The 72,089-nt window shown below is 45.0% G+C and overlaps 1 protein-coding gene and 1 long non-coding RNA gene across 2 annotated transcripts; both read right to left on the bottom strand.

The window, feature by feature from the left end:
- Positions 1-24,511: 24,511 nt before the first annotated feature.
- LOC134965909 (urokinase plasminogen activator surface receptor-like) lies at positions 24,512-44,394 on the bottom strand. The gene is made up of 4 exons (XM_063942304.1): positions 42,250-44,394; positions 36,102-36,251; positions 30,791-30,934; positions 24,512-26,056 (listed from the first exon to the last, which is right to left on the bottom strand). The coding sequence occupies exons 1-4, from the start codon at positions 42,302-42,304 to the stop codon at positions 25,926-25,928; spliced, it is 480 nt and encodes a 159-aa protein (XP_063798374.1). The 5' UTR covers positions 42,305-44,394; the 3' UTR covers positions 24,512-25,925.
- Positions 44,395-48,406: 4,012 nt separating this feature from the next.
- LOC134965908 (uncharacterized) lies at positions 48,407-55,529 on the bottom strand. The gene is made up of 2 exons (XR_010188544.1): positions 55,332-55,529; positions 48,407-50,367 (listed from the first exon to the last, which is right to left on the bottom strand). It is a non-coding gene; the product is annotated as an uncharacterized LOC134965908 (long non-coding RNA).
- Positions 55,530-72,089: the final 16,560 nt, after the last annotated feature.

Raw genomic sequence — 72,089 nt, 5'->3', positions numbered from 1 at the left:
CTGTGTCGTCAGTCACTCGTCATCCATAAGTATACTAGTATCCATCCATCTCCATTGTTTACCTGAGGTGCCTTTTAGTTGTGCCTATTAAAATATGGAGAACAAAAATGTTGAGGTTCCAAAAATAGGGAAAGATCAAGATCCACTTCCACCTCGTGCTGAAGCTGCTGCCACTAGTTATGGCCGAGACGATGAAATTCCATCAACGTCGTCTGCCAAGGCCGATGCCCAATGTCATAGTACAGAGCATGTAAAATCCAAAACACAAAATATCAGTAAAAAAAGGACTCAAAAATCTAAAATAAAATCGTCGGAGGAGAAGCGTAAACTTGCCAATATGCCATTTAACACACGGAGTGGCAAGGAACGGCTGAGGCCCTGGCCTATGTTCATGGCTAGTGGTTCAGCTTCACATGAGGATGGAAGCACTCAGCCTCTCGCTAGAAAAATGAAAAGACTTAAGCTGGCAAAAGCACAGCAAAGAACTAGAGATGAGCGGGTTCGGTTTCTTTGAATCCGAACCCGCACGAACTTCACTTTTTTTTCCACGGGTCCGAGCGACTCGGATCTTCCCGCCTTGCTCGGTTAACCCGAGCGCGCCCGAACGTCATCATGACGCTGTCGGATTCTCGCGAGGCTCGGATTCTATCGCGAGACTCGGATTCTATATAAGGAGCCGCGCGTCGCCGCCATTTTCACTCGTGCATTGAGATTGATAGGGAGAGGACGTGTCTGGCGTCCTCTCCATTAGAATAGAGATAGATAGATTAGATAGAGAGAGATTGTGCAGAGTCGCAGACAGAGTTAGTTTACCACAGTCAGTGACCAGTGCAGTTGCTAGTTAACTTTTATTTAATATAATATATCCGTTCTCTGCCTGAAAAAAAAAACGATACACAGCACAGTCAGTCACACAGTGTGACTCAGTCTGTGTGCACTCAGCTCAGCCCAGTGTGCTGCACAGTCATCAATGTATAAATTAAAAGCTTATAATTAATTGTGGGGGAGACTGGGGAGCACTGCAGGTTGTTAGCAGGAGCCAGGAGTACAATTATATTAATTAACAGTGCACACTTTTGCTGCAGGAGTGGTGACCAGTGCCTGACCACCAGTATAGTATTGTTGTATACTACTAATATCTCTTTAAATATCAACCAGTCTATATTAGCAGCAGACACAGTACAGTGCGGTAGTTCACGGCTGTGGCTACCTCTGTGTCGGCACACGGCAGGCAGTCCGTCCGACCAGAATTGTATTATTTATTATTATATACCTACCACCTAACCGTGGTTTTTTTTTCATTCTTTATACCGTCATAGTGTCATCCTAATTGTTACGAGTATACTACTATCTCTTTATCAACCAGTGTACAGTGCGGTAGTTCACGGCTGTGGCTACCTCTGTGTCGGCACACGGCAGGCAGTCCGTCCGACCAGAATTGTATTATTTATTATTATATACCTACCACCTAACCGTGGTTTTTTTTTCATTCTTTATACCGTCATAGTGTCATCCTAATTGTTACGAGTATACTACTATCTCTTTATCAACCAGTGTACAGTGCGGTAGTTCACGGCTGTGGCTACCTCTGTGTCGGCACACGGCAGGCAGTCCGTCCGACCAGAATTGTATTATTTATTATTATATACCTACCACCTAACCGTGGTTTTTTTTTCATTCTTTATACCGTCATAGTGTCATCCTAATTGTTACGAGTATACTACTATCTCTTTATCAACCAGTGTACAGTGCGGTAGTTCACGGCTGTGGCTACCTCTGTGTCGGCACACGGCAGGCAGTCCGTCCGACCAGAATTGTATTATTTATTATTATATACCTACCACCTAACCGTGGTTTTTTTTTCATTCTTTATACCGTCATAGTGTCATCCTAATTGTTACGAGTATACTACTATCTCTTTATCAACCAGTGTACAGTGCGGTAGTTCACGGCTGTGGCTACCTCTGTGTCGGCAGTCGGCAGGCAGTCCGTCCATCCATAATTGTATTATTATTATAATATATACCACCTAACCGTGGTTTTTTTTTCATTCTTTATACCGTCGTCATAGTGTCATACTAGTTGTTACGAGTATACTACTATCTCTTTATCAACCAGTGTACAGTGCGGTAGTTCACGGCTGTGGCTACCTCTGTGTCGGCAGTCGGCAGGCAGTCCGTCCATCCATAATTGTATTATTATTATAATATATACCACCTAACCGTGGTTTTTTTTTCATTCTTTATACCGTCGTCATAGTGTCATACTAGTTGTTACGAGTATACTACTATCTCTTTATCAACCAGTGTACAGTGCGGTAGTTCACGGCTGTGGCTACCTCTGTGTCGGCAGTCGGCAGGCAGTCCGTCCATCCATAATTGTATTATTATTATAATATATACCACCTAACCGTGGTTTTTTTTTCATTCTTTATACCGTCGTCATAGTGTCATACTAGTTGTTACGAGTATACTACTATCTCTTTATCAACCAGTGTACAGTGCGGTAGTTCACGGCTGTGGCTACCTCTGTGTCGGCAGTCGGCAGGCAGTCCGTCCATCCATAATTGTATTATTATTATAATATATACCACCTAACCGTGGTATTTTTTTTTCTTTCTTTATACCGTCATAGTGTCATACTAGTTGTTACGAGTATACTACTATCTCTTTATCAACCAGTGTACAGTGCGGTAGTTCACGGCTGTGGCTACCTCTGTGTCGGAACTCGGCAGGCAGTCCGTCCATCCATAATTGTATTATTATTATAATATATACCACCTAACCGTGGTTTTTTTATTGCGCCTCATTGCACCTCTTTTTTTCTTTGCGTCATGTGCTGTTTGGGGAGGGTTTTTTGGAAGGGCCATCCTGCGTGACACTGCAGTGCCACTCCTAGATGGGCCCGGTGTTTGTGTCGGCCACTAGGGTCGCTAATCTTACTCACACAGCTACCTCATTGCGCCTCTTTTTTTCTTTGCGTCATGTGCTGTTTGGGGAGGGTTTTTTGGAAGGGACATCCTGCGTGACACTGCAGTGCCACTCCTAGATGGGCCCGGTGTTTGTGTCGGCCACTAGGGTCGCTTATCTTACTCACACAGCGACCTCGGTGCAAATTTTAGGACTAAAAATAATATTGTGAGGTGTGATGTGTTCAGAAAAGGCTGAAAATGAGTGTAAATTATGTTTTTTGAGGTTAATAATACTTTGGGATCAAAATTACCCCCAAATTCTATGATTTAAGCTGTTTTTTAGGGTTTTTTGAAAAAAACACCCGAATCCAAAACACACCCGAATCCGACAAAAAAAATTCGGTGAGGTTTTGCCAAAACGCGTTCGAACCCAAAACACGGCCGCGGAACCGAACCCAAAACCAAAACACAAAACCCGAAAAATTTCAGGCGCTCAGAGCGGGTTCGGTTTCTTTGAATCCGAACCCGCACGAACTTCACTTTTTTTTCCACGGGTCCGAGCGACTCGGATCTTCCCGCCTTGCTCGGTTAACCCGAGCGCGCCCGAACGTCATCATGACGCTGTCGGATTCTCGCGAGGCTCGGATTCTATCGCGAGACTCGGATTCTATATAAGGAGCCGCGCGTCGCCGCCATTTTCACTCGTGCATTGAGATTGATAGGGAGAGGACGTGTCTGGCGTCCTCTCCATTAGAATAGAGATAGATAGATTAGATAGAGAGAGATTGTGCAGAGTCGCAGACAGAGTTAGTTTACCACAGTCAGTGACCAGTGCAGTTGCTAGTTAACTTTTATTTAATATAATATATCCGTTCACTTCTCTCTGCTATATCCGTTCTCTGCCTGAAAAAAAAAACGATACACAGCACAGTCAGTCACACAGTGTGACTCAGTCTGTGTGCACTCAGCTCAGCCCAGTGTGCTGCACAGTCATCAATGTATAAATTAAAAGCTTATAATTAATTGTGGGGGAGACTGGGGAGCACTGCAGGTTGTTAGCAGGAGCCAGGAGTACAATTATATTAATTAACAGTGCACACTTTTGCTGCAGGAGTGGTGACCAGTGCCTGACCACCAGTATAGTATTGTTGTATACTACTAATATCTCTTTAAATATCAACCAGTCTATATTAGCAGCAGACACAGTACAGTGCGGTAGTTCACGGCTGTGGCTACCTCTGTGTCGGCACACGGCAGGCAGTCCGTCCGACCAGAATTGTATTATTTATTATTATATACCTACCAACTAACCGTGGTTTTTTTTTCATTCTTTATACCGTCATAGTGTCATCCTAATTGTTACGAGTATACTACTATCTCTTTATCAACCAGTGTACAGTGCGGTAGTTCACGGCTGTGGCTACCTCTGTGTCGGCACACGGCAGGCAGTCCGTCCGACCAGAATTGTATTATTTATTATTATATACCTACCACCTAACCGTGGTTTTTTTTTCATTCTTTATACCGTCATAGTGTCATCCTAATTGTTACGAGTATACTACTATCTCTTTATCAACCAGTGTACAGTGCGGTAGTTCACGGCTGTGGCTACCTCTGTGTCGGCACACGGCAGGCAGTCCGTCCGACCAGAATTGTATTATTTATTATTATATACCTACCACCTAACCGTGGTTTTTTTTTCATTCTTTATACCGTCATAGTGTCATCCTAATTGTTACGAGTATACTACTATCTCTTTATCAACCAGTGTACAGTGCGGTAGTTCACGGCTGTGGCTACCTCTGTGTCGGCACACGGCAGGCAGTCCGTCCGACCAGAATTGTATTATTTATTATTATATACCTACCACCTAACCGTGGTTTTTTTTTCATTCTTTATACCGTCATAGTGTCATCCTAATTGTTACGAGTATACTACTATCTCTTTATCAACCAGTGTACAGTGCGGTAGTTCACGGCTGTGGCTACCTCTGTGTCGGCACACGGCAGGCAGTCCGTCCGACCAGAATTGTATTATTTATTATTATATACCTACCACCTAACCGTGGTTTTTTTTTCATTCTTTATACCGTCATAGTGTCATCCTAATTGTTACGAGTATACTACTATCTCTTTATCAACCAGTGTACAGTGCGGTAGTTCACGGCTGTGGCTACCTCTGTGTCGGCACACGGCAGGCAGTCCGTCCGACCAGAATTGTATTATTTATTATTATATACCTACCACCTAACCGTGGTTTTTTTTTCATTCTTTATACCGTCATAGTGTCATCCTAATTGTTACGAGTATACTACTATCTCTTTATCAACCAGTGTACAGTGCGGTAGTTCACGGCTGTGGCTACCTCTGTGTCGGCAGTCGGCAGGCAGTCCGTCCATCCATAATTGTATTATTATTATAATATATACCACCTAACCGTGGTTTTTTTTTCATTCTTTATACCGTCATAGTGTCATACTAGTTGTTACGAGTATACTACTATCTCTTTATCAACCAGTGTACAGTGCGGTAGTTCACGGCTGTGGCTACCTCTGTGTCGGCAGTCGGCAGGCAGTCCGTCCATCCATAATTGTATTATTATTATAATATATACCACCTAACCGTGGTTTTTTTTTCATTCTTTATACCGTCATAGTGTCATACTAGTTGTTACGAGTATACTACTATCTCTTTATCAACCAGTGTACAGTGCGGTAGTTCACGGCTGTGGCTACCTCTGTGTCGGCAGTCGGCAGGCAGTCCGTCCATCCATAATTGTATTATTATTATAATATATACCACCTAACTGGTTTTTTTTGCATTCTTTATACCGTCGTCATAGTGTCATACTAGTTGTTACGAGTATACTACTATCTCTTTATCAACCAGTGTACAGTGCGGTAGTTCACGGCTGTGGCTACCTCTGTGTCGGCAGTCGGCAGGCAGTCCGTCCATCCATAATTGTATTATTATTATAATATATACCACCTAACCGTGGTTTTTTTTTCATTCTTTATACCGTCGTCATAGTGTCATACTAGTTGTTACGAGTATACTACTATCTCTTTATCAACCAGTGTACAGTGCGGTAGTTCACGGCTGTGGCTACCTCTGTGTCGGCAGTCGGCAGGCAGTCCGTCCATCCATAATTGTATTATTATTATAATATATACCACCTAACCGTGGTTTTTTTTTCATTCTTTATACCGTCGTCATAGTGTCATACTAGTTGTTACGAGTATACTACTATCTCTTTATCAACCAGTGTACAGTGCGGTAGTTCACGGCTGTGGCTACCTCTGTGTCGGCAGTCGGCAGGCAGTCCGTCCATCCATAATTGTATTATTATTATAATATATACCACCTAACCGTGGTTTTTTTTTCATTCTTTATACCGTCGTCATAGTGTCATACTAGTTGTTACGAGTATACTACTATCTCTTTATCAACCAGTGTACAGTGCGGTAGTTCACGGCTGTGGCTACCTCTGTGTCGGCAGTCGGCAGGCAGTCCGTCCATCCATAATTGTATTATTATTATAATATATACCACCTAACCGTGGTTTTTTTTTCATTCTTTATACCGTCGTCATAGTGTCATACTAGTTGTTACGAGTATACTACTATCTCTTTATCAACCAGTGTACAGTGCGGTAGTTCACGGCTGTGGCTACCTCTGTGTCGGCAGTCGGCAGGCAGTCCGTCCATCCATAATTGTATTATTATTATAATATATACCACCTAACCGTGGTTTTTTTATACCACCTAACCGTGGCAGTCCGTCCATAATTGTATACTAGTATCCAATCCATCCATCTCCATTGTTTACCTGAGGTGCCTTTTAGTTCTGCCTATAAAATATGGAGAACAAAAAAGTTGAGGTTCCAAAATTAGGGAAAGATCAAGATCCACTTCCACCTCGTGCTGAAGCTGCTGCCACTAGTCATGGCCGAGACGATGAAATGCCAGCAACGTCGTCTGCCAAGGCCGATGCCCAATGTCATAGTACAGAGCATGTCAAATCCAAAACACCAAATATCAGAAAAAAAAGGACTCCAAAACCTAAAATAAAATTGTCGGAGGAGAAGCGTAAACTTGCCAATATGCCATTTACCACACGGAGTGGCAAGGAACGGCTGAGGCCCTGGCCTATGTTCATGGCTAGTGGTTCAGCTTCACATGAGGATGGAAGCACTCAGCCTCTCGCTAGAAAACTGAAAAGACTCAAGCTGGCAAAAGCACCGCAAAGAACTGTGCGTTCTTTGAAATCCCAAATCCACAAGGAGAGTCCAATTGTGTCGTTTGCGATGCCTGACCTTCCCAACACTGGACGTGAAGAGCATGCGCCTTCCACTATTTGCATGCCCCCTGCAAGTGCTGGAAGGAGCACCCGCAGTCCAGTTCCTGATAGTCAGATTGAAGATGTCAGTGTTGAAGTACACCAGGATGAGGAGGATATGGGTGTTGCTGGCGCTGGGGAGGAAATTGACCAGGAGGATTCTGATGGTGAGGTGGTTTGTTTAAGTCAGGCACCCGGGGAGACACCTGTTGTCCGTGGGAGGAATATGGCCGTTGACATGCCAGGTGAAAATACCAAAAAAATCAGCTCTTCGGTGTGGAGGTATTTCACCAGAAATGCGGACAACAGGTGTCAAGCCGTGTGTTCCCTTTGTCAAGCTGTAATAAGTAGGGGTAAGGACGTTAACCACCTCGGAACATCCTCCCTTATACGTCACCTGCAGCGCATTCATAATAAGTCAGTGACAAGTTCAAAAACTTTGGGTGACAGCGGAAGCAGTCCACTGACCAGTAAATCCCTTCCTCTTGTAACCAAGCTCACGCAAACCACCCCACCAACTCCCTCAGTGTCAATTTCCTCCTTCCCCAGGAATGCCAATAGTCCTGCAGGCCATGTCACTGGCAAGTCTGACGAGTCCTTTCCTGCCTGGGATTCCTCCGATGCATCCTTGCGTGTAACGCCTACTGCTGCTGGCGCTGCTGTTGTTGCCGCTGGGAGTCGATGGTCATCCCAGAGGGGAAGTCGTAAGCCCACTTGTACTACTTCCAGTAAGCAATTGACTGTTCAACAGTCCTTTGCGAGGAAGATGAAATATCACAGCAGTCATCCTACTGCAAAGCGGATAACTGAGTCCTTGACAACTATGTTGGTGTTAGACGTGCGTCCGGTATCCGCCGTTAGTTCACAGGGAACTAGACAATTTATTGAGGCAGTGTGCCCCCGTTACCAAATACCATCTAGGTTCCACTTCTCTAGGCAGGCGATACCGAGAATGTACACGGACGTCAGAAAAAGACTCACCAGTGTCCTAAAAAATGCAGTTGTACCCAATGTCCACTTAACCACGGACATGTGGACAAGTGGAGCAGGGCAGGGTCAGGACTATATGACTGTGACAGCCCACTGGGTAGATGTATGGACTCCCGCCGCAAGAACAGCAGCGGCGGCACCAGTAGCAGCATCTCGCAAACGCCAACTCTTTCCTAGGCAGGCTACGCTTTGTATCACCGCTTTCCAGAATACGCACACAGCTGAAAACCTCTTACGGCAACTGAGGAAGATCATCGCGGAATGGCTTACCCCAATTGGACTCTCCTGTGGATTTGTGGCATCGGACAACGCCAGCAATATTGTGTGTGCATTAAATATGGGCAAATTCCAGCACGTCCCATGTTTTGCACATACCTTGAATTTGGTGGTGCAGAATTTTTTAAAAAACGACAGGGGCGTGCAAGAGATGCTGTCGGTGGCCAGAAAAATTGCGGGACACTTTCGGCGTACAGGCACCACGTACAGAAGACTGGAGCACCACCAAAAACTACTGAACCTGCCCTGCCATCATCTGAAGCAAGAAGTGGTAACGAGGTGGAATTCAACCCTCTATATGCTTCAGAGGTTGGAGGAGCAGCAAAAGGCCATTCAAGCCTATACAATTGAGCACGATATAGGAGATGGAATGCACCTGTCTCAAGTGCAGTGGAGAATGATTTCAACGTTGTGCAAGGTTCTGATGCCCTTTGAACTTGCCACACGTGAAGTCAGTTCAGACACTGCCAGCCTGAGTCAGGTCATTCCCCTCATCAGGCTTTTGCAGAAGAAGCTGGAGGCATTGAAGAAGGAGCTAACACGGAGCGATTCCGCTAGGCATGTGGGACTTGTGGATGCAGCCCTTAATTCGCTTAACAAGGATTCACGGGTGGTCAATCTGTTGAAATCAGAGCACTACATTTTGGCCACCGTGCTCGATCCTAGATTTAAAGCCTACCTTGGATCTCTCTTTCCGGCAGACACAGGTCTGCTGGGGTTGAAAGACCTGCTGGTGACAAAATTGTCAAGTCAAGCGGAACGCGACCTGTCAACATCTCCTCCTTCACATTCTCCCGCAACTGGGGGTGCGAGGAAAAGGCTCAGAATTCCGAGCCCACCCGCTGGCGGTGATGCAGGGCAGTCTGGAGCGACTGCTGATGCTGACATCTGGTCCGGACTGAAGGACCTGACAACGATTACGGACATGTCGTCTACTGTCACTGCATATGATTCTCTCAACATTGATAGAATGGTGGAGGATTATATGAGTGACCGCATCCAAGTAGGCACGTCACACAGTCCGTACTTATACTGGCAGGAAAAAGAGGCAATTTGGAGGCCCTTGCACAAACTGGCTTTATTCTACCTAAGTTGCCCTCCCACAAGTGTGTACTCCGAAAGAGTGTTTAGTGCCGCCGCTCACCTTGTCAGCAATCGGCGTACGAGGTTACATCCAGAAAATGTGGAGAAGATGATGTTCATTAAAATGAATTATAATCAATTCCTCCGCGGAGACATTGACCAGCAGCAATTGCCTCCACAAAGTACACAGGGAGCTGAGATGGTGGATTCCAGTGGGGACGAATTGATAATCTGTGAGGAGGGGGATGTACACGGTGATATATCGGAGGGTGAAGATGAGGTGGACATCTTGCCTCTGTAGAGCCAGTTTGTGCAAGGAGAGATTAATTGCTTCTTTTTTGGGGGGGGTCCAAACCAACCCGTCATATCAGTCACAGTCGTGTGGCAGACCCTGTCACTGAAATGATGGGTTGGTTAAAGTGTGCATGTCCTGTTTTGTTTATACAACATAAGGGTGGGTGGGAGGGCCCAAGGATAATTCCATCTTGCACCTCTTTTTTCTTTTCTTTTTCTTTGCATCATGTGCTGATTGGGGAGGGTTTTTTGGAAGGGACATCCTGCGTGACACTGCAGTGCCACTCCTAGATGGGCCCGGTGTTTGTGTCGGCCACTAGGGTCGCTAATCTTACTCACACAGCTACCTCATTGCGCCTCTTTTTTTCTTTGCGTCATGTGCTGTTTGGGGAGGGTTTTTTGGAAGGGACATCCTGCGTGACACTGCAGTGCCACTCCTAGATGTGCCCGGTGTTTGTGTCGGCCACTAGGGTCGCTAATCTTACTCACACAGTCAGCTACCTCATTGCGCCTCTTTTTTTCTTTGCGTCATGTGCTGTTTGGGGAGGGTTTTTTGGAAGGGCCATCCTGCGTGACACTGCAGTGCCACTCCTAGATGGGCCCGGTGTTTGTGTCGGCCACTAGGGTCGCTTATCTTACTCACACAGCGACCTCGGTGCAAATTTTAGGACTAAAAATAATATTGTGAGGTGTGATGTGTTCAGAATAGGCTGAAAATGAGTGTAAATTATGTTTTTTGAGGTTAATAATACTTTGGGATCAAAATTACCCCCAAATTCTATGATTTAAGCTGTTTTTTAGTGTTTTTTGAAAAAAACACCCGAATCCAAAACACACCCGAATCCGACAAAAAAAATTCGGTGAGGTTTTGCCAAAACGCGTTCGAACCCAAAACACGGCCGCGGAACCGAACCCAAAACCAAAACACAAAACCCGAAAAATTTCAGGCGCTCATCTCTATTATTTAGTATGCAATAAGTACCAATTTTTGGGTTTGGGTGCAGGATACACTACATGACTGTAAAGTTTTGGTTTTTCTGAATGTCATAACTCAGCTTCTTATCCTTAGCACGAACAATAGAAATTGTAAGGGAAAGATAATACCCTAGATACATATACAACTATCTAGAGTGACTTTAATACATTTCTCAGTGCCGTAACTAGGCATTTTAGTGCTGTGTGCAAGAAACAGCATTGGCGCCCATCCCCCAATGCAAGATAAGCGCGTAAAAATATATATAGGGGCGTGGCTTCATGGGGAAGGGGCGTGGTCACAAAATAATACCAATTCATACTACGGTACACAGTAGTCTCCATTATCAAATTACGCTGCACAGTAGTGCCACTACACCAGGTAGAGCCCCTTTTACACATTACGGCAGACAGCGCCCCACTTTTACACATTACAGCAGACAGCGCCCCTTTTTACACATTGCGGCAGACAGCGTCCCCTTTTTTTACACATTTCGGCAGACAGCGTCCCCCTTTTTACACATTACGGTAGACAGAGTCCCCTTTTTACACATTACGGCAGACAGCGCCCCCTTTTTTACACATTACGGCAGACAGAGTCCCCTTTTTACACATTACGGCAGACAGCGTCCCCCTTTTTACACATTACGGCAGACAGTGTCCCCTTTTTTACACATAACATTGCGCTCACTTAACTCACCAGTCTCCAGAGCTGTCCTGCTGCCTGTTCCTTGTTTCCTGTCTCCCCATTCTCTCTGCATCGCAGCAGTATACTCTCCATCGTCAGCGCTGCCTGCTGTCCTCTACTGCAGACAGCGCTGTCCTGTGCCCGCTGCCCAGAGCTGGATTAAGGCTATAGGTGGCCCGGGGCACTTCAGACAATGGGGCCCCTAATAAAGAGGCAGGCAGTTGAATTATATATATATATATATATATATATATATATATATATAGTGGTCGGAGTGGGAATTTTGAAGTGAGGGTATGGAAATTTAAAGGGGTATAGTTTCCACTCTGGGGTGTACTGTTGCGCACGTCAAAGGCACGCTCGCTGAAAAAGGGGCGTGTCCTTAAGAGGCACTGGATGAGAGGGAGGACACATGGTGGAAGAAGGACGGAGGGGGGTGGGGGCATTGGGTGGGAGGAGGACATAATAGGGAGAGGGACAGAAGAGGGGAGGGATGCTGGGTGGGAGAGGGACATATTGGGGATAGGGACACTGCGTGGGAGAGGGTTGCAGGGTGGGAGAGGGGCACCAGGTGAGAGGGGGGTGTGCAGTGTGGGAAAGGATGCAGAGTGAGAGGGTGGTGTGCAGGGTGAGAGGGGGGTGTTCAGGGTAAAAGAGGACGCAGGGTGAGAGGGGGGTGTACAGGGTGAGAGGGGGGTGTACAGGGTGGGAGAGGACGCAGGGTGAAAGGGGACGCAGGGTGAGAGGGGGGTGTACAGGGTGAGAGAGGATGCAGGGTGAGAGGGGGGCGTACAGGGTGAGAGAGTATGCAGGGTGAGAGGGGGTTGTGCAGGGTGAGAGGGGGGTGTACAGGGCAAGAGAGGACGCCCGGTAAGAGGGGGTTGTGCAGGGTGAGAGGGGGTGTACAGGGTAAGAGGGGGGTGTACAGGGTGAGAGAGGATGCAGGGTGAGAGGGGATGCAGGGTGAGAGGGGGGTGCACAGGGTGAGAGAGGATGCAGGGTGAGAGGGGGCATACAGGGTGAGAGAGGATGCAGGGTGAGAGGGTGTTTGTGCAGGGTGAGAGGGGGGTGTACAGGGTGAGAGAGGACGCCCGGTAAGAGGGGGTTGTGCAGGGTGAGAGGGGGGTGTACAGGGTGAGAGGGGGGTGTACAGTGTGAGAGAGGACACAGGGTCAGAGTGGGTTGTGCAGGGTGAGAGGGGGGTGTACAGGGTGAGAGTGGGTTGTGCAGGGTGGGAGAGGAACATAGATATATGTATGATGATTTTGAATTCATATTAAAGCCTACCTGACCCCTAGGTGCACTGTATTGCTCTAGCGGCGGCAGGAACTGGGTGCACCATGCACCCCACGATGTGGGAGCCCGGTGGCGGCGGAAGGAACAAGGAGTGAGCACCCCAAGTGGAAGCCCGGCAGCAGCAGGAACGAGAGCCGGCGCATTGCACGTGGGCGGAGCTACAGCAGGGATGGGAGCAACATCTATTAGCGCAGCAGGCTGGCCACTTCCTCCGTCTCCTGCTGCGCTCAGCTGCCCCGTCCTGTCTTTTATGCGGCGCTGGTGGCTACGAGTTTGCCTGCCAGTGCCGCGGAGATCCGGGAGAGCTGCAGCTCGGATCGGTGAAGATCCGACCTGTGGCGGCTGACAGGGGCGGTGTGGCATTCTCCATCTTCAGCGCTGCCTGCTCTTCTCTACTGCAGGCAGCGCTGTCTTGTTTCCGCTGCCTCTCCCTCCGCCTCCGGTGTCCCGAGGGGGGGTGTTTTCCACGCTGCTGATTTAACACCAACTTTGGGGGGAAAGGCAGCGGAGATGTATATACATTACATTTTGTTGGTGGCTAGATGTGCCCCAGCTCACACTGCGCTGTGTGCAAGGCACACAGCGCACATATAAAGTTACGGCACTGACATTTCTCTGTTCAACTAGAGTAGTTTGCTATTTGTGTGTCTCTCTTTGTTATAATATGTCCCAATTCAAATTACTTTCGGAACTGACCTCCAAACGTAAGACCGAAAATTTAGAGGACATTTTCTCAAGCACCCCTAATATCTTTGAACCAGAACCTAACTGGGAAGGTGATTTTTTTTTAAACTTAGGAAGTTATTACAGAAACAAATAAGAACAAACTGGGACCTTACCAGTTTAGAGAATTATCTCAAATTAAAAATAGCCCAAGAGGTTTACGTCCTAGAACATTCCCGGCCTTTGAATTGGCAACAGAAAATTTGAAGAAAGACTGGGAGAATGCATTATTGAAATGCTCGTCCGATTTAATCAGAATACTTATCAAACATAATCACCTTACATTAGAGGAGTGGAAAGATAAATTAATGCTTTAGGTAAGATATTGGAAATATGGGAACAAAACACTACATTTCAAAAATGTTTTGAGGACTATAAGAAAGAACTACAACATTATGAAACTACTATTATAGAAAGAAAAAAAACTTAAATTTGCCAGGGATAAACATGATTTCGCTACAGATAAAGTGTTCAAGTGGCACAAAACAGTGGATACTTACCTGAGAAGAAATAGAGGAGAGAATTATACCTCATCGGAAGTGGATTCTTCCGAAAATGAGGAGGGAGGAGACCAGAGATCACGATTGGTGACATCTCAGAGAGGAGATGTGGATCAAAGACAGTCTACCTCCTCCTCATCATCCTCTTCTTTTTTAGAGTCAGGCCGATATCCCCATGGACACCCTCCAAGAGGAGGAAGAGGAGGGGAGGCAAGAAGGGCACAAAACAGACAAAGATGGGAATCAACATCTCCCACGAGATACTCATCTCGCACCTACAGAAACAAGTAGGCGAAGATGACAAATTTAACATTATATATTTGTCGAACCATGTATTAACAGAGGAACAAACACGGGTTTTGATGAAAGGCCTTTACATTTCTCCTTTGAAACCATTTAACAGATTTACTTGGGGAAAAAATCTACAACTTTTTGGGAGGAAGCTACTTCTGAAAAAAAATTTCTCTAATAGACACCTTGATAATAATCACTTAGAGCCGGTAGAAGATGTTAGTCCAGAAACAGGAAATGATAACCAACCAATACGGTCCTCCCAGGAAAGGGAGGCATTACAACACTTAGAGGATCTCTCAGGCGATAATGGACAGCTGACCTCCCATACAGTGAATCGACCTAGATGTAAAAATATATTGACTTTCGTCCCGCCAGATAATATCAGTACTGAAACCAAAGTGTTTCTTAAATTGGTTTCAAATGAATTTGATATAATCTATAAGAAGTCAAAACAGAGAATTCCCAAGAATCTATCCTATCATGAAAAACATGCCTTAGAGGAGATTAAGTCCTGGGAGGACGTTATAATCAAATACTCTGATAAAGGGGGAAACACGGTATTATGGCCAAAGGAAATGTATACTAAAGAAGCCTTTAAACAACTTAACAACTCTCAATGTTATCGCAGGTTATTATTAAATCCCACTGATAATTATATGGTAGTATATGATAGGATGATAGGATTGGCCCTATCAAACAATACCATATCTAAGGAAGAACATGACTTCCTGAAGGTGGAAAAACTGTGGATTCCGACCTTCTTTTTACTACCTAAGGTACACATAAACCTTGTGAAACCACCGGGGCATCCGATTGTATCGGGCACAGGATGCTTATCCGAAAAGGCGATCATCTTTGTCGATACTCACCTGAGAATGTATGTTACACAATTGGCTTCTTATGTAAAGGACACACCTGATGTTCTAAAAAACTTAATGACATCAGATTGGATGATACTCACATACTTGTTAGTATGGATGTAGAATCATTGTATACATGCATTTCACATGAATTAGGTCTTAAAGCCGTGGAGTACTTTCTTAAAATGGAAGGCCTGGGCGATTTTCAAAATCTACTGTTGAGACTTCTTGATTTCATACTAAATAGAAACTACTTTGTATTTGACAACCACTTCTACCTCCAGGTAAGGGGCACAGCAATGGGGGCGGCGTGTGCCCCCACTTACGCTAACCTCTTCCTGGGTTGGTGGGAGAGGGAAGTCGTGTTTGCTGATGACAACGAGCTGCATACACAACACATCGTAATGTGGCTATGCTACATAGATGATGTGTTTATGATATGGGAAGGTACTGAGGGAGAACTTGAAGATTTCGCCAGGGGTCTGAATAACAACAAACATAACATCAGGCTTACCATGGAGTATGATAGGAATTAGATCTCATTCTTGGATCTAAAAATCTATAGGGATGAAACTAATGTCCTGGCAACCAAACTGTATCGGAAAGATACGGCAACCAACAGCATATTGCACAATTCCAGCTCCCATTTTCCACCCACTATATCCAATATACCAAAGGGTGAATTCTTAAGACTTAAGAGAAATTGTTCAGATTCTCAAGTCTATAAACAGAAAAGTGAGGAATTAACGATTCGCCTACGGGAACGTGGATACAGTCACAGACGGATTAAAAAAGCCAGGTCATCCCTCCTACATACAGATAGAAAGACTTTGGTCTTCAAAGAGAAGACGGCACAGACCCAATTGGAAGAAATTAGATTTGTAGGTGATTTCTGTAAGGAATGGAAATCACTGCAAAATGGTATTCAGAAGCATTGGCATATTCTCCTATTCGATCCTGATTTGGCTTCCAATCTCAGTGAGAAAGTCTCAATGAGGTGAAGGAGGTCCCCCAATCTCAAAGACCAACTGGTGAGAAGTCATTATGATCAGAATCCACCTAAACTTCCCACAGTAAAAGGTACATTTCCTTGCAGGACATGCAAGGCTTGTGGATATATGAAATCCATACAAGAAATCCCTGATAAATATGGTAAAACATGTAAAATTTTGGATTTCTTTAACTGCAGAACCACAAATGTAGTTTACTGCATAATGTGCACATGTGGCATAAAATATGTGGGGATTACCACTCGAATGTTGAAAACAAGAGTTTTGGAACATCTGGGAACAATTAGAAATGCAACTAAGTACATTAACAACTTTAAGCAAATTACCACAGTTGCAAGACATTTTTACCAACATCGGAATAATAGTTTGCGCAAATTACAAGTATTTGGTTTGCAGAAAATCATGCTAGGCAGGTGGTAATGCAATTCAGGAGTTATTAAAAAAGGAAAGCGAGTAGACCTTTAAATTGGTCTGTTTAGCGCCTAATGGTTTGAATGGATCATATCAACTACACTATCTTCCTTTGAGTTTTTTATATTGGGTACAGAATGGATTAGACACCCTTTTCAAGCATGTAGTCTAAACTCTAAGTCAATAAATCAACTATTCCTGAAAAAATTCCTATCTAAACATACCTATACGTATTGCCCTATTTTAATTTCATCATTCACAGTTTGGTCACACAGGTTTATTAAAAATATATTATTTTCACCTTTTTTTATTGTTAGGTTTTCACTTAATTGATATTTATTTGCAGTGATTTTTGGCACAGCAATAAAAATGCACAATTATAAATATGGGCCGTATGTAAACATTGTTTCTACAGCCCTTTTCAGTTCACAAATAACTAAGATTAATCACCTTAACAACAGTATTAGAGGTTTTTGTTTTCACTGCAACACAATATATCCATGTATTATAATAGCACTGCACCTTAGGGCACAATTGTATCCATGTTTAGGTGGATGCATAAGAAGGGACAGGCACGCACAAGTATGTACATGCAAGCATGTGCACACGTGTGCACAGGCACCTGTAATGCGTGTGTGCATATGTGCACATATACGGTTGAGCACAATATTAAGATATAAGTTATATCAGGAATAATGATCTCAGATGTGATATCAAAGGCTATGTGTTGTTTTGAAACTCTTATTTATGCATCAACACACAAATGAACTTGAGTTCCTGGGTAATTATACTCTTATGGGTAAGTAAAATTGTGAAGAAAGCCCTTTAAAAAAAATTTTTCCCCCATATCTGCAGTTTATGGGATTTTTATACACAAGCATGCCACTAAAAAGGCAATTTTTGTGAAAAAACATACAGATGGACAATACAGGGAACAACCATTTATGATATCATATCCTGAGATACTCACTGCATGCAATTAAAAAAAAAAAAAAAATGATTTTGAGCAAAAAAATTATTTTGAGCATAAAAAGAAAAAAACAAAATCAGTAATCTGTGACTTGGCACATTCATATGTGCAGGTATGTATGTGCGCACATGCATTTAGGCGCGCGCAATATTAGACCAAAACAAAATACAATACTTTCTACAAAAGAATGTGACATGGCGTGTCTATTTTAATTTATATATGCGTGCGCAACCAATAAGAGACGAGTTTTGTTAATGATGTTATGTGGGGCGCGTGCAATACTAGAACAATATAAAATATAAAATTACCTATTGAAGGATATGACATGGTGATTATTCCCATTTGAAAAGAAAAAGGTTTATATCTTTTATCTAACTAATTATATATGTTTTCAATGTGGATCTGTATATGTGTGCGCAACCACTATGATACTATAAGCTCTGGTACTAACAGAATATGAATTCATATACATTATCCATTAATGGATATGATAAGATTTGTCCGTTAGTCAAATTAAATTGATGTTAAACTACACAAGTTTTAAAAACTTTTATGCTTGAATATGTATCCGTATATGGTTAATTAATATAAGGTAACATGGAGTTAGGAGTTTTCTCACCGGAGGAAATGTGAGAAGGTGATTACTCTAACCGTACCCCAGCGACCAGTAACAGGTGATAACAATACCTGATACATTTTACTGAGAGCGGATTGGGGGAAAGACGTTTAAAACAATGGACTTTCTGAAATCACGTCAGGCAGAACTGGTGAGCAAGCCCGTGTGTGGTGAAACGTACGTCCAGTGGGATTATTACAGGTAACGGCTCCTCACTGCAGGAGGAAGCCGTGTTCAGCAGACAACCGATCGCCGATAGCTGGACGGCAAGACACTATCTCTTATACATCACCTTTTTTTTCTCAAGCATCCACACCTCCCTGCAGGCGCATTTGGACTCTGCAATGCTGGCATTATCAGGGTCCACCCAGGGTCGGACTGGCCCACAGGGGTACCAGGGAAACCACCGGTAGGCACCACTGCCTGAGGGCCCACTCCTTTCTCTAGGGATCAGGTTCCAGACTGTGCACTTGTATTATACATGGTATATATGTTGCATTACACTGCACTAAACTATTGTGTATTTCAAGCCTCTGTGGAGGTTGGCCACACCCCCTTTGTAGGCTGGCCACGCCCCTAAGTATGGGCTCCTATAACTGCATTCCCCCGGTGGGCCCTTCATGCCCCAGTCCGACACTGGGTCCACCTAACACCTGACACAGGGGTACGGAGTGGCGCTGCAGCTATATTTCTATTGGCCTGGCACCTGTCCCCACTCTCACCCTCCATCCGCTCCAAGAAGATGGTGGGAAGCAGATGGGGACATGTGCTTAACAGGCTGACTTTCTATCACCCACACTGATTAAGATCATCCTTTATTGATAACCAGCACCACTGCTATTTATTTTATGTACTGAATGTCTTATGATATGCCAAAGATAGGTGATCAACACTTTATGTGGCAGTGAAGAAACTACACAAATTTTGCTGCTACACACTATTGAGGGGTACCCCTCAGTGGCACACCCAGGGGGGTTTCCGCGCACCCAGAAACCCCCCTCCACCAAGAAAAAAGAATATTTTTATTTATTTTTTTGCTGCATGAGTATTATTGGCTGTCTAGCGTCCTCTGCAGCCTGCTGTCTTCCTGGTGGCACTTGTAAGTGCTTAATAAAAGTTTACTTTATTTTAATTATAGTACATATATATCCATGTGCAATTTGTGCATACATATATACACATGTATATACATACATACATATGATATATATACATGCATATATATATGTGTACTGTATGTGTGTGTATATATATATATATATATATATATATATACATGTTTAATATGCTATGTGTATATGTGTACATATATATACATAGGTGTATATACGGTATATATATGTGTGTGTGTAGATATAGATATATATATATATATATATATATATATATATATATATATACACAGAGACACACTAGTTTTACAGACCCAGCATATGCTGGGTCACCTCAGTCCCCACCCCCGTGCTTGGCTCCACCCAGTTCTGGAAACCCCCCCATGCAAATCCTGCGTTTGCCACTGCCCCTGTTAACAATTGATATCTGAATGATCACTTTACGTCTCAAACTGCATTCTTAATGGTTAAACTATTTTCTTATATCATTGTGGTGATTGCCTCATATTGACATGGAAATCTGTATATGTTAACCACTCTGTACTTTAAATACTTAAAAATCTCTTGATACGGTTTATAAAAAAATGGGCACAGAATATATGAGATCAGCGGATTATTAAGAACTCAAAGTGATTGACCCTCTTCTGTGCCTTTCTATGCATTTATTTATCCATATACCCAAATGTGTTACAGCAGAATGGTATTTGCTAATCAAGACATAGGGGGTAATTCCAAGTTGATCGCAGCAGGAAATTTTTTAGCAGTTGGGCAAAACCATGTGCACTGCAGGTGGAGCAGATGTAACATGTGCAGAGAGAGTTAGATTTGGGTGTGGTGAGTTCAATCTGCAATCTAAATTGCAGTGTAAAAATAAAGCAGCCATTATTTACCCTGCACAGAAACAAAATAACCCACCCAAATCTAACTCTCTCTGCAAATGTTATATCTGCCTCCCCTGCAGTGCACATGGTTTTGCCCAACTGCTAAAAAATTTCCTGCTGCGATCAACTTGGAATTACCCCCATAGTTTACAGTTTTAGGTTATAATCCAGTGCGTTAGCATATGAAACGTGATGGTTATTTGGAAATACACTGTTTCATGCATTATTTATAAACAGTAAGTTCTGACAATATATGCACTGCTCAGGTCCACTAAGAGATTCGAGTGAGCTCTGAAATACTGTATTAAACTGATAGCAGCAGGTCAATAGAAAATTCTCTGCTGTGTGAGGATTCATTCTCAGAGACGATAATTAATGTGTCTGCGCTTTTATCCAATAATTTAGTAGTTTAGTGCCTAAACGTGCTTAAGCAGTTTTGAGTTTGATAATTGAGACACAGTATATATCCTGGATTGAAACTCAGTATCTAAAACTTACTATATGACTGTGAAAATTGCTAAAAGGAACACTGGGGCAGATGTATTAACCTGGAGAAGGCATAAGGAAGTGATAAACCAGTAATATGTGCAAGGTGATAAAGGCAGCAGCCAATCAGATCCTAACTGTTAATTTACATATTGGAGCTGATTGGCTGCTGCCTTTATCACCTTGCACATATCACTGGTTTATCACTTCCTTATGCATACTCCAGATTAATACATCTGCCCCATTGTTTCATGTTGTATTTAGAGATGGTAAGCGCTGGCAACACTTGTATCATATGTCCAAATGTGCTACAGCAGAATAGTATTTGTTGATTAAGACAGTGGTTCCCAAACTTTTTGGACTCATAGCACCCTAGAGTATCAGAATTTTATTCACGGCACCCCTAGGCCAAAAATTTCTTAGCGATAAATTTTGAAATTAATATTAAATAAAAAATTGTGTTTATATGTCATCTTTAGGTTCCACTGTGTGGTGAGGGACAAGATCTGCTTCTGTTTGTCCACATATTTTATGATTGGCACCCAACAGCACTGGTTTTGCTTATTACATTGACCAGAAATAATTTTGATCGGTCCTGGACCACCAACCCGAGGCACCCCTGCAAGTGTTCTGAGGCACCCCAGGGTGCCTAGGCACACAGTTTGGGAACCACTGGATTAAGACACAGTTTACATCTTTGGGCTGTAATCCAATGCGTTGAATTCAGCATATGACTGTGATGATTATTGGAAGGGACACTGTCTCATGCATTTTTTTAAAAATAGCAAGTGCTGACAATATACACACTGCTTAAATCCTCTAAAAGTTTGGAGTTAGCAGCAGATTGATAGAAAATTCTCTGCAGTTTGAGGATTTACTCTTAGAGGCGATAATTAAGGGGTGTAGTATGGTATGTCGGCGGCCGGGCTCCCGGCGACCAGCATACCGGCGCCGGGAGCCCAACCGCCAGCATACCGACAGCGCGGTGAGCGCAAATGAGCCCCTTGCGGGCACGGTGGTGCGCCACGCTATTTATTCTCCCTCCAGGGGGGGGGGACCCCCACGAGGGAGAATATCTGTCGGTAAGCCGGGTGTCGGAATTCCGGCGCCGGTATATTGTGCGCCGGGATCCCGACATTCGGCAACCTGAAGACCACCCTAATTAAGATATCTGTGCTTTTTCCATACATTTTTGTAGTCCAATACCTGAATGTGTTTAAGCAGTGTTGAGTTTGATAGTTGAGACACAGTATATATCCTGGATTGAAACTCAGTATGTAAAACTCACTATATGACTGTGATAATTGTCAAAAAGAACATTGTTTCATGTTGTATTTGTAGATAGTAAGCACTGGCAACATTTGTATCATTACAATCCTCTGAGGACTTAAAACATGATAACCCAGTAAGCCCAGACATACTGATTACTAAAAATAGAGGGCAGTAGTGTGGTTTACACCTCTTCTCAGTTATTGAAGGAAACATATGACATTGTGTATGTGAAAATGCTGTATAGAAGCCGGATTTATGCTGCAATAGCCCTTTGCTGAACTAAGAAGCATAATATTAGTATGCCCGAACAAATAAACATAAGACAATCAAGCCGTGTGACTTAAGAAAATATCTGTTTTATTACAGGATTGAGTAATACATTCACAATGAATAATACTCACCACAAAGACAGTTACATGTCTATAAAATAACTGTATTTAAATGTTTTTTTTTGGGGGGTGGGGATTTGGCATAGATACTTATTTTGTATATGTGTATACATATATGATAGATATAAAAATATTTATACCCCTTATATTTTAACGAGAATATTAAAAGTTACGTTTTACTATAACTAATCATATCAATGTAATATCAATCCATTAAAAGAGTGCTCCAAAAAGGCAATCCCTTTCTTTTCTTGGCAAATGACGATCTTTGTTTGTTTACAAGGTTTAATCGTGATTGTTGGAGCACCTCCAGCTCAGGATGAATAAAATCTCAAATTATTATGGGGAACTTGTCAGATAGCTGGTTATTTAGTATGCAATAAGTACCACTTTTTGGGTTTCAGTGCAGGATACACTACATGACTATAAAGGTATTTCACATGGTTAATGATGAGGATCTAACAGCTACCATAAACATGTCCTCCTTGTTACTTGTCATTTTTTTCTTCATTTTTCCTTTTCTATTAATAAAATATTTCTGTAAAAAACATATCCTATTGTCATTTTGTGTTTTTCATTGGAAATTTTTTTTCAATGCAATGCAAGAAATCTGAAATAAAGAAAGGGATTCAAGAAACACATTACACTCAATGTGTACTATGTTGAGGCCGTGTGGTTTGAGGGTTTTCAGGAGGTACAGTATATACACATCAAGTTTCATAATTTTTAAGAGCAGTAATTAGGGAGGTCATTCCGAGTCGTTCGCTCGGAAAATTTCTTCGCATCGCAGCGTTTTTCCGCTTAGTGCGCATGCGCAATGTCCGCACTGCGACTGCGCCAAGTAAATTTGCTATGAAGGTAGTATTTTACTCACAGCTTTTTCTTCGCTCAGGCGATCGTAATGTGATTGACAGGAAGTGGGTGTTTCTGGGCGGAAACTGGCCGTTTTATGGGCGTGTGGGAAAAAACGCTACCGTTTCCGGAAAAAACGCGGGAGTGGCTGGAGAAACGGAGGAGTGTCTGGGCGAACGCTGGGTGTGTTTGTGACGTCAAACCAGGAACGATAAGCACTGAACTGATCGCAGATGCCGAGTAAGTCTGAAGCTACTCAGAAACTGCTACGAGGTGTGTAATCGCAATATTGCGAATCTTTCGTTCGCAATTTTAAGAAGCTAAGATTCACTCCCAGTAGGCGGCGGCTTAGCGTGTGCAATACTGCTAAAATCGCCTTGCGAGCGAACAACTTGGAATGAGGGCCCAGGTTTCCACCCCTCCAAACTGTAGTTTTTTTTATCTATTCCTATACATTTCAGCAATCTTGGCAGTGGCGTTACAATAGCCCCCATAGACCCCACGGTGGCTTGGAGGCGCTGGGTGACTTGTGGGTGCTGGAAGTCTGCAGGGGCTATTGTTATGCCACTGCCTGGACCTGGAGATACATGTCTCCTGTCCCATCGCGCATGCCCCCCATTAAAAATGTTTCAAAATGGGCTCCGCCTCAGAGGAGACAGTTTTTAAGGATGCTAGAGGAGGCAGTGGCCATTTTTGAAAGGACATTTTCAATGGGGGGAAGGTGAGATGGTACCACAGACCTGCAACGGCAGTGGCTGGGGAAATCCCCTGACAATGAGCAGAGCCCTTGACAACGAGCAGGTAACTCAACAAAAGTCTACCATTTTATAAACTACAGTAGACAACCTACTGCATTATATGAAGGACCGTTGTTTTTTTTAATTCAACACAGGATGGGGGAGCTATGGACTTTAGTTCCTCCCCCCCCCCCCATCTGTGGAATATTTCATTTTTGAGTATTGTTTCATAAATTGCCTGGTGATCACCAGACAATTTGCCTAATTCAGGGCCTAATTCACAGTTGATCGCAGCAGTAAATTTGTCAGCAGTTGGGCAAAACCATGTGCACTGCAGGAGGGGACAGATGTAACATGTGCAGAGAAAATTAGATTTGGTTGGGGTGTGTTGAAACTGAAATCTAAATTGCAGTGTAAAAATAGAGCAGCCAGTATTTACCCAGCACAGAAACAATATAACCCACCCAAATCTAACTCTCTCTGCACGTTATATCTGTCCCACCTGCAGTGCACATGGTTTTGCCCAACTGCTAACAAATTTGTTGCTGCGATCTACTCTGAATTACCCCCTCACTGCATTTGCAATTGCGATTTTTTTAAGCAAGTGAAGTTTCAGCGCCGGCAAAGAAGCTAGACGCTCACTGGAGCTATCACAAACTCATTCACAACTGCATAGACATACGCAGCCTATACACAATGATGAGGAACATCGACTGCTAGGGTGTGCCCATGGCTACGCAGACTGGTCATGGCAGTAGCAACACAGGAGCCATGATCACAGCCGACGGCATATAAATACCTGATTTTTTGCTGGCACTACCCCTTACAACCCACAGGGGTCTATTTACTAAGCCTTGGATGAGATAAAGTCGCTGGGGATAAAGTACCAGCCAATCGGCTCCTGACTGCTATGTCACAGGCTGTGTTTGAAAAATGACAGTTAGGAGCCAATTTATCTCCAGCGGCTTTATTTCCATCCAAGGCTTAGTAAATAGATCCCACAGTCACTTCTTGTCAATCACTGCGATGAAATCCTCACTACAAGCGCAATCTCAAAAGGCACCTTTCCACATGCATAGTGCGATCGCAGTCTGCTGATAATCGCTCAGTTGCATGAACATCGGCATTGTGTGCAAACATGGATTAGGACCAATAAGTACTAATGGGGAACATCATTTGAAAGATTAGACCCCTCTTAGTTAGTATTACTGCCTCAGAGCACCAATGTCATGGTTTTGTTTCCCACCATGGCCCTAACTGAGTGGAGCAGAGCCGAATTAATGGGGATGGGGGGGGGGGCAAGGGGGTCAGTACCCCGGGCCCCCCTGTCTTAAGGGTCTCCCCAGCCGGAGCTCTCCACCACTCTGTCGCCACTCTCCAGCTTCTGCCGCCGGCAGCAGCAGCAAAAGTTGGCGGTTGCATGACTCAGTCCCCGACTGTGGTGCCTGAGAGGAAAGGGGAGGAAGCCGCATGCACAGCCGCACTCCTCCCCTGGCAGCATGAATCCCTCCTTCCCCAGCAGCCTGAAGTCTTCTCGTTAGGAGGGGGAGGCGCACAGCGCATGGAGCTGGGGGGTGCTGGTACGACGGGTGGTGGTGGGGGGGGGGGGCAAGGCCCCATGGGAGTAATGCCCCCCTCTCTTGGGTGCCCTGGTGTTGAGTTTGTGTATGCTTCCATGTGCTTGAGTGGGTTTCCTCTGGGTACTCCAGTTTTCTCCCACAATCCAAAAATATACTGGTAGGTTAATTGACTCCTAACAAAAATGAACCCTAGTGTGTAAGTGTGTGTGTGTGTGTGTGTGTGTGTGTGTGTGTGTGTGTGTGTGTGTGTGTGTGTGTGTGTGTACATGAGCAGACTAGATGGGCCAAGTCGTTCATATCTGCCGTCACATTCTATGTTTCACTTTCAAGACAGGACCTAAATATTTCCAACAAAATATTACAGCACAGTGATAAATAACGTTGGCTATGTTTGCATTTCTTTACATGTAATTGCCATGTGTACTTCCAGGTCCCCATCGCTTGCAGAACTGGAGCCCATAGAGCAGTAACTTTTAGTGGCACATCCCCGTATAACCACAGAGCGCTTTGTTTTAGCTGTGTATAAACATACAAAAAGATCAGTGACAATTTATTTTAACTTGTTTAAAGAAAAAAGAAAAATTTAAGATTTTCAAAGAGGTAACTTTGCTTTTGAGGTCAGTAAAGTTTCCAATTAGCCCGATACCCTAAACATAGTCTTAACATGGAAGAGCAAAATAATTGACATTGTTGGCCATCACTTAAAGTGATAAATATGTGCCCGATTCAGATGTAATGCCCACAAAGCAGCGATCCTTTTCAGTGACGGAACTGCGAGGCAACACAGGTGTAGCAGCCGCCCACAAAGCCATCGCAACATGCTGAGCAACTGCATACTCCATCACATCCATGACGCAGATACAAGGAACATGGGGGGTCATTCCGACCCGATCGCTCGCTGCAGTTTGTTGCAGCGCAGCGATCGGGTCGGAACTGCGCATGCGCCGGCGCCGCAGTGCGCCGGCGCATGGCAGCTTTCGTTACCTAGCGATCGCCTCTGAGACAGAGGCGGTCGCTAGGCGGGAGGGGGCTGAACGGCGGCGTTAAGCCGCCGTTTAGGGGGAGCGGTCCGGCCAATGCAGGCTTGGCCGGACCGTTGGGAGAGGTATGCCGTGGCGTCTGCGTGACGTCTCACGCAGCCACTGCGGCCAGCGGGAGCGACGAGCAACTCCCGGCCAGCCACAGGAGCTGCGCTGGACAGGAGTTACGCCTCAAATACAAAGGCATCGCCGCTGTGCGATGCTTTTGTATTTGTGCGGAGGGGCCGGCACTGACATGCGGGGCGGACTAGCCCTGCGCTGGGCGTCCCCCCGCACGTCTGAGTTAATTATCGTAGCTGTGCTAAATTTAGCACAGCTACGATCAACTCGGAATGACCCCCATGGACTCCCCAAGTGTCTCCATGCCCACGCAGAATGGACGCACCGGCGCCATGTTATATGATTACAATATCGCAGTCATGTACCTGAGAATAGCCAGGACAAGCCTGAGTTTTTGCAGACACTTCCCATTACCTCCCTCAAGTGGCCTCTACCTGTCAATCACTCAGCAATTGATTCGGCTGCCAACCCTAACTAATAATCACTCAGTTGCGACACCACCGAAGTTGCGATCGCATCTGAATCAAGCCCAACGTACCTGCAGGCTTTCTGTTACATAACAATTATATGATAACGGGGTGGGACATGGATGATCATGAATTTGCAAATACACTGCCTAGAACACCATCTGTTGGGCATATTCTGAATGGTGTGTAGTCATTATACCAACATTCACAATGTTTTCATGGGCAGAATGCCGAAGGTGAAAATGTCGACACCCTCATTGTCAACACTGAGAATGTAGACCGTCACAATATTGATAGTACATATTAGTGTTAGGGTTACAGTTATAGTTTTCAATACTGTAAGAACCCTTTGATGACATGCTGACATTGCACAATGACAACATTCAGATGTGTCAACATTCAGGTGCCGACATTTCAAGCACTCCCATCTGAATACGCGAACAGTTTCCAAAATAGCGCCAGGCGTACAGTAGATTTGGTTGCAAGCAAATCTTCTAGGTGAAAACTGCAAATGTATAAGGGGCTTGCACATGAAAATGATTCACCTCCCTAGGGTCCCAAAATGGAGGATGGAAGGAGTGTCCTATCATTGGCCAAATATACTAAGAGTGTGTTCTCTCAACTATTCTCTCACAATAAAGGTACTTATGCACTCGTCAGTGTATGTATCACTAGATCCCCCCCAAAATATACACCAATATTAATGATTGGCAATTACATCTGATTGGCTGACAGGATCTTTGTCCCTCCCACTGATACTACTATTACAGTCAGTGGTTGCCGTGGGGATTTACTGTACATGCATTATGTACTTCACATAAATGAGTAGGTCAGTCTGAGACAGGAAAGGAGATGGTCATTTGAATTTTAAAAGTGGAGACACTGGAAGTTTGTTTTTAAATTATCTCGATATAAACTTTTGTTGTGAATTTCCTATTCAATGGTATTTTACATGGTAAGCGCAACATATTAGAGTGCACTAATCAAACAGTTCAAACATACAGTAGTTCGTCTTATGCATCATATACTTTATTAAATTAAATGGCATTCAAGTTGACCAGCAAAGAAGGAAAGTGAGCCCTGTTTGCAAGATAAAGGGAATTGGCTAGAATCAAAGGTGTGTGTGTGGGGTGTGTGTGTGTGTGCGTGTGCGTGGGGCTGGCAGGGTGTGTGTGTGCGTGCATGCGTGCGTGTCGGGGGTTGGAGGTGCAGATTCTGGATCGTGTGCACGAGTGGTGAAGCGGTGGATTTTTTAAGGCACATTTATAGGCTCCAAATTTATGAAGCCTTGGAGAGTGATAAATTGCACGGTGATAAAATATCATTCAGGTAGGTTGCAGTAACCGAGGTGGGAATACAGCGAGAATGTTACTATTAAACTTTTACACTGCTGCCTGAGCAGGAAGGGATGAGATGGGTGGGGATCATTGGGTCGACTCTGTCTAGGTCGACAGTCACTAGGTAGACCACTGAATGTAGACAGTAAGTAGGTCATCACTGACTGAAGGTCGACAGGTATGGATGGTCGACATGGTCATTAGGTTGACACAGGTTGTTGTTTTTTTTGGAGGGGGGGGGTTCTTGTCCTGACTTGCCATCTGGGACCACCGACATCATGCTTCGGGCATGGTGGCTTGCTACAAGGTTTATAACCAACTCTGTGCCCACCTGGATAGACCCCCCCCCAAAAAAAAAAAACTGTGTCGACCTTTTGTGTGTTGACCTTGGCCATGTTGGCCTAATGACCATGTTGACCTTCCATTCCTGTCAACCTAGTCATGTGTCGACCTTCAGTCAGTGTTGACCTACTTACATTCGACCTTCAGTGGTCGACCTAATGACTGTCAACCTAGACAGGGCCGACCTAAAGATAAAAAATATGTGTACAGGTGCGCTAACAACAGCAGCTGGTATTGGGGTGGTCTGAAGTTCCCCAAACAATTGCAATAAAGTAGAAAAAGAAACTGTATACCAGCGCTGGCTGTTTTGTCAATAATAAACAATTGGGTTTATATTAATATAGAAGACATTTATTAAAAAATTATAAACAATAAAACAGATTATACGTATAAGGATAATTTAAGAAAAGCCACTGGTGGCAAAAAATCTAATTGAGTTGGATTTATTCCACAGTCTCACAGAAATAAAACAATCAGTATTGATTTTACCAGGTAAGTTGGTGGGAGAAAGTAGTCCCCTTTTAGTTTCAGTGTCCTTAATTAAGGATCCAACTTCCGGAAAAGAACCAGAAACTTTGGGAGATAGCACTCTCCTATTGAATCAGCTGGGGTGTCCTTTGCATGCTGATATGATGGTATAATAGGTAGGGTGGGCATAAGCAGTCCCTCGTTCTCATCAGCTGGGATGTCCTTTGGTGCTGAGAGTAAGTCCCACTTATAGATGGATATATAGAGATCTTTAAAAAATAGCACTTTGCTCATATATCAGCTGGAGTGTCCTTTAGGTGCTGATGCAATGAAGTACCAAATATTAAAAAGATAAGGTCCTGGTTCATTGAATGACTAGAGGAAGTGGATTCCAATAATTGCGGCAGCAGTGGCGTGCAAACTCAACGCGTTTCGCTGGTGTAAAGTCTAGGTCCAGCTTCCTCAGGAGTATTATTGACAAAAAAGCCAGCACTGGTATACAGGGTCGACCGAAAGACTGGATGAGATTATAGGGCCTATTCTGAGTTAGACATCAAGCGCATCCTTGACCGCTTTCCCATCTGTCCATGAATGTCTATTACAGTAGCTACATTATGGTGATGCAAGAATCTGCCCATGTCTAATAAATTCTGTGCGTCTGCATATTGAAGCCTGTCCCGCAGCTGCCACCATTGTTATCAGAACTTACACCAGCCCCATGCTTAGCGCAATACATCTGTCTTAAACAGACATGACTGTCTGCACACTGCAAATGAGTATTGATGTTGGCCAACACGCCATGGCACACCCATGAGTCAGATTAGTTCCATGTGATCCCATCTGCCATCCTGAAGTTCCCATTTCATGGATATGGTGCCTAATTAAACCCAATGGTTCAGGAACAAATCCAATGGTGTGGGGTCTGCGTATGTGCAGAACAGATCCTGCAATATCACGCACAGCCTCCTGTCATGCCTAAACAACGTTGGCCGGCATGTCCAGGATCTGCGTCAAGAGCCAACGACCAGCCTCAGTAAGCTTCAGCTAATGCCGACTGAACGGTGCCTAAAAAACATCACAATGGTCATGATGGTGATCCGAGGCTAAATCACCAGGTGCAGCTCCTGGATCTCGCAAATGCAAACAGGAGGCGTCTATCTCTTACAGATGCCTCCTGCTGCCTTTGCATTTTAATGACGCGGAATGCCTTACAATGAGTTAGGCCCAGTGTCTCGCACTGATGGGTGGATCAATACATACTAATTAACAAACTCTCTGTGTGCTTAAGTCTAAATTGGTGCCTGCGCAATCGCCAATGCTGAATTAAATGAGATCTGCCCACATGACTATCTCAGAATCAGACCTCATATACAAACCTGGAATAAAGCCAGGAAAAAATAATCTCCAGGGATATTTCTAATGAGAAAGCTGGATTATAAGTGACCGAGACACATTTCCCCGGACTCTGCAATGGGTATTATAACTCCATTTATACAATGCTGTACAGCACAGAAAACATAAAAGAGGTATAATTACCTTCAATAATAGTGTTACGTTGGAGAATACACATATTTTCATCTCCATTACATTTTACGGTGTCCTCAGTGTAACAATAGTCAGAATCAGCAGAGAGACACGTCCGACAGGTCAGACCATTGGGCTGGGAGCTATCGGCGGATACTGTAAAACAGGAAGATTCAAAATATACAAAATATAGATATTACTCTTTTGCCAGAAAAGAGTTGGGTGTGGTTCATTAGGTCGACATGATCAGTAGGTCGACGTGGTCATTAGGTCGACATGAGTTAGGCTGACACACATTGGGTCGACCACGTTTGGTTGACATGCATTAGGTCGACATGATCACTAGGTCGACATGGTCATTGGGTCGACATGAAAAAAGGTTGACATGGGATTTTTTAAAACTGTTTTTGCTGTCGTTTTCTTCGAAGTGACGGGGAACCCCAATTAGTGCACCATGACCCCTCGTGCTTCATGCACGGTGCCTCGCTCTGCTACCGCGGTGCTCAGCACAGGTTACCATTCCCAATTGTAGTCCATCGTTAAGTATAAAAAAGGTAAAAAAATGCAAAAAAAATTCAAAAACTCATGTCAACCTATTTCCATGTCGGCCTAGCACATATCAACCTAATAACCATGTTGACCTAATGCATGTCAACCAAATGTGGTCAACTCCACTCATGTCGACCTAATGACCGCCATCCAGAAGGGATAGTGATGTGGGGCCGCCCCTCGCCGCTTATCGCAGCGATGTTGATCGCAAATGTACTAACATATACGATCAATATAGCAATGCGGTGACGGAGGGTCCCCACGATACCTGTGAGGTGGTCTGCAGGGGGTCTCCGTCACCTCCCCGGGATCTCCACACTGCCTAGATGCTGGGAAGCAGCAGCAGGCTGCCCCCGGAGCCTCCTCCTTCCCCCTGCAGCCGGAAGGACCTCTGTCTGCGTTGCTAGGGGGAGGAGGAGATTACCTTCCGGGTCCAGGGCAACCAGGAGGAAGGTATGCCGGGGGGAGGGGGGAGGCGTCTGCGGCGGGGGCGGTGGGTTGCGGCAGTCGGCGATAAGAAGCCCATAGGCTTCTATAGGGTATCGCCATCCAAAGATGGCGATACCCTGGACGGCGAAAACGCAGCGGTAGGGTCTTAGTAAATTTGAAAATGCGGTAAAAAAACCTTTTTTGGGGGGTTTTACCGCATTTTTCTTTTAGTACATCCCGCCCGTGGTCATAATGTTGGTTTTTTTATATTTTATTGTTTCTTTTTTTTTTATATACGAAATTAGGTCTTTTTAGTGAATGTAGTCTGGAATTACACTTCATTTCACTATGAAGTCTCATTGGTATTGTCAGGCTATTAACTGCACCTGTGAGAAGGTGTAACGTATAGCAGAGCATACTCTCATTCCCGACGGGGTACTTTGCGGTCCACCGTTATGTTAGTGGAACGCACAATCTATGCAGAATACACGGAGGGGCTTCCGGATCCACCGGAAGTCGGTGTGCCCCACTCTGCGGTGTGTTCCAAGCCTTGCGCACCACACAGAAGAAGGGTCGCTCAGCAATGGAGCTTTTGGTTCCGCCGGAAGTTGATGTGTTCCACCGTGCATTAGGTGTAACGCATAGCAGTAATTACAGCTTGTGGTCCCTATAAATCTATTTGAGATTTGCCAACTATCTATGGGAGCTCCATAAATGATGTATTAGTCGAATTGTTTTTTTCATGCTAACTTTTTAAGGTTTGTTTTCATCTCTCAATTTAAATATGGATACCCCACCCACTTGACAGGATATACGGTTTTTAGGTATAAATACCTGGTCATTTGCCCTCAGCACTCACTTTGACAAAGTCTTAGGTCGAAACGCGTCAGGTGTGAGGGTCTGGAGCACTAGGAACTCTTTAGGTCACACCATTAAAGGTGAGGAAAGTCCGGACACTCATTTCTCAACTTTTTTTGGTGTCATTATCATCTACCTGAATACTTTGCCAGTGTGTCCTGTTTTTATATGTTCAGATGTTCATAGAATTTTGGATTAAAATAATCTTTTTAGTATACATCTGACGAGATTTTATTATATTACATATATTACCCACTTCATATGAGTTCTGGAAGGATGTTTTGAAGACAGTGACTATAAGAAGAGTAATGAAACCGCTGTGGACACGCCCATATGCATCGTACTGTAAGTCGGGTATGCCCTATTTCTGTCTTCTTTCTGTGAATATTGGGGATTCTGAAGTTGATAAGAACATGGGATTGAAAGATACCTTAATATGCATTGAATTGTCTAAGGGCCCAATTCAGACCTGATCGCAACAGCAAATTTGTTAGCAAATGGTCAAAACCATGTGCACTGCAGGTGGGGCAGATATAAAATTTGCAGAGAGTTAGATTTGGGTTGGTTATATTGTTTCTGTGCAGGGTAAATACTGGCTGCTTTACTTTTACACTGCAATTTAGATTTCCGTTTGAGCACACCCTACCCAAATCTAACTCTCTCTGCACATGTTATATCTGCCTCCCCTGCAGTGCACATGGTTTTGCCCAACTGCTAACAAATTTGCTGTTGCAATAAGGTTTGAATTAGGCCCTAAGTGGATGTGAGTATGGTACGCACGCCTTTGTATGGAGAGTGGGGAGGACTTTAGGAAATATGAGGAGTTGCGCCTTGTTCAAAACATACTAGGCGATTGGTCGTACCCTTTTGTTCCCCCCTACCGTTTTCTCAATTCCGGAGGATTCGATAGACCCATTCACTTGGGATCCATGCAGATCCATCTATACTTAGCCATTCACATCAGTCCCTGCACCAGTGGAGCTTACAATCTATATTCCTTACCACGGGATGCAGTCAATACAGTGATTCCAGTGTCTTTGATAAATAAATTATCTGCATTAGGGCCTTGATTGTTTTACTTGTAATTGGATTTTAGCATTTTTGACAAATCTCCCTCAGATGGTCAAAACGGGCAGCATTAGGTCTGGGGAGGTGCAGATTAATACAGGTGTACCCCAGGGCTGCGTTCTAAGCCCTTTCTTATACTCGCTGTTCACTTACGATTGTGTATCCGCGGACGCATCTGTTAAACTGATTAAATTTGCTGATGATATTGCTGTGATAGGGTTAATTAAGGATGATGATGAGTTAGCGTATGGGACGGAAGTAGTGAAGTTAGTCAACTGGAGTAATGAAAATCATTTATTCTTAAATAGCGGGAAGACAAAAGAACTAATTATTGATTTTAGGAAAAGGCAGCTGCTGAAATCGCCAGTGTTTGTTGGTGATAAGTTTGTTGAAATGGTTACCTCGTTCCGTTTCTTGGGCATTCAGATTTCGTCATGCTTGACTTGGTCTGAGCACCTGCTACTGATAGTAAAAAAGGCTCAACAACGACTTTTCTTCCTACGGCGTTTAAGGGCAGCAGGTGTTGGTGCGCAGAACATGTTAAACTTTTATAGGTGCTCGACAGAGAGCATCCTTAGTTACGGGATCGTGGCATGGTATGTTGGCTGCACTTTAAAAGATCGATGGGCATTAGAGAGGATTAGGAAAATTGCTAGTAAAATCATTGGCATGCCATTGCCTAGCTTTGATGAATTGTATAGGCGTAGGGTTTTAAGCAAAGCTAGGTGTATCTTATCAGATAGCGCGCATCCTTTTAGTATGCTTTTTGACAAACTCCCATCCCGAAAGAGGTTTCGTACTTTGTTAACTCGTACCAATCGTTTTAAGGTTAGTTTTATCCCATCTGCTGTACGTATGTTAAATGAATGATTTATTTTTATGTTTTGTTTTGATGATGCCGCCTGCTATTACTTGATGCTTTGTATAATTGCAATTTCGTCTGTCAACTTGTTTTGGCTGATGACAATAAACTTGAACTTGAACCACGGGATGCAGTCAATTTACCTCCAATCAAAATTCCGACGGTCGAAATCCCGACAGAAATTGACCGACGGTCAAAATCCCGACATGGACAAAATACCGACATTTCAAATACCGACAAGGTCAAAATACCGACATGTAAAATGCTGACAGGTCAAAATGCCGACATGAGTTTTTCATGATTTTTTTCATTGAAACCGACTTGTTCATACTTTACCATCCCAGTGGACCTGGAGGGGGAATATAACAGTGTGCCGAGCGCAGCGAGCCATGCGAGGGGACGCGGTACACTTATATGGTGTCCATGTCGACCTATGTTGACATACACACAAAAAACATTGAAACCGCATTTCGGTATTTTGACCTTTCTGCATTTTACATGTCGGCATTTTGACCGTCGGTCAATTGCTGTCGGGATTTCGATTGGAGGTATTTCATACCGATCCCCCTACCACATATTCATGCTAGGGTTAGTTTTGTTGGGATCCAACCGGAGTATCCGGAGAAAACCCATGCAAGTACGGGGAGAATATACAAACTCCACACAGTTAGAGCCATGGTGGGATTCGAACCCATTACCTCAGTGCTGTGAGGCAGTAATGCTAACCATTACACCATCCGTACTAACAATAAGCTGCATTCACAAGGCTACTGTATATGAGTTATTTTAAACAATCCTATGCAAAACATTGATAGGGATTTTTATAAGGGAACATTATATAATTCACTATCTCTGTATCTACACTTATAGCACTTTCCACAATGTAATTACATTTCATTAAAAGACCCTTGAAGTCTTTAAAGTAAAAATTTAATTTGGGTATTTTAGTTTGTAAAGGAATACTGTCTGAACTCCAACTTCAAGAAATAAGTGTAAGTCCTTTATGTGCTCTCAGTGGCTACTAGGATATAAACTTTAGGTTATATAGTTCTGATATTATCCTTTGATATTCAGCAAACACGTAAGCCCGGGTTTACAATGTGTTGAAGGTGGTTGGGGTTTGGGGAAGGGGGGGGGGGAGGGGGGTAGAACTCAGTTTTCAAGGTGTGGTGAGTCGAACGCAGGCGTGTCCAGGAGTTTGGAGGGCGGATGTCTGGCGTCAATTCCGGGACCTTCGTCGCTGGATCCGTCACACAGGGTAAGCAAGTCTGACCCTGGACTTCTTTTGCTCAAAACGTTTTTTTGCATAGCAGGGCAGCACAAGCGAACGCAGCCTTGCTGTGCAAAAAATCCCTCCCCATAGGCGGTGTCTAGTTGATCGCAGGGGCTGCAAAAAGTAGCTTTGTGCGATCAACTCGGAATGAAGGCCAAAAGACCCAGGTGTTTTACTTTCGCCAACAGTTCTAAATTCCGTCAATGGCTACTATCCCAGGTGCACAGAAAATAAGCATATAATATTTCAGGGATTGGAAATCAGAATTAAATTGGAACACTTACGTGTAGGTGTTGATGGAGTGCAGTTATCAGTGTAACAACAGGTGGTGGCGACCTTTATTTTGCTGTCGGGAATGCTGAGAGATCCTTTAGTGTTACACTCCTCATTAGGCACACAAGACCAGGCATAGATATCACGTACTGTGACCCCATCTGTACAAAAAGAATAATGAATTAACTAAATAAATCACATTTAAAAAAGAAAGCTAGGTCTTCCCTACTTTATGGTCAAAGTTATTTGGGGTCTATTTACTAACCTTTGGATGGAGATAAAGTGGAGAGAGATAAAGTACAAGTTAATCATCTCCTAACTGCCATGCTACAGGCTGTGCTTGAAAAAATAGGATTTTAAATACCTACCGGTAAATCCTTTTCTATGAGTCCGTAGAGGATGTTGGGCACACTCAAAGAACCATGGTGTATAGACGGGATCCGCAGGAGACATGGGCACTTTAAGACTTTCAAAGGGGCGTGACCTGGCTCCTCCCTCTATATCCCCCACCAGACTCAGTTTGGAACTGTGCCCGGCGAGACGGACATTCCGAGGAAAGGAAATAAACAAGGTGAGCACAATACCAGCTCATGCCATAAGCATGCCGTATAACATGGCATTCAACTGAACACATGCCAACGGACATGAACAAAATTCAGCAACAAGCTGAAGAAACCAAACACAACCTGTGTGTAACCAGAACTAAACTGTAGATACAGTACGCACTGGGACGGGCGCCCAACATCCTCTACGGACTCATAGAAAAGGATTTACCGGTAGGTATTTAAAATACTATTTTCTATTTCGTCCTAGAGGATGTTGGGCACACTCAAAGAACCATGGGGTTTATACCAAAGCTCTATAGCGGACGGGAGAGTGCAGATGACTCTGCAGCACCGATTGACCAAATTTATGGTCCTCATCGGCCAAGGTATCAAACTTGTAAAACTTAGCAAACGTGTTTGACCCCGACCAAGTAGCAGCTCGGCAAAGTTGCAATGCCGAGACACCCCGGGCAGCCTGCTGAATCATTTGACATAACCAACGGGCATTGGTCTGCTTGGAAGCAGGACACCCATCTTATTGGGAGCATACAGAATAAACAGAGACTCTGTTTTCCGCAATGGTGCCTTTCTGGCTACATAAATCTTTAAAGCTCTGACCACATCCAGAGACTTATCCTCAGCTAAAGCACCAGTAGCCACTGGCACCACAATAGGTTGGTTAGTATGAAAAGAGGAAACCACCTTTGGCAAAAAATGTTGCTGAGTTCTTAACTCAGCACGATCTTCATGGAAGATCAAATAAGGGCTCTTGTGAGACAAGGCCGCCAACTCATACACCCGCCACGCGGATGCCAATGCCAACAAAATGACCACCTTCCAAGTGAGGAATTTTAACTCCACTTTATGTAAAGGTTCAAACCAATGTGACTGAAGAAACGACAAAACCACGTTAAGGTCCCAAGGTGCCACAAAAGGAGGTTGGATATGCAACACCCCTTTCACAAAAGTCTGCACCTCAGGAAGTGAGGCCAATTGTTTCTGAAAGAAAATGGACAAGGCAGAAATCTGCACTTTAATGGAGCCCAATTTAAGGCCCGCATCCACTCCATTCGGTAGAAAATGGAGAAAACGTCCAAGGTCAAATTTCTCCACTGGAGCATGCTTGGACTCGGACCAGGAAATATATTTCCTCCAAATATGGTGATAGTGCTTCGACGTCACACCCCTCCTAGCCAGAATAAGAGTAGGTATGACCTCACTAGAAATACCCTTCCGGGCTAAAATCTGGCGTTCAACCGCCATGCCGTCAAACGTAGCCGCTGTAGGTATTGATAGACGTACGGCCCCTGCCGCAGCATGTCCTCGCGTAGAGGAAGAGGCCAGGGATCGTCGACCAGTAACGTCTGAAGATCCGGGTACCAAGTTCTCCTTGGCCAGTCTGGGACTACAAGGAGCGCTGGTATGCTTGTTCTTTTTAGAAGTCTCAGCATCTTTGGGATGAGAGGGAGCAGAGGGAAGACATACACCGACGGAAACACCCAGGGTGTTGTCAGCGCATCCACTGCTTCCACTTAAGGGTCCTGGACCAGGAACAGTACCTCAGAAGTTTACTGTTGAGGCGAGATGCCATCATGTCTATATGGGGAACCCCCCAATGATTTGTTAGTAGAGTGAAGACCTCCTGATGGAGGCTCCACTCTCCTGGATGTAGGTTGTGTCTGCTGAGGAAGTCCGCTTCCCAGTTGTCCACTCCCGGAATGAATATTGCCGACAGAGTGCTTGTATGTTTCTCCGCCCAGTGAAGAATTTTTGTGGCTTCTGCCATTGCCGCTCTGCTTCTTGTGCCGCCTTGGCGGTTTATGTAAGCTACTGCCGTGACATTGTCCGATTGGATCAGAACCGGCAGGTTTCGAAGAAGATGTTCCGCTTGTAGAAGGCCGTTGTAAATGGCTCTCAGTTCCAGAACGTTTATGTGAAGATGAGATTCTGGACTTGACCATCTTTCTTGGAAGGTCACCCCCAGAGTGACTGGCCCCCAACCTCGGAGGCTTGCATCCGTGGTCACTAAGATCCAGTCCTGGATCCCGAACCGGCGTCCCGCAAGGAGGTGAGAGCTGTGGAGCCACCACAGGAGTGAGATCCTGGTGTTGGGAGATAGAATTATCTTCCAGTGCATATGCAGGTGGGATCCGGACCATTTGTCCAACAGATCCCACTGAAACACTCTGGCATGAAACCTCCCAAACTGGAGGGCCTCGTATGCCGCCACTATTTTTCCCAGAAATCGAATGCATTGATGAATGGATACCGTTTTTGGTTTCAGCAAGAGTTTTACTAAACTCTGAATTTCCAGAGCTTTCTCCACCGGGAGAAACCCCCCTTAGCTGGACCGTGTCCAGAATCATGCCCAAAAATGCCAATCGGGTTGTCGGGATCAACTGTGATTTCGGCAAGTTTAGGAGCCAGCCGTGCAATGTCATGTAACAACTTGTCTTTGGACCTTGCCTTTATCAGGAGATCGTCCAAGTACGGGATAATTGTAACTCCCAGCCTGCGCAGGAGAACCATCATTTCTACTATTACCTTGGTAAAAATCCTTGGAGCCGTGGACAGACAAAACGGCACCGTCTGAAATTGGTAGTGTGTATCCTGGATTGCAAACCTCAGGAAACACTGGTGAGGAGGATAAATGGGGACATGAAGGTAAGCGTCCTTTATGTCCAGTGAAACCATGAATTCCCCCTCCTCCAGACTGGAGATCACCGCCCTGAGAGACTCCATCTTGAATTTGAATTTCTTGAGAAAGAAATTGAGATATTTCAGGTTGAGAATTGGTCTTACCGAGCCGTCTGGCTTCAGCACCACAAACAGGCTTGAGTAAAAACCTTGCCCCTGTTGAGCTAGGGGCACCGGGACCACATCCTGATTTTGACACAATTTTTGTTCTGCACCGCAGATCAGCTCCCTTTCCTGCAGTGAAGCTGGCAAGGCTGATTTGAAAAACCGGCGAGGGGGTACGTCTTGAAACTCCAGATTGTATCCTTTGGGTACAATTTGTAAAACCCAAGGGTCTAGACCCGAGCGAACCCAGACCTGACTGAAAAGCTTGAGACATGCCCCCACCGGTGCGGGCCCCTGTAAGGGAGACTCGGCGTCATGCGGTGGATTTGGCAGAAGCCGGGGAGGACTTCTGCTCCTGGGAACCCAAGGAGGTGGGTGCCCTCTTGCCTCTACCTCTACCTCTGGTAGCCAGGAAGAAGTTGCCTCTGCCTCTTCTAAACTTGTGGGGCCGAAAGGAATGCATTTGATAATTCGGCTGTTTCTTCTGCTGCGTAGGAACAGAAGGCAAAAAGGTAGATTTACCTGCGGTAGCTGCTGATACTAAATCAGTAAGGCCATCACCGAAAAGTTCCCCTCCCTTGAAAGGAAAAGAATCCATATTTCTCTTGGAATCAGCGTCAGCATTCCACTGATGAGTCCAGAGCGCACGCCTAGCCGCAATGGACATAGCATTCGCCTTAGCACCTAGAAGGCCAGCATCTCTTACAGCCTCTTTCAAGTATGCAGCTGCATCTCTGATATAACCAAGCGTCACCTGGATGTTATCCCTATCCATATCCTCCCAATCAGAAGACAAAGGCCAGTATTTTCTAAAAATCCGAGTTTGTCCGATTTGTGTTTTTTTTTCTAAGTCCCAATCCGGGAATTCACTAAGCACCAATCTCGGCAGTGTTTGGACTATTCGTAATGGTTTGAATGACAACGTTCAGAAATACGAATAAATAGACCATCGGTCAAACGCGGCTGTTATTTCATAGAATACGGGCATTCACTATTCATTCGTATTTGGGTGTTAGTTTCTGAGTGCTCAAGTGCGGGCCTGTTTTTTTTCGATTCGTTAAAAAAAGCAGCAAAAAAATAGACCTGCTTTTTCCAGTCGAGTTTGGATAACCATGCACGGATCAGTGACATCTGTGCATAGTTATCTATGGGAAAGGGTCTGTTTAGTGTAAATACTGGAAAAAAAATTGCGTGGGGTCCCCCCTTCTAAGCATAACCAGCCTCGGGCTCTTTGAGCCGGTCCTGGTTGAAAAAATCTGGGGTAAAAAATGACAGGGGTTCCCCCATATTTAATCAACCAGCACCGGGCTCTGCGCCTGGTCCTGGTTCCAAAAATACGGGGGACAAAAAGCGCAGGGGTTCCCCGTATTTTTGAAACCAGCACCGGGCTCCACTAGCTGGGGAGATAATGCCACAGCCGGGCGACACTTTGATATCGGTCCCTGTGGCCGTGCCATTAAAACCCCAACTAGTCACCCCTGGCTGGGGTACCCTGGAGGAGTGGGAACCCCTTAAATCAAGGGGACCTCCCCTCCAGCCACCCAAGGGCCAGGGGTGAAGCCCGAGGCTGTCCCCCCCATCCAAGGGCGGCGGATGGGGGGCTGATAGCCTTTTGAAAAAATGTGAATATTGTTGTTAGTAGCAGTACTACAAGTCCCAGCAAGCCTCCCCCGCAATCTGGTACTTGGAGGACCACAAGTACCAGCATGCAGTGGAAAACCGGGCCCGCTGGTACCTGTAGTACTACTACTAAAAAAATACCCCCAAAAAAACAGGACACACACACCGTGAAAGTATACGTTTATTACATACATGCGCACCTCCATACACACATACGTTCCCACGAGGCTCGGTCCTCTTCTCCATGTAAAATCCTAGGGGTACCTGTGCTATATATATATATACATATATATATATATATATATATATATATGAAAATAAATGAAATTATGAAATATATATATATATATATATATATATATATATATATATATATATATATATATATATATATATATATAAAAAAGAAAAAATAATAAATAACTATAGTGTATATATAAACCCCGGGCCCCTCCACTCAGGTACCATCGGGCAGATCAATCCAGGCCTCCGTGCAGTGAGTGAGGCCAGTGTCCGCGGCTTGCAGCGGGTGCCCGGATGTCAGAGGGGCGGTAGGTGATGGTGCGCGCACAGACGCGTCTCCGTCCCCTGTAAGCAGCGGCCGCCAGCCGGTAAAGATGCGGGTGGAGAGGAGGCGCTACTCGGCGGGCGGGTGGGCAGGCAGGCAGAGGGAGACGCAGCTGCGGTGGGTCCATGACGGCGCCATTCGCGGCTGCGGGTGGCAATCGCAGGGGGGTGAAGGATCAGCTGTCAGGGAGACAGACAGTGTTCTCTGCGCCACCTCGACTCCTGCGCCTGAGGCACGTGACCCCTTAGCCCATCCCTAGTTACTGCTCTGCATAAACCTAAACGTGACTGCGTCGCAACTGTCATGTCCAGTGTGCAGAGCTACCCTTAAGCCCGATACTCCCTGTTCTTGTGTGTAGGCTGCGAGTGTGTACGCAATTGCAGAAGAGTAGCGATAGGCTCCTGTGGCCGTCCTTTTATATTCATGTTCATCAGCTTCACTCGCTAACGTCAGCAGTTGCAAAGCAGAGAAAATCGGACATACAATTGCATTAGCATACACACAGTTACTTTCTCCTGAACTATGCTACGATTAGATCCACAAAACAATCTTTTTGCAGCTTAAAAGGTGAAAGCACAAGTCACATAAATATTGTTTGCAAAATGCAATCTCTGTATAACATACTTGCTATAGATGCTGTACGGACAACGCCACAAGCCTGATCTGCGTCACACTGCATGGTTTCTCCGGTACAGGAGAAGAAATTAACGCCCAAGCATAGCTTACATGTCAGAGAAAAACCTGCAATTGCACAAGAAAGAATAGTGAAACGAGGATACAGTATGTTGGAAATAATTTTTTTCTTACAGAGTCTGCGATTACATGGTTGGGATCCGGTCTTTAGGTAGACAGTAAGTAGGTTGACACTGTCTAGTTCAACCACTATTGGTCGACAGTAAGTAGGTCGACAGGGTTTCTAGGTCAACAGGGACTCTAGGTCGACATGTTCTAGGTCGGCATGACAAAAGGTCGACGTGAATTTTTTTTAAAAAAAATTCTTCATTTTTTTAAACTTTTTCATACTTTACGATCCACTTGGATTACAATCGGGAATGGTAACCTCTGCCGAGCACAGCAGTAGTGGAGCGAGGCACCTTGCCCAATCGCTCACCATGCGAGGGAACACGGATGTCAGTGCCGCCACCCCCCCTCCGTACAAATACAAAAGCATTGCACAGCGGCGATGTCTTTGTATTTGAGGAGTAACTCCCGGCCAGCGCAGCTCCTGCGGCTGGCCGGGAGTTAATTGTCGCTGCCACTGGCTGAAGCGGCTGCGTGAGATGTCACGCAGCCACCGCGGCCTGCCCCCCCAACAGTCCGGCCACACCTGCATTGGCCGGACCGCTCCAACCAAAATGTCGGCTTAACGCCGCTGTTTAGCCCCCTCTCGCCCAGTGACCTCCTCTGTCTCAGAGGCAATCGCTAGGCAACGAAAACTGCCATGCGCCGGCGCACTGCGGTGCCGGTGCATGCGCAGTTGCAACCCAATCGCTGCGCTGCAACAAACTGCAGCGAGTGATCGAGTCGGAATGACCCCCATGGTGCACTAATTGGGGGTCCGGGTCACTGTACGGCGAAAACTACACCAAAAAAAAAAACTTATGTCAACCTTTTCTCATGTCGACCTAGACACTATGTCAACCTACTTACTGTCGACCAATAGTGGTCGACCTAGACACTGTGGATCTAAGTCTTATCTACCTAACATACCACACCCACATGGTTAGGGTTCCAACTGTGGTACCTTGGCCCACTGGCGTTTCTATAATGGGTGCAGTTTGTGGTGCACACGGGCCCCTTAGTCCAGAGGGGGCCCACACCGCACACACTGCACCCATTTTGTGAATACTCAGCCCTTCGGAGTCCCGCGGCGACGTCCACGGCGGTGTTAAAACTCCGTGAAAATGGCCCAGCTGCCATTTTTACGGAGTTCTGCACATGCGCAGCAGAGAAATCTCAGGGGAAATGGCCACAGCGCCATTTTCCCGGGGATCTGCGCTTGCTCAGTAGAGTCTGAGCGCTCTAGTGCTCAGACTCTCCCCGCTGCCGGCAGAGAGTAGGGGCCCCGAACGGAGAAGGCTGCACCCGGGCCTCCTCCTCTCTCAATACACAGCTGCCTTGGCCCCTGGGTCTACCTACTCATGTTTGTGCCATGTAACTGTATACTGTATAAGTATTTATTTGTATAACAAAAAGGATGTCATAGCAATGAAACGCGTAGGATAGCCGCTCACATTTAATTGCTTTTGACCTTTGAAATTCCTTTGATTGTGGATGATCTGGTTGGAGTCCTGGATGCAGAATGTTATAGAAACAGCGACCTTGTAAATCTGGATTCATCTTTTATATAGTGAGCAGCCATCCTGCCTGGTGTTTTTTTGTTGTCATAGTTTTAAAGTCCAGCCTGGTTTTGCCTTTTAAATTATTGCCATCACAGCAGATTTACAGGCAATTAGATCCCCCCCTTATCTGCACCTTCTTGCACTCTTTTTAGATTTTGGGGTATATTCAATTAGGGTCGAAAACTGCCGTCTGTGGAAAAGACGGCAGTTTTCGACTTTTTAAGGTCGAATCGTGATTCAACCTATTTAATCCCTGCAGTTTTTATTCGACAAGTCGTGGTATTCGATTTGTCGAATAGTACGTGAATCGGCGGTATAGCTGCCGATTCATGTACTTTTGAGTGAAATGGGGCCAAATTCGACAGGATTTGGCCCTGTTTCCGACCATCTCAGTCTGACAGAAAAAAATGTCAGACTGAGAAGTGGGACCCAGAGGAGGAGGGGGGCGGGGGGGAGCCGCGGCCAGAAAGGGGAGAGCAGCGCTACAGCACAGCGCTGCAGCAGGATGTCTCACAGCCGCGCCGCTCACGTCAGCGTCCACCCAGCTCCAGCAAGTGAGGTCACGCTTGCTGGAGCCGGGTGAACACTGCCGTGAGGTCAGGTGGCTGTGAGACATCCTCCTGCAGCGCTGCTCTCCTCCGTCTGCCCGCTTCTCTCCCCGCATTAGTTTTTCATTGTTTTTTTGGGTGTGTATGTTGACATAGACATCGTACCAGTGTACCGAGTCCTCGCGCATGGCTCGCTGCGCTCGACATGCTTCGGGAATGGTGCATTTCTGCGCTCGGCACACTATTATATTCCCCCTCCAGGTCCACTGGGATGGTAAAGTATGAACAAGTCGGTTTCAATGAAAAAATCATGTAAAACTCATGTCGACTATTTTGACCTGTTGACATTTTTAAATGTCTGTATTTTGACCTTATCAGTATTTTAAATGTCAGTATTTTGGCCATGTCGAGATTTTGACCTTCGGGATTTTGATGGCAGGTAAATTGACCGCAACATTTTGCACGGCTACGATCAGGTCTGAATTAGCCCCAATGAGTATAGCAGGTGACGTGCTGGCAGTAGGGTTATAAAGTGTGGGGCAGATTATCACATCCCCAGGACGGCTCTGACAGCCTCTGACGCTACAGCCGTATCCTGTTCAGTACAGACCCAATATCCACAGGAAGAACCCAGGTGACAGAACAGGTAACTATAACATATGTACTGTGATATGTACTTACCAGTGGCCGTGAGAGCTGAGAGAACACACAGAGATCCAAGGAGAGACGTCATTGTGTGTTGCAAGTGCTGAACTCTGGAAAGCACCAGTATACTGCAGGGTGAGCAGCTGTATACTGTCATTAAATAGACACTGGGGAAGGCGGAGCCAAGATAATGTTCAATATCTGGGAACTACATTCAAATACTACATTATATTACAGAGCAGACACTTATTTATTAACATTTCCTTGTATAGCGCCAGCATGCCCCTTGTGCTTTACAACTGACACTTTGGAACGTCAGTGAGAGTATAACTAAATTTAAAGCGGCAACCAGTTATAAGGCTGATTCAGTCTTAGAACTGATTGTCTCTTTAAAGTTAGCTGAAATCTCACCGAAGTCCTGCAGTTTCCTTGAAATTGGAAGGTGTTGCATAAAACGCTTAGAATTAAGTGGTAGATTGAAAAAATTAAAGGAGTGGAGTGGATCTGCTGGGAGCGCAAACACACTTAAATGAAGGAGGAACCATTGATGTGTCCATAATGAGTGAAGAGCGTGCAATGCACCCACCACATCTTACTCCCGTATAATTATACTCACCTCAAGAGTACAAGGTCGGCAGGGCCGGATTAAGGGCCTATACTGTGAGATGCGGAGGAGCTGTGATCAGTGTGGAAGTGGGCCGGGCCAAAGCCATGTGGGTACACACTGTGTACACCTCCTACACTATCAACTCCACTGTTTCCTTAAGTACATAAAAATACAAAGATTGATAGAAAAACAATTGTAATACTTCAGAGTTATGGCTGACTCTGTGGGTGGCTGGTCATCATCATTCTGCCATTATAATGGGCCTATTTTTATGTGGAGGCCTGGAGCTGGAGCTGCAGGTCGTTGCTGCAGGCGCCGAAATCACTGTGAAAAATTGCACAGCGGCCATTTTCCCAGAGATTTGAGCATGCGTAGTAGAGAAGTCATGGGCGCCATGTTACTGGAGACCTGAGCATGCGCATTAGGCTCTGGTACAATAAGAGAGTCTACTGTGGCGCAGAGAGGAGGGGGCCACACGATTGCCTGAATATGGGCCCCCTCCTCTTTTAAACCAACCCTGTCAGGAATGTAAATTTGAGTTGCAGAAAATAAAAAATAAAAATTAAATCATCTACTTTACAGAAAGTAATTCTTTGAAAGAAATGTTCTCAGTTACCAGCTACTTTTATATTGTTTGTGGTACTGCTCATATGATTTTATCTAGGGCATCATTTAGAGTCAAATACATTTCTCTTCCCAATCACATACACTAAAATCTGACTACAAAACGTGTGTATGTACACTGAATAGCACATTCAGTATCTTCATATACTCGCTGCTCATCAGGATACGCTCAAAGCTCCACATCACATACACCATTCATCGTCTTCACCTTGGGAAGCATGATGGCACAGTGGTAAGCATTGCCATTTTTGATTTTACAGCACTAGAATTAATTGTGGAGTCTGTATATTCTCTCCGTGTTTGCCTGTGTTTCCTCTCGGTAGTCAGGTGACCTCGGAAAATCCCCCAAAACACGCTGGTTGGGTAAAGGGCCTGACAAAATAAAATGACCTACCTCTCTATCCACCTCTTCAGACACCACAACAACAAGTGCAGCGGGTGTGGTATAAAAAGTCGACTTTTAGAATATTCTGAATGTCGACATGTTAAAGTATAGCACCTGGGAGCCTGACACGAGTGCTTCCCGGCTGCAACCCACCTCACAACATGATCTCCAAGCGCCGGCCGTCTACACAGAGTGAACAGGAAACGGGTTGCATCGACCCGGCATCCCATTCATACAGCACAGCGAGCCGGTTTGGAATACCGGCATAGGTGTGCGCAGGGAGGGGTGCCTGGTGCGCACAGGCACCCCCTAATGTCTGGCACCCCGATCTCACATGCCTGATGCAACGATCGCCGAGCAGGCTGATTACTGTCCCCTCTGCGCTGCACCCTGTCAGGACTGCATTACTGACTAGACGCCTGGGTTAATCAAGGATGCCACCGCCCACCCGTCACACCCGCCACATGCCCACCTCTCTCCTTCTATGCTATGCCAACTCCAGACACTGATGAGGATCAGCATGCAGCCAGCGTTCCTCGTAGGAAGACAAATTCAATACTGGCAGGTGGCTGGCAGCAGCATTGACACGTCACTCGATTTTCCAGCAGCAGCAGTACTAGTCTGTGACTGTCAGTGTCAGTGAGTGGCTGACTTGTAAGTAAGCTGCTGCAGCTTGCAGGGGAAAGAGAGGGGGAGCCAGACCAGGCTGAGGAGGAGCAGTGTAATTGCAGTGAGTGCCATCAGGGGTGTTTGTTTGGTGCACACCACAACATCTGACAATGTATCTGCTTTATTAGGATTGGTACAAAGGTGGATATTTTATATTGCGTTGACGTCAATAGATGGTGCTAGACACGCCCAAAAGGAGGTGCTAGACACACCCCTCCAACGGTGCACCCCCTAATGAAATGTGCTGCGCACGCCTATGAATACTGGGTTGTTCGACCTGGATTATTCCAACTGGGCCCTTTCAGACTGCACAGCAACACAGGTTATGCACGCTCATGTGCAATAACTCGTGTTCAAAGCTGGCGGTTTAAAAGGGGTATTAAGACCTGTAACCTACAATTATACCTTGTTAACACTGCAATTACGAGTTGCACCCAGGAATTAGAATCGGGTCATTCCCGGGTGCGATCCAGCATTAGACACGTGCAGTGTGAACAGGGTGGCTTCTCGACCGGGTTGGGTTGCCATCCGGGGACGGGGACAGAGGCGGCATCTGGGGCGGGTGCGGAGGTGGCTTTGGAGATGAGATCATCTCCAGCGCTGCCTCTCTCTATACTTGTGCTGATTCCCGTCCGCTGTTATGCAGCCGGGAGACAGCGCTGACGCGGGCGATCCCTGCGGTGCTCACCCCGCCTGCTCACCCCGCCTGCTCACCCCGCCTTGCACTTAACCCCTGCATCCCATGAATAAAATACACACCATGCTAGGTGTGTATTTTATTAGCAAAAAAAAACAGTTTTAGGGTTTTTTTGCATTAGCAATGATGCTGGAGATGCCTGCGGGCGATCGCCCTCCTGCACTCTGAAAGGATTTGCCCTTATACCTTAACCCTCGATGTGATGGCCTCTTAGACGTCTGGAGTGTAAACTTTAACCACAAGGTACATGCACAACACAAGCAGTAAAAATTCACACTGTTTATTATGAAGTTAACAAAAGTATATATGACAATGCATATGGGTGTAACTGACATGTCGTTACACTCCCATTGGTTCGTTAATAGTTACCAGGCAGAACAGAAAAAGGCGGATGTCCATATATGGGTTTTCTACAAGTTTCTCAAACATTTAACAAAGTTTTTGTAACACAGTATATTTGGGTAGAAAGAACGAGTTTCATCTGGTATGGAACTGACCTTGGATGCCAGACCCACACAGGCCTGGTATCTGTATGAGAGACAAAGGCACCTAGCACAGGGCAGCACGCATCCATGCAAACACATAAGAGTTCATATAGCATGTTTTAACCCTTCACTAGGGAAATAGAAATATTCACTTTTACACTGTAACTATTATAAGGAAATTGATCATATAAAAAGTAATATTTACAAAGACAGAAGAGGTAACCCTTCAATCCCCTCTTAGAATCATGATTATTATATGACATGATTCTTGAGTGAGGCTCCTTTCTTGTTCCTCCAGTTCTTGAGATATTGGACATAATCGTCGGGTCCCTTACTATCAGAGGAGGTGACAGGACTGGTGGTTATATCATAGTACATCAGGGCCTTATCAATGCCTTTGGAGGTAAGTTTCTTTCCACAGGGGATTACACAATAAACTATAATGCCTACAAGAATTAAAGTTACAAGTATGAATATGCTTATTTGCACAATACCCTGGTGGGAAGGTTTTTAAATTTCTCCCTGTGGTGGTGTTAGATGTATAACAAGTGTAGTTTCCAGGATATATAGTTATGGTGCTTCCTGGGTTGGGATTTTTTGACAATATGGGATATTCCCTTTTCCACATTTCGCACTGACTGTCATTTGTTTTGGTGTCATTAAAAAGGCTGAAAAAAAAACAATTTTCCTGTTCTAGGGGTATATTAAGGGGCACTGTACCTAGGTGGGGCCTAGATTTGCCACAGACATAACAGTTGCTTTTATTGTGTTTGTTAGCACTATACTTCATCCATTCCAACCAAAAATTAATGTCAGGGAAACCAGTTTCAATAGCTAGGGTGTCTTCAAAGGTAGGGTTAGTAATAGCCACCATATCTTTAGAAGTGGCAATATGGGGCTTTAAAGGTTTGTTTTGGGTTTTTATACATGTCCCACAAATAAAACATTTGCCTTGCACTATAGTACCCTGCTTGCCACCATATACCAAGTACATAAGTCTCATTGTCGCTTCTGCTAGGGTTCACTATGTTTAGTCTAAACCTGTATGAATTTGGGCCTTCATCCATCTTATGAATGGATAGTCTAGAAAGTAGGGGTACTCCATATTTGCTCCATCTATTTTTTTTGCAAATGATGGGCCATATTTCCAATCTACTCCTGTATTCCACCCCACATATTCCCAGGAATTACAATTAGATCCATAATATCTAATGTCATAGTACCATTCGTCAGTAACACAAATATATACTGTCTCAGACATTCCTGATTTCCTTCTTTGTTGTATATAACATAAAATAGTCAAGGATATATGTGGCTACGTGTGTGTTAGAGGAATTATACCACAAGGTGGGGATCCCATTAGTGTGTGTAATATCAACCTCACATATTGTGTGGTGAGTGAGGGCCAGTAGGGCTATCAAGGTAGTCCCCAGGATAAAGATAGGGGACAGGTTCCTCATCTTCTTCTGTTCTTCTTTCTTCGCTAGGTGGGAGGTCAGGGCTGTCTGCCCCGGTTCGTACCTCACTGGAATCACTTGCTTCCCTCTCTAGGTCTGGTCTAGGAACCTTTTTTACTCGGGATGCATGGATCCAGGCAGGACTTTCCTCTGTCAGGACTGCTGTTCGGGTAACTGCTACGACCTCTGTCTCTGGACCATAGGTGAAGTCTCCTGGGCTCTTGTTCCTGGGGAGCACCTTCACCACGACTCTGTCTCTGACTTTAAAGGGGTGTGTAGGTTCCTGTGGATTCAAAGGGTTTTTACAAACAACCTCATGTTCAATTTCATTCAGTTTTGTTATCAGGGACCTGACATACTCTTCTCTGATGAGTTCTAGATCTCCTTCCTGTATTACTAGTGGTTTCTTAGCCCAGGGTGTAGGAAAAGGGTCTGCCCATTAGTATTTCAAATGGGGAGTAACCTAGAGTCTTTTGTGGGGTATTCAAGATGCTGGTGTTTAGCTTTATTAGGGTTGTTCCTGAGGCAAGTGATGCATCTGCTAACATACTGGTCCACAAGTGATTTGGCATTAGTAACATAAAAATCATTGGTTAGTAGGAGGAGTGTTGTGGCTTCACCACGGTGACCAACACCACGGCACTGGGCAACGAGCAAAGGGGCACTGGACTGGGGTATACAGGGTTTCCCCTCTTTGCAGATTAATCCTGATTTAGGATTTTTTCTGCAGAATTGGGTAAGTCCAGTCGGAGAGATCAGCATTAGTCGCAGCAGCTTGAAGTTGAGTGAGCAGATGGACGTTGTCAAGGGAGGGACATGCTCTAGTGAGTGCAACGAGTTCTGCAGCTTGCGCGGACTGATAAGGTATTGGTAGGGTTTCCAACACAGTATCAGGGAGGGTGACAATGGCATAGCCAGCCTGGTATGTATTGTCATTGGGCCTACTACATGAGCCGTCAACAAAAACTACGTCTGCGCCTGGTATGGGAACGGGAGACATGTCAAGTCTGGGAGAAGTTTCAGCTTCAATGGAAGCAGCACAGTCATGTAGGTCGGGTGGTTCATCCTCGGGACCTTTCAAGCCTAAAAGGGCATTGAGAATGGGTGCAGGGCCAGAAGAACTAGCAGTGTACTTAATGGTAAGGGTAGGGTTACTCAAAAGGAGTACTTCATATCCACTAAGGCGTTGTGCTGACATGTACTGTGTGTGTAAGCCTTTAAGTATTGCCAGGACATCATGTGTGGTGTGGAGTACTGTGATGTGGCCTAAAGTGAGGGTAGTGGCCATTTCTGCAACCATTGCACAGGCTGCCAAAGCCCTGAGGCAGGCAGGCATACCTTGCACAGACACTGGCATGACTTTGGAAAAAAAATGCACGGGGCGCAACTTCCCTCCATGAAACTGTGTGAGCACCCCCGCCATGGTTTTACAATTGTCCCTTGCATATAGATGGAAAGGTAGCACATAACTGGGGAGGCCAAGTGCCGGACTTTTTATCAACATACATTTTAAACTTTCATATGCAGTTAACATTTCTTGTGACCATTGTACAGTTTTAGGCTTGTCCTTCAGTGTGGCTTGTCTCAAAATGTTATCATAATAAGAGCAATCAGATATCCACTGTCTGCAGTAATTTACCATACCCAGGAAGGACAGTAGTTCCTTCTGGGTAGTTGGGGTGACCAGGCCCAATACAGACTGTATGCGTTGTGGACTGATTTTCCTCTCTCCCTGAGTGAGCACAAAACCTAAGCAATCAACATGCTTTTTACACCATTGCATTTTTATTTTGGACACCTTGTGTCCACATTCACAAAGCCAGTTTAGTAATGAAACACCATCCTCTCGGCAGGCCTCCTCAGTTTTACTACAGAGCAGCAGATCATCTGCATACTGTAGCAGGACTGAACCATGGTGAGGTTGCCAGGGCCTCAATGTGGCCTGGAGACAACAGGTGCGTCAATAATCTGCACCAGGTAAGTTGTTTACCCTCAAAAGAAAAGGCAAAAAGTAATTGTGTCTGTGAATCTACAGGTATGCTGAAAAAAAGGCATTCTTCAAATCAATTACAGAGAAGAACGCAGCATCTGCAGGGATTGCAGAAATGAGTGAGTTTACATCTGGAACAATTGGTGCAATCGGGACAATTGGCTGATTGATCGCTCTGAGATTCTGTACAAATCTTATACTGCCATCAGCTTTGGCAACAGGGTTCACAGGAGTACAGTATGGTGATACAATATGTCTGAGAATACCCTGTTGTAAGAATTGCTGTATCACGGGGCGGAGACCTTCTATCTTTTCTGGTGAGAGGGGATACTGCATAAGTCAGAACACAAAACACTGGTTGTTGCACCGCTGTCCACTAAAAAGGGAATTTTACTTCCATTTATAATAAGTGGCAGCAGAGGTGAATCTTTACTATGACGGGAGAGTTGAATAAAGGCTGGGATACCCTCCTCCGGGCCCCGTCAGTGCGCGGGGTCTTTGGAATCTTCCCTGACTGCGGGGTTGGCTCTGTCTGTCAAAGCGTCCGGAGCTCTGATAGGCATGAGTGGGTGGGGAAATGAGTAAGCTTTCTGAGTTAAGCAAAGGTAAGCCAGCGTCATCTGTCCAGCAGTCCTTAAACCTTTTCCAAAACGCAGTAACAGACTATGAAGGTTTCTGTTTACAAGCCACAGCGACAGGCAAAAAAAAAGCACAGGCAAAGGAGCACGGGTTTTAAAGACCTCCTTCATATGTGTATAGCTGCGTCCTTTGCAAGCTTTGCGCAAATAAGATATACAGCCATCGAGGGTAATGGTGGGCTTGGGACAGTGTTTTACTATTATCTAAACTCTGGGTTATTGGTGCTAGGGATAGAGCTAGTGGACGCACCCTCCAGCAGTGAAGTTGGAGGCGATCCCATCTAGTGTGAAAGGGTTACTGCTGCCAAGAGATTTGTGTCTCTGAGCGCAGGATACATTGGAATGCAAGGGGGGGAGGCGAGAGGGATTTTAAAAGATTTACAGTTCTCTGCAGTTTCACTTCTGTGCTAAACTGACATTTTTTCTTAAATCTCCATATAGAAAGGGTAATTACTGCCTTCCCGTAGGAATGGGTCCTGTCCTGCTTTCTCTGTCCATCCCGCTAAATTATCCACCCATGGGTTAACTAAGTAATACTCTGAGGTAGAGTTGCGGGCGACATACATCTTGCATGTCTCACCAGGGAGGGGCGGGGGATAAATGACTGTCTTACTCTGACCCCCTCCCATAGTAAATGCAATCTACACCAGCTTTCTACGCAATTTCCACAACAACTTACAACAACTGTCTATGCAATATCACAACAAAAATGCAGTTTACAAAAAAAAAAAAACCTTCTATGCAATTTCACAACAAAAAATGCAATTTACAAAAACTTTCTATGCATGCATTAGCTAACACCAGTTAATTAGTCATTGACAATATCACAATATTATCTGTATAATGAGAACATGAAATCTTTTGACGGGTACGCTTACCATTCGTACAAGATGTCAGAAAAATACAGCGTTTTAAACAGGAAGCAAGAAAAGTGTTTGAGTAAAGATATCTGGCAGACGAAAACTTACCAGCCGTCTGAACCAAATATAAGAACTTATCTCACTACAACATACAAGAATATATATATAGACGATCAGATCGAGGTATAATCTACGTTATGTATAGACCCCAGGTCTATTTTTTTTTAAGTATCCCAGATACTAACGTCTTTGGAGAATTGCGCTTGGACGCCTGGTCCTTTCTCAGACGTATCTTTAAGTCCCAGACATTAAAGATTCTATGGTATCCCTGATACCTGTTTTATGCTTTTACATAAAACTTCGTAATATTAAGTCCCGGACTTAAATATTACCTTGTCACGTGTTCCCGGAACACTGACACGGATTCAGCTTCAGTGTATGACCGCAATCCTGTATGGCAAAGACAGACAATAAATTCTCTATTTTTACCATTCAGGGACGATCACTGAATTCCGGACATAGCCCCCAGCTGAAAGGATTTGCCCTTATACCTTAACCCTCGATGTGATGGCCTCTTAGACGTCTGGAGTGTAAACTTTAACCACAAGGTACATGCACAACACAAGCAGTAAAAATTCACACTGTTTATTATGAAGTTAACAAAAGTATATATGACAATGCATATGGGTGTAACTGACATGTCGTTACACTCCCATTGGTTCGTTAATAGTTACCAGGCAGAACAGAAAAAGGCGGATGTCCATATATGGGTTTTCTACAAGTTTCTCAAACATTTAACAAAGTTTTTGTAACACAGTATATTTGGGTAGAAAGAACGAGTTTCATCTGGTATGGAACTGACCTTGGATGCCAGACCCACACAGGCCTGGTATCTGTATGAGAGACAAAGGCACCTAGCACAGGGCAGCACGCATCCATGCAAACACATAAGAGTTCATATAGCATGTTTTAACCCTTCACTAGGGAAATAGAAATATTCACTTTTACACTGTAACTATAAGGAAATTGATCATATAAAAAGTAATATTTACAAAGACAGAAGAGGTAACCCTTCACACTCCCTCCCTGCACTTTAACCCTTGCACTACCTAATTATAAAAACACGCCATGAGAGGTGTTTTTTTTTTTTTTTAAACCCGCCACTGGAGGGGTTAAAGCTCACAGCACCATGACTTTTAGGTGAGACAGTCACTAACCATATCTACTGTAAAAAAATGTTTTTAAAAAATGTAGGAAATCAGCTGACACAAGTTATATTAAGTAAGCTGAAAGGGATGCACGAGATGTGATCACAAAAAGATCACTTAAAAAATTAATCAAATAAACAAAAGACAATAATCCACTTCACTCACCATTCCTAGATCTGGGGTGCAATAATGTGGTAATTGTTGAATGTCCACATTCATAATCCATTCGGCCAGAGGTTCTCAAACTCAGTCGTCAAGGCACCCCAACCGTCCAGGTTTTAAGTATATCTATGCTTGCCCACTGGTGACTTTATTAACACCTCAGTAAATTTTATTTATCAGTCTGTGCTGAGCCATGGATACACCTTAAACCTGGACTGTTGGGGTGCCTTGAGGACTGTTTGGGGATCTCTGCACTGGGTTGTTGTTTATTTATATAAATGGTGTGGTCAGAGTCAGCCCTAATCAATATGATGCCCTAGGTGCAAGTGTGAAACATACAGTGCAAAACATATATACCCCTGGCTACCCCCGTGATCGGTTCCACTTACCGGCGCTGAGCCGGCCGGGCGTCCATCCATGCGTGTTACGGAGCCTTCACTGCGTCGGTGGATGACATCACCGGAGGGCCGTGGCTCGGGCAGAAACACGTGGAAACACCTGGGTGGTACGCACTGCTCCGGCCTGGCCACACACCATGCGTGTCACGGTGAGACAATTGCGCCTGACGATGACGTCGCCGGTCAGCTCCAGCCTAGGCAGTGGAATCCAGTCACCATACTGTAGTTATCTGTGTAATCAGAAAATAAAGAGTGTTGCTCAATTCAATGGTGCAAGGAAAAGTTACATAAAAACAGTAATAAATGTTACATTATTAGATGACATTTGCAGCAGCATTTAAAAGAACAGATCCCCTGCATAAAGGGCTCCTTGTAAATTTACATGATATCTATATACAGTAGCAGTATATCATTCTAAATATGTGACCTTTGTGCAACATATCTAACAAGTTACATCGATTTACATGAATATTTGTCAAATCATATTCCAAAAATACATTGAGACCGGAATGTTTATTGAGTCCCCTTGCGGCCAATGTATCTAATTGATTAATTCAGTGGCTCGCTAGTTAGAGTGATTTTCTACTTCTGTTGCCCCCTCTGCAATTTGGTAATATTTGATCTATGATTTTCACACGAATAGCTGCCACCCTGTGCCTACTTTTTACACAATGGGGGTCATTCCGACCCGATCGATCGCAGCAGTTTGTCGCAGCGCAGCGATCGGGTCGGAACTGCACATGTGCCGGCACCGCATTAATACCCGGAGCATTAACAAATCATCTATGTACCTTTGGTATAAAATCAAATTTTGTCCAATATGACCATTGTAAACCAGTTGTTGTTCAGCGCAACACATGTAGGCATTGGTGTATGATGGGACCACATTCAACCCCATCGCACAGCCAAGCCTCTGGAGGCAAAACACCCCATCAAAAATAAAATAATGCCTAGTGAGGACCAAAGTCAACAAATCTAGGAAAAATTCTACTGGGGGGCCCTCATAGAGCTCATTATTTGAAATGATGCTTTTGACCAGTGGCGCACCCAGGGGGGGTTTCCGAGTACCCAGAAACCCCCCTCCACTAAAAAAAAAATAATAATAATAATAATTTTTTCTTTAACTGCATGAGTATTATTAATGACTGTCTAGCGTCCTCTGCAGCCTGCTGTCTTCCTGGTGGCACTTGCAAGTGCAATAAAAGTTTACTTTATTTTAATTATAGTACATAAATATCCATGTGCCTACATATATATACATACATACATACATATAAACACACACACATATGATATATATATATATATATATACATGTGTATATATATGTGTACTGTATGTGTGTGTATATATATATATATATATATATGTATGCATATATATATATATGTATGCATGTTTAATATGCTACAGTATGTATATGTGTATATGGGTTCACTACGATCTCCCGGCGACCAGCATACCGGCGCCAGGAGGCCGGCCGCTGGCTTACCAACAGTGTGGCGAGCGCAAATGGGCCCCTTACGGGCTCGCTGCGCTCGCCACGCTACGCGCGCCACACTATTCTATTCTCCCTCCAGGGGGGTCGTGGACCCCCACGAGGGAGAATAAGTGTCGGTATGCCGGCGGTCAGGCTCCCGGCGCCGGTATGCTGGTCGCCGGGAGCCCGACCGCCGGCATACTGAAGACCACACCCGTGTATGTGTATGTGTGTATGTATATATATATATATCTATATATCTATGTGTGTATGTGTGTAGATATATGTATATATATATATATATATATGTGTGTGTAGCTATATATATATATATATATATATACACACCGCATATACTGGGTCACCTCAGTCCCCACCCCCGTGATTGGCTCCGCCCAGTTCTGGAAACCACCCATGCAAATCCTGCGTTTGCCACTTCTTTTGACGGCTGCAATGCTTTCCACATGAGGTATACATGTGTAGAGGCTCGCTACATTGGTGCTGCACATTACCTTGTGCATCGGTAGTGGGCCTAATTCTCTGAGACACTGTAGCAAGACTGTGGTATCCTTTACATAAGGTGTAGTGTTTTGGATGCAAGGAGTTAATAAAGCTTGCAAGTAGGCGGATATTGGTTGGTAAAGTGATATAATTGGTCTGCCAGGAGGGACTCTTGTGAATTTTTGGGACTATCAACCACAAAAAAGAGAAAATTCCAGTGCTTTCTAGCCACCAAGCCTATGTCATCAACTGGTCTTTACATCAATTTTAAATGCAAATTGCAGCTCCCAACAAGGCAGTTGTTAGGCGCCGGGGTCCGCTCGGCGGTGCGGCCCGGCGCCTAGCAACCAGGGACGCCGTGCGCGTTCAGCCGCCGGCTCCCTGGCAACGCTAGACGCCGGGCGCACGGAGCCGCTCTGACCTTAGCAACGGGGACGCCACGTTCAGCCGCGTTCCCCGTTGCTGGGTCTGTCCTGATTACCTTATGATGTGCTGGCCGTGCAGCATGCAAGCTGCACGGCATTTCAGTTGATTACCCTGTCTGGATTTTGATTGGAGGGTTCCTGAATAAAGGCACCCTCAGGACTTCTTACAGACGCCGGTGATAGCTTCCTGTTTGCCTGTGTCTGCTACAGAGAGTTTCCAGTCCTGCTCAATCCGGTTGTTCCTGTCCTCAGAGATCCTGTACTCGGAAGTTTGTCATCTGTTCCTAGAGTCTGACCGAGCACCTTTAACATCTTGTGGTGTTCGTGAGTCGCGGCTCAGCCGTGTGTTGCGGCTTGTCCGCTTACTGTTTATTATTTAGTTTACTTGTGTTCTGGAGCTTTTGCGGAGGATTCCGCTCCCACAGATCCACTCTGGTATCCAGCGGTGCTGGATAGGAGTAACGGATCAGGGGATCTTTGGTTGTCCTTTTCCCTGGCGGCTAGTCCGCACATACCTTTGGTTTAAGTTAGTTAGCTTGTAACCCCTGGCCTGGTTGCTTAGTCAGAGGGCCCCTTGTTATCACCCTGTCTCGGATTTCCCCTTGTCTCCCATTAAGACCTGCGGGGGCATCGGGGTTGGGCAGACATAATCCGCCCTTCGAACGCGGCTGCCATGGGCTCAAGCAACCATAGTCTCGCAGGGGATTTCTGATAACACGGGCGAGACAACGGAGTTAGGGCGCCAGGGGTTACTAGGCTCTCCTGCTCCCACAACCAGCATATTTTCCCTGTACTCAGACCTCTGCCATAAGATCTCCTCCGGTCTGGAGTACAGGAATCATAACAGCAGTACTGAGCTGCCCACTATTGAACAATACCCCAAGATAAAACAATTATCAGAGAGCGCATCAACAATTTATTACAAATCAGAATAAAAAAATATATATTTATATATATACACATCATTTACTCACATACACAGATAATAAGATAATTAAAATCGGTATAAGTAATTATATACTCTATTACGTTTTTTACTCCAGCGGAAAAAAGACGTAACAACTTTATGTAGGGACTCCTCTGTTATATCCAATTGGAGCTCAGACTTAAGTCGGTAAACGTCTTTTATGGATTAATTCCACACAGAGTCTCATACAATATACTGTGTCTTTGTCAACCTGCGGTCAAAAAACAGCCGGTATAGTACCGTTTTGCTCCTATTTGTTGTAAGGAGAGTTTTAAGATAGAAACTCCTTATCAGCTAATTAGTTGCACGTTGAACTCAGACCTGCTGCTCCTGTAGCTGGTACTCGCAATTTTGTCAGGTGCAGCCGATGGTAACAGTACAGTATGTGGAGTTCTATTATGGGGAGAGCACTGTGTGTGAAGTTGTCTGCAGGATTTTGCAATGCTCATACTCCCACTCCTTGTCTCTGTTGTCTAGTGGTTAAGTGCTCTATATCTTAGACACCATGGTCCCCGGTTCAAATCCCCACCTATCCAGTTTGTGTTGTAATTATACATTTTGTACTCATATTGATTTTATCAAAGGTATATGATAAATTTAGGTTTAGGTTTAGGCTGCAGGATGGGAGGGTTAGGTTGCGGGAGGGGAAGATTAGGAATAGACTGTGGGTAGGAAGGTTTAGGGGGGACGGGAAGAAGAAGCTTTAGCAGACTTAAAAAAATGTGCCGGGATTCTGGCTGTTGGGATGCTGCTGTCGGTAATGTGGCCATCAGAATCCTGACTGTCTGGATCCCATACCCAAACCCCACTGAATCATTGCTAGGTAGTGGCTGCTCCAACAGATGGAAGTACTATGCCAGTCATGTACATATATCCCCCACAGCTCCATTGTGTAGTGAGATGACAAAGAATTTCTCTATCCAGTAGCAGTTTACGGTTATGACCTGATTGATACAGCTGACCATGGAGAAAGAGGCTGGATGGACTAACAGCTGCCCTGGAGGATGCGCTGACCGATCTGACCGGTAATCCAGATGGTCTGGTGACTGACACTGAACAAGATGTTAGCCAGAGAGGGAGGAACAGCTGTTCCAGTTGTGTTAGTCACACGCTGTGGAGATGAATGGACTGGGATCCAATCAACAGTGCTAAAAGTAGAAGAAACTATCAGAGGTAAACCCTTTTCTCTGATGAAACTGCTGTGGCAGAGAAACACATTAGTTGTGTGCTGGGAACTACAGAGAACCACCTCTGATTGTCCATATAGATCACCTGGACCAGGTGTGCGGAAGGCGGAGGTCTGACGCGTTTCGTCACGATCACATGATAAAGTCACATGATCGTGACGAAACGCGTCAGAACTCCGCCTTCAGCACACCTGTTCCAGGTGATCTATTCCTGTGCAATCCACACTGTTGTATCCTCATCAGCGCTCACCTGCTCACCATCACAAGAAGCCGTTTTTCCATCTCACTGCTGCGGCTCGTTACCTCCTGCCGGTCAGCTACTACGGAAACACGAGACTGCCATACACTCCTTCACAGCGGCAGGTGTTCAGCACCGGGCATCCGACAATTCCTCTCATCTGTGCAGTACAGTGGGCAACGCAGGACTCATTAGCCAGGGATGCTCAGCTAATACATACCAGCCCTTTCTGGAGAGGTACTATATGCATTATTATCTATCCGGTGAATGATAGAGCATACTATCTGGAACTGCGCTCATTTATTCTCACATTTCCTTTTTTGCACTGTGGAATAGGAAGTATTATCTCGGATTGCCACCTTTGTTTATTTGGCTGAACTTTGGTTCATCACCTGAGACAGATATAGGTGTGCTCTCAATTATATTAATTTATTGTTTTTTTATGATATTAAATATAAAACTTTTCATACATGTTGTGCTCTCTGTTTTTACATAACTGCTGACACACAGTGCAGCTACTTTTGTTGTTGTCTAGTATTCAATTAGTGATGTTCACCGGAAATTTTTCGGGTTTTGTGTTTTGGTTTTGGGTTCGGTTCCGCGGCCGTGTTTTGGGTTCGAACACGTTTTGGCAAAACCTCACCGAATTTTTTTTCTCAGATTCGGGTGTGTTTTGGATTCGGGTGTTTTTTTTTCAAAAAACCCTAAAAAACAGCTTAAATCATAGAATTTCGGGGTCATTTTGATCCCATAGTATTATTAACCTCAATAACCATAATTTACACTAATTTCCAGTCTATTCTGAACACGTCACACCTCACAATATTATTTTGAGTCCTAAAATTTGTACCAAGGTCGCTGGATGACTAAGCTAAGCGACCCAAGTGGCCAACACAAACACCTGGCCCATCTAGGAGTGGCACTGCAGTGTCACGCAGGCTGGCCCTTCAAAAAAATACTCCCCAAACAGCACATGATGCAAAGAAAAAAAGATGCGCAATGAGGTAGCTGTGTGACTAAGATAAGCGACCCAAGTGGCCGACACAAACACCTGGCCCATCTAGGAGTGGCACTGCAGTGTCACGCAGGATGGCCCTTCAAAAAAATACTCCCCAAACAGCACATGATGCAAAGAAAAAAAGAGGCGTAATGAGGTAGCTGTGTGACTAAGCTCAGCGACGCAAGTGGCCGACACAAACACCTGGCCCATCTAGGAGTGGCACTGCAGTGTCACGCAGGATGGCCCTTCAAAAAAAATACTCCCCAAACAGCACATGACGCAAAGAAAAAAAGAGGCGCAATGAGGTAGCTGTGTGACTAAGATAAGCGACCCAAGTGGCCGACACAAACACCTGGCCCATCTAGGAGTGGCACTGCAGTGTCACGCAGGATGGCTCTTCAAAAAAATACTCCCCAAACAGCACATTACGCAAAGAAAGAAAGAGGCGCAATGAGGTAGCTGTGTGACTAAGATAAGCGACCCAAGTGGCCGAAACAAACACCTGGCCCATCTAGGAGTGGCACTGCAGTGTCACGCAGGATGGCCCTTCAAAAAAATACTCCCCAAACAGCACATGATGCAAAGAAAAAAAGAGGCGTAATGAGGTAGCTGTGTGACTAAGCTCAGCGACCCAAGTGGCCGACACAAACACCTGGCCCATCTAGGAGTGGCACTGCAGTGTCACGCATGCTGGCCCTTCAAATAAATACTCCCCAAACAGCACATGACGCAAAGAAAAATGAAAGAAAAAAGAGGTGCAAGATGGAATTGTCCTTGGGCCCTCCCACCCACCCTTATGTTGTATAAACAGGACATGCACACTTTAACGAACCCATCATTTCAGCGACAGGGTCTGCCACACGACTGTGACTGAAATGACTGGTTGGTTTGGGCCCCCACCAAAAAAGAAGCAATCAATCTCTCCTTGCACAAACTGGCTCTACAGAGGCAAGATGTCACTGTGTACATCCCCCTCCTCACAGATTATTAATTCATCCCCACTGAAATCCACCATCTCAGGTCCCAGTGCACTTTCTGGAGGCAATTGCTGCTGGTGAATGTCTCCACGGAGGAATTGATTATAATTCATTTTAATGAACATCATCTTCTCCACATTTTCTGGAAGTAACCTCGTACGCCGATTGCTGACAAGGTGAGCGGCGGCACTAAACACTCTTTCGGAGTACACACTGGAGGGAGGGCAACTTAGGTAGAATAAAGCCAGTTTCTGCAAGGACCTCCAAATTGCCTCTTTTTCCTGCCAGTATACGTACGGACTGTCTGACGTGCCTACTTGGATGCGGTCACTCATATAATCCTCCGCCATTCTTTCAATGGTGAGAGAATCATATGCAGTGACAGTAGACGACATGTCAGTAATAGTTGGCAGGTCCTTCAGTCCGGACCAGATGTCAGCACTCGCTCCAGACTGCCCTGCATCACCGCCAGCGGATGGGCCCGGAATTCTTAGCCTTTTCCTCGCACCCCCAGTTGCGGGAGAATGTGAAGGAGGAGCTGTTGACGGGTCACGTTCCGCTTGACTTGACAATTTTCTCACCAGCAGGTCTTTGAACCCCTGCAGACTTGTGTCTGCCGGAAAGAGAGATACAACGTAGGTTTTAAATCTCGGATCGAGCACGGTGGCCAAAATGTAGTGCTCTGATTTTAACAGATTGACCACCCGTGAATCCTGGTTAAGCGAATGAAGGGCTCCATCCACAAGTCCCACATGCCTAGCGGAATCGCTCTGTTTTAGCTCCTCCTTCAATGTCTCCAACTTCTTCTGCAAAAGCCTGATGAGGGGAATGACCTGACTCAGGCTGGCAGTGTCTGAACTGACTTCACGTGTGGCAAGTTCAAAAGGTTGCAGAACCTTGCACAACGTTGAAATCATTCTCCACTGCGCTTGAGACAGGTGCATTCCACCTTCTTTGCCTATATCGTGGCCAGATGTATAGGCTTGAATGGCCTTTTGCTGCTCCTCCGTCCTCTGAAGCATATAGAGGGTTGAATTCCACCTCGTTACCACCTCTTGCTTCAGATGATGGCAGGGCAGGTTCAAGTGTTTTTGGTGGTGCTCCAGTCTTCTGTACGTGGTGCCTGTACGCCGAAAGTGGCCCGCAATTCTTCTGGCCACCGACAGCATCTCTTGCACGCCCCTGTCGTTTTTAAAATAATTCTGCACCACCAAATTCAAGGTATGTGCAAAACATGGGACGTGCTGGAATTTGCCCAGATGTAATGCACGCACAATATTGCTGGCGTTGTCCGATGCCACAAATCCCCAGGAGAGTCCAATTGGGGTAAGCCATTCTGCGATGATCTTCCTCAGTTGCCGTAAGAGGTTTTCAGCTGTGTGCGTATTCTGGAAAGCGGTGATACAAAGCGTAGCCTGCCTAGGAACGAGTTGGCGTTTGCGAGATGCTGCTACTGGTGCCGCTGCTGCTGTTCTTGCAGCGGGAGGCAATACATCTACCCAGTGGGCTGTCACAGTCATGTAGTCCTGAGTCTACCCTGCTCTACTTGTCCACATGTCCGTGGTTAAGTGGACATTGGGTACAACTGCATTTTTTAGGACACTGGTGAGTCTTTTTCTGAGGTCTGTGTACATTTTCGGTATCGCCTGCCTAGAGAAATGGAACCTAGATGGTATTTGGTACCGGGGACACAGTACCTCAATCAAGTCTATAGTTGGCTCTGAAGTAACGATGGATACCGGAACCACGTTTCTCACCGCCCAGGCTGCCAAAGCCTCAGTTATCCGCTTTGCAGCAGGATCACTGCTGTGATATTTCATCTTCCTCGCAAAGGACTGTTGGACAGTCAATTGCTTACTGGAAGTAGTACAAGTGGTCTTCCGACTTCCCCTCTGGGATGACGATCGACTCCCAGCAGCAACAACAGCAGCACCAGCAGCAGTAGGCGTTACACTTAAGGATGCATCGGAGGAACCACAGGCAGGAGAGGAATCGCCAGACTTGCCAGTGACATGGCTTGCAGGACTATTGGCATTCCTGGGTCAGGAGGAAATTGACACTGAGGGAGTTGGTGGTGTGGTTTGCGGGAGCTTGGTTACAAGAGGAAGGGATTTACTGGTCAGTGGACTGCTTCCGCTGTCGCCCAAAGGTTTTGAACTTGTCACTGACTTATGATGAATGCGCTGCAGGTGACGTATAAGGGAGGATGTTCTGAGGTGATTAACGTCCTTACCCCTACTTATTACAGCTTGACAAAGGCAACACACGGCTTGACACCTGGGGGTAAATTTACTAAGATGGAAGTTCTATTTAAGATGGGATGTTGCCCATAGCAACCAATCAGATTCTACTTCTCATTTATCTAGCACCCTCTAGAAGATAATACCTGGAATATGATTGGTTGCTATGGGCAACATCCCATCTTAAATAGAATTCCCATCTTAGTAAATTAACCCCCTGTTGTCCGCATTTGTGATGAAATAATTCCACACGAAGAGCTGATTTTTATTGTATTTTGACCAGGCATGTCAAGGGCCATATTCGTCCCATGGACAACAGGTGTCTCCCCGGGTGCCTGACTTAAACAAACCACCTCACCATCAGAATCCTCCTTGTCAATTTCCTCCCCAGCGCCAGCAACACCCATATCCTCATCCTGGTGTACTTCAACACTGACATCTTCAATTTGACTATCAGGAACTGGACTGCGGGTGCTCCTTCCAGCACTTGCAGGGGGCGTGCAAATGGTGGAAGGCGCAAGCTCTTCCCGTCCAGTGTTGGGAAGGTCAGGCATCGCAACCGACACAATTCGACTCTCCATGGGGATTTGTAATTTCGAAGAACGCACAGTTCTTTGCTGTGATTTTTCCAGCTTAAGTCTTTTCTTTTTTCTAGTGAGAGGATGAGTGCTTCCATCCTCATGTGAAGCTGAACCACTAGCCATGAACATAGGCCAGGGCCTCAGCCGTTTCTTGCCACTCCGTGTCGTAAATGGCATATTGGCAAGTTTACTCATCTCCTCAGACGCTTTTAATTTGGATTTTTGGGTCATTTTTTTACTGGTCTTTTGTGTTTTGGATTTTACATGCTCTGTACTATGACATTGAGCATCGGCCTTGGCAGACGACGTTCATGGCATTTCATCGTCTCGGCCATGACTAGTGGCAGCAGCTTCAGCACGAGGTGGAAGTGGATCTTGATCTTTCCCTATTTTTTTAACCTCCACATTTTTGTTCTCCATATTTTAATGTGCACAACTAAAAGCCACCACAGGTATACAATGTAGGTGGATGGATAGTATAGTATTATATTACTTATGGAGAATGAGTGCACTGACGACACAGAGGTAGGTACAGCTGTGGCCTACCATACTGCTATATATATATATATATATATATATATATATATATACATATAATATACTGTATAATAATAACGGACCTGGTGGACACAGTCAGCAGACTGCTAAACTAGTATGAAGAAAAAAAAAGCCACCACAGGTATACAATGTAGATGGATGGATAGTATAGTATTATATTACTTATGGACGACGAGTGACGACACAGAGGTAGGTACAGCCGTGGCCTACCGTACTGCTATATATATATATAATATACTGTATAATAATAACGGACCTAGTGGACACTGTCAGCAGACTGCTAAACTAGTATGAAGAAAAAAAAAGCCACCACAGGTATACAATGTAGATGGATGGATAGTATAGTATTATATTACTTATGGACGACGACTGACGACACAGAGGTAGGTACAGCCGTGGCCTACCGTACTGCTATATATATATAATATACTGTATAATAATAACAACGGACCTAGTGGACACTGTCAGCAGACTGCTAAACTAGTATGAAGGAAAAAAAAGCCACCACAGGAGTGTTTTTCAGGCAGACAAATGTATACTGGACTGGTGGTCACTGTCAGCAAAACTGTGCACTGTACTCCTGCTATAACTGCTCCCCAGTCCCCACAATTAGGCAGTGTGAGCAGTGCACTCCGCACAGATATATCATGCAGCAGTGCAGCACACTGAGCACAGATATGGTGGAGCGTTTTTTTCCAAAAAGAAACAACGGATTAAACTCACTGGTGGTATTATAATCAAAACCCTGCACTGTACTCCCTAACAGCTGCTCCTCGTCCCCAATCCTCCCCACAATTATAACTAAGTCACTCTTTTCTACTATAATGGAGAGGACGCCAGCCACGTCCTCTCCCTATCAATCTCAATGCATGTGTGAAAATGGCGGCGACGCGCGGCTGCTTATATAGAATCCGAGTCTTGCGAGAATCCGACAGTGGGATGATGACGTTCGGGCGCTCTCAGTTTACCCGAGCCACACGGGAGAATCTGAGCACGGCTCGGACCCGTGTAAAAAGGCTGAAGTTCGGGGGGGTTCGGTTTCCGAGAAACTGAACCCGCTCATCACTAGTATTCATATCCATTTTCACATAGTGGTTGTGGCAAGCGCAGTGTCTCAGGAGTTCATTTATATTCTCGTTTTAATTCATATATTCACACATTTTGGTGAGGCGCTGTACAAGTAGTTTTTTCTGTTGTTCTGTTAAGGATTCTAATAGCACCATGTGCAATACATTTTGGTGCGTCTCCATCCAGCTATATACATAATTAATGCTTTTTTTAAATTATTTTTATTATTATAAAAAGTAACACACACACATTGTCCGCCACAGGAATAAAATACACACATTGTCCCCCACAAAAAAATAAACAAACACACACATACCTGTATGGCCCGGATATGGTAAAAAAATAAACACATTGACCCCAACAGGAAAAAAACCTCTATGGCCCCCATAGGAAAAAAATGAAAACACATTGGCCCCCATAGGAAAAAATGAAAGCACATATTAACTGCCAAATCTCCCCACAGAAACTGACCTGTTAGTAGCTGCAGTGGTGGCACCAGGGCCAGTGACATCCGGTGCGGTCAATAGACCGAAGGTCCTTGTACATGAAAAGGGGGTGTGGTATTGTGGAAAGGGTGTGTGACCTATCTGAAGCCCCTGTTCTACATCACTCTGGAGGTAGTCTTAGCATTTCCGGAGTTACTGGACCTCTCCTGGAGTCTTTTACTGCACTGTTGGCTACTTCTCAGTGACAGGAACCAGGCACTGCAGTATAATGTCATGCTATAGCACCTGGCTTCAGCCACTGCTGATTAGACGGCACCCACCACCCACCACACCCCCTTGTTATGCCACTCAGAAGAGAAAAAAAATGTGTATCTCAAAGTCCCTCACACTCAGCCATGGGTGGCACCAGCACCAGCTGTGGCTGCAACCTCAGTGACTAATTCACTGCAGAGCACTCTTAAATTATATACATGAGCTGCCCAGTGCGTGGTGCCACCCATAGGGAGGTGGGTACATGTACAGTATAGAGGGGACTGGGCACAGCTGCCACTGTGAGGAGCAAGGCAATGGACAGGAGCAGAGGGCACTCACACCTACACACACTGCTGTCCCAGGACCCCAAACCAGGGTCTCCAGAGTGATAGTTGTAGGGAAAACACTGTGCTTTCTGGACTGCTCTGTGTCCCCTACAGGGTGGCTCCCCTGGTCGGCCACTCTGATAGAACAGCCCTTGAGCCAGCCTTGGCCAGATCACCCATAAACAGAAGACATATTTTTCTTTTTTTTTCTTTTTTGTGTCATTGTTGATTTATTAAGGAATCATATATATGTTCCAGAATAACTCTGGAATACCTCAAGCAATTTACGCCAAACTTGGTACACATATGTCTTACAATCTGCGAAAAATAATGTGGGGGTAAGACACTTCTAGCACCCCTAGAGGTGGGGTGGGAAGGGTGTGACATGTAAAAATACATAGTTTTTGGCCATAACTCTGGAATGCCTGGAGCAATTTACATCAAACTTAGTACACATGTGACTTACAATATGGACAAAAATACTGTGGGGGTAAGACACCCCTAGGGGTGGGGTGGGAAGGGAGTGACATGTAAAAATCCATATTTTCCGGGCATAACTCTGAAATGCCCGGAGCAATTTACACCAAACTTGGTAAACATATGTCTTACAATCTGTGAAAAAATGGTGCAGTGGTTAGTCAATCAGGTACTCTGCTGGCTGTGCAGAAGGTTTGCTTCATATAAGCAGTTGGTGGATCAGCAGTTCCAATGCAAGCCAACAAAGATGTCATTGTTTAACATTGCTTGTATGTACAATTCAGTGGGCTATGGACTCAAGCACACTTGAAGAGCTATAAAGTCCTCCTATAAGAGATCCCTTCTTACATGTTTCACTGTATGACAAACAGTGGTAGCCGCTCAATCATTCCTGGTGATAATTATATATCAGGTGCTAGAAAAGGGGAGGGGTCACAAACATACATCATACAGAGAGGGGGGTGCACCCCCCACTCCCCCCGGTATCCGCCCAGCACACTACAAATTACCTGTAACCATACCTGAACCTATCTGGTAATAGAATTTCAGAGAAATTGGTTACATGCATTTTGCACAGACATGTTTAGATGCTGAGCCGTGTCAAGGCTTCTCCAGTATCAGCAGGCCTAACACTACATATTAGCAGTGCCCACATAGGGTCATGTGATTTGTCTACAGTAAGGCCTCTTGATAAAGGCTCATACTAAAACGCATCCAGACAGAGGGCTAGCTTACCTGGCAGCCACCTCCAGGATCTCCCATTAGCACTACAAGTAACAGCTTGCACCCCCCCTTTGTCAGCATTCTTCACTGTATATCAGGCAAATGAATCAGAAAATACCATAAACAGGTTACCTTTGCTCATCAATTTGATTAAGTTGATGGAACTGCCAGTCTACCAACTTGTTACACAGTATACAAGCTTACTTACTGTACCTTGTGCACTTTCGTTGAAGTATTAAGAATGCTAGGCACTTGCATTTCTGTACTTGGCTTCCAGAGGCATCTAGGAAGTCACTAGATAATTGCCTAAGATTTGTTTTAGATGGCCATCAAAAATAGGTTCATATATATACAGGCCGTCTTATCAGCAAAGCAATGCACTGGGGTCCAGCTGTAGGGGTGGAGGATGCTATCAGCGGCAGCTTTTAGGTACCGCGGGATGCAGGGGGTGTTCTATCTTCCACTCAGCATGAAAGACCTGGAGCAGTAATTTCTGCTAATTACTCCTTTACTGCACAGATGGTGAGAGATGGGGCGGGAGGGAGAACACTAAACTGTAGAAGGGGCATTGGGTTGAATGAATGGACCCCGGTACATGACTTCTGGGGTGGTAGGGGGTGTTTAATATGCAGGGAAGGGATGGATAGTTAAGTGGGCTTAAAATTGATCATTTTCTGGTGGGAGGGCAACTTGCTTGGCTGCAGATATCTCTTATTACTGGAAATAGATTTCTTAGCTTTCAATGGGATAAAATAAACTAGAGAGTCCCACCTTTCAGGAGGTTCTGGAGACTTGGGAATCGGAGTTCAGGAGCCAGAGCAATCCACCGATGAAAATATTAAACTGCATACCAGGTGTGTAGAGCTGGAGCAGGGACCAGCTGCTGGAAGGCTAATATTCTGGTACTGGGCAGAGTTGAGACAAGCTGCCAGTGTCATCTGAAAGGAGAGAGTCCCAGCTTTTGGAGTACACCCTCAGAAAAACTTTAAATTAGACAGAACCCGAGATATCTGGCTGGGAAAAGCAATTAACAGGCTTGGATGGGGACCACTCCAGTTCCCTAGGGCCGATTTAAATCTAGTATCCGTGGAAAAAGGGGACCTTCAGCTATCAGCCTAGGGCCCTTATACTGCTGGGGCCCTTGGGCAATTGTCCATTGAGCCCACATGAAAAGACGGCCTGTATCTCCCACGCAGTTTCCCTAAATATTTTATTATAGTTCAGGTATGAAATGTAAGTGAGATTAATTATCTGTTGCCAATATGTATGTATTAGATTGAATTTTTTTTTTTTACATTGTGGTTATATTAAGATTTTTGTTATTAAATTTGATTTTTATGCTTTAAAGTGATGTCTCTACCAAACCATATAAACAATTGCCTTTAGCGCAGGTAAATATATGTATATGGGATTCATTTTTCATGTAGTTTAATTGAAACTCTTGTGCATACTGTATTATGTGCAACACGTGTCACAGAGATATGGATACGTAGAAGCCACCTTAATCATCTAGGAACTAGAGAAATGATTAATAAATCACTAATAGGAGCACAAATGATATTACTAGAGACCAATCAGTAAAATGTATTTATTTGTTACCTGATAAATATTTAACATAAATTAGCACATTTTAAAACAATCACATGCTATACAGTATATCAAACAGCAATCAAGTAGCATAAAATATACACATATATATATATATATATATATATATATATATATACACACAAATTCCAATAAATAAATGGCACTCAGGAGACTTGTAGATAGGCAAAAAAAAAAATGTGTATTACCAATGGTACACAGCCAAACGTTTTTGGGGTCTCAGCCCCTTCCTCAGGACCACACCAGCTGGTCAATGAGCAAAACAAAACAATGATTTGACTTGAAGTTGATAACTGCAGAAATGATATATGGATGGTAAATGCAGTTGATGACAAGAATGAATGGTAATAAATGAATCCAATGAAATGAGTTTAAAAGTCACTGATAATGAATGATAACAATGGTAATGATAACAGCAGAAGCAGCTGAAACAGATGAAACAATTATGCAGCAAAACAGAACTCCGGGTGATGATTGAGAAATAGAGAACACACAGTCTGTATATGAGCACACGTTCACTATAACCCCTTTACCCCTTTTCCATCTGTAGCATGGGTCGCAGCCGGGAGCCTTACACGGCTGCGACCCGTGCTACAGCCCCCTTTCCCACAGCGCTCACCAACCCCGCATATTGCCGGGTTGGTGACGCTGCTGCTGATGCTGCAGGGGCGGCACTGGGAGATCACATGATCTCCCAGCGCCGGCCTTCCATTCACTGTGAACGGGAACCGTATCGCCTCGACACGGCTCCCGTTCACACTACACAGCTCCCGTTCACACTACACAGCTTGACCCGGGAATTTGCCGGGGGGGGGGGGGGGGGGGGGGGGGGAGGGGCGTTTCCACTAGGGAAAAATACAGATAAATGCGCGCCCCCGCGCATTTACCCATGTTTTTAAATGTAGTGGAAAAGGGGTTTTTGCCCAGCAAGGCCCAAGCAGGAGACATTTCATAACACAGCAAGTTGGTATTGAGTGCTGACTGCTGGTAATTACTACACAGGTTGTATGAATAGTGAATCACCTGGAGAAAGTCTCTTACTGCAAGTTGTATTGTGGCTGACTGTGGAAAGAGTTTGTTACAAGCTGGATGAAGGGACACTGGAGATCAACGAAGGAATGGAAGCAGGGAAGTCACTGGAAACAGGAACACAGGAACCAGGAGAACTTGTTCCCAGAATGTGACTCATTGTCTGAGGCGATGAGACTGAGCCATGGACCCAAACTTATACCCCTTGCTGCGTAGTGGTTGGTTACCGTTGGTACACCCTGGACGAGGTTCAAGGGTGCACAACGACAATGGACATTGCGCTCGCGGACAGTGCATTCACGCAGCCGCGACTGGGGCTGTGACCTCCAGAGGCCTGCACACCAGCGCGCTGGTAAGTGAGCTGCTGCTGAACGCAGATTCCTGACAATATATATATATATATATATATACACACACACATATATATATATATATAGTAGGTGATTCATTGCGCGCTCTTCACACCGTCGTTAGGGGCTACGCCCCGTTAACCTCTGCACGGCTTTGAACATACGCAGGGCGGTAGATAACAGAATTAGAAACGCAGGGCAGTATAGAGGGCATACAGAAATGGTGTCCGGTTGAGATAAGATAGAGAGGTGTAGGGGGGGAGAAAGGGAATGTACAGACACGCTGTGCGATCGGTAAAGGATAGGGAGAGTCAGG

Source organism: Pseudophryne corroboree, chromosome 10, assembly GCF_028390025.1.
Source record: "Pseudophryne corroboree isolate aPseCor3 chromosome 10, aPseCor3.hap2, whole genome shotgun sequence".
NCBI classification, from domain to species: Eukaryota; Metazoa; Chordata; class Amphibia; order Anura; family Myobatrachidae; genus Pseudophryne; species Pseudophryne corroboree.
This window is presented reverse-complemented; position numbering and strand designations above follow the sequence as displayed.

Excerpts from the sequence above, each read along its gene's own strand:
- LOC134965909 (XM_063942304.1), bottom strand. The coding sequence starts at position 42,304 with ATGCAGTGTGACGCAGATCAGGCTTGTGGCGTTGTCCGTACAGCATCT. Across the intron at positions 30,935-36,101 it reads CACTCCATCAACACCTACAC|TATCCGCCGATAGCTCCCAG; the intron begins GTAAGTGTTCCA and ends CCTGTTTTACAG. Across the intron at positions 26,057-30,790 it reads ACGTAACACTATTATTGAAG|CTAAAACAAAGCGCTCTGTG; the intron begins GTAATTATACCT and ends GTTTATACACAG.